General features: G+C 27.0%; 5 protein-coding genes across 9 annotated transcripts; 1 reads left to right on the top strand and 4 right to left on the bottom strand.

The window, feature by feature from the left end:
• Window positions 1–302: 302 nt before the first annotated feature.
• LOC114123198 (sphingosine kinase 2-like) lies at window positions 303–17,449 on the top strand. Of its 3 annotated transcripts, none has more exons than XM_027986094.2 (9): window positions 303–1,261; window positions 8,523–8,664; window positions 12,491–12,688; window positions 12,754–12,974; window positions 13,059–13,210; window positions 13,295–13,505; window positions 13,816–13,955; window positions 15,055–15,089; window positions 16,395–16,672. In XM_027986094.2, exons 1-9 carry the CDS (start codon window positions 727–729, stop codon window positions 16,447–16,449), a joined length of 1,689 nt encoding a protein of 562 aa, XP_027841895.1. In that variant the 5' UTR covers window positions 303–726; the 3' UTR covers window positions 16,450–16,672. The 3 variants fall into 3 exon arrangements, with proteins under 3 accessions (XP_027841895.1, XP_027841894.1, XP_027841893.1); XM_027986093.2 differs by having other exon boundaries at window positions 15,035–15,089; XM_027986092.2 differs by lacking the exon at window positions 15,055–15,089 and having other exon boundaries at window positions 309–1,261; window positions 16,395–17,449.
• Window positions 17,450–19,926: 2,477 nt separating this feature from the next.
• LOC114123230 (ankyrin repeat domain-containing protein 54) lies at window positions 19,927–22,603 on the bottom strand. Its single transcript, XM_027986131.2, has 5 exons — window positions 22,104–22,603; window positions 21,875–22,019; window positions 21,666–21,816; window positions 21,471–21,586; window positions 19,927–21,111 (listed from the first exon to the last, which is right to left on the bottom strand). Exons 1-5 carry the CDS (start codon window positions 22,425–22,427, stop codon window positions 20,819–20,821), a joined length of 1,029 nt encoding a protein of 342 aa, XP_027841932.2. The 5' UTR covers window positions 22,428–22,603; the 3' UTR covers window positions 19,927–20,818.
• Window positions 22,604–24,587: 1,984 nt separating this feature from the next.
• On the bottom strand, window positions 24,588–26,585 carry LOC114123205 (uncharacterized). Of its 2 annotated transcripts, none has more exons than XM_027986101.2 (4): window positions 26,425–26,585; window positions 25,024–25,334; window positions 24,845–24,950; window positions 24,588–24,774 (listed from the first exon to the last, which is right to left on the bottom strand). In XM_027986101.2, exons 1-4 carry the CDS (start codon window positions 26,459–26,461, stop codon window positions 24,653–24,655), a joined length of 576 nt encoding a protein of 191 aa, XP_027841902.2. In that variant the 5' UTR covers window positions 26,462–26,585; the 3' UTR covers window positions 24,588–24,652. The 2 variants fall into 2 exon arrangements, with proteins under 2 accessions (XP_027841902.2, XP_027841903.2); XM_027986102.2 differs by lacking the exon at window positions 26,425–26,585 and adding an exon at window positions 25,961–26,357.
• Window positions 26,586–28,249: 1,664 nt separating this feature from the next.
• Window positions 28,250–29,749, bottom strand: LOC114123206 (39S ribosomal protein L9, mitochondrial). 2 transcript variants are annotated; one of them, XM_027986103.2, is made up of 6 exons: window positions 29,591–29,749; window positions 29,431–29,507; window positions 29,114–29,276; window positions 28,850–29,019; window positions 28,569–28,772; window positions 28,250–28,489 (listed from the first exon to the last, which is right to left on the bottom strand). In XM_027986103.2, the coding sequence occupies exons 2-6, from the start codon at window positions 29,497–29,499 to the stop codon at window positions 28,322–28,324; spliced, it is 774 nt and encodes a 257-aa protein (XP_027841904.1). In that variant the 5' UTR covers window positions 29,500–29,507; window positions 29,591–29,749; the 3' UTR covers window positions 28,250–28,321. The 2 variants fall into 2 exon arrangements, with proteins under 2 accessions (XP_027841904.1, XP_027841905.1); XM_027986104.2 differs by having other exon boundaries at window positions 29,586–29,731.
• A 3,698-nt stretch (window positions 29,750–33,447) lies between these two features.
• Window positions 33,448–51,501, bottom strand: LOC114123200 (single-minded homolog 2-like). Its single transcript, XM_050197091.1, has 11 exons — window positions 51,202–51,501; window positions 50,911–51,087; window positions 50,729–50,814; window positions 50,307–50,396; window positions 50,063–50,180; window positions 49,895–49,989; window positions 40,195–40,382; window positions 39,809–39,915; window positions 39,597–39,744; window positions 39,299–39,524; window positions 33,448–35,552 (listed from the first exon to the last, which is right to left on the bottom strand). The coding sequence occupies exons 1-11, from the start codon at window positions 51,248–51,250 to the stop codon at window positions 35,133–35,135; spliced, it is 1,704 nt and encodes a 567-aa protein (XP_050053048.1). The 5' UTR covers window positions 51,251–51,501; the 3' UTR covers window positions 33,448–35,132.
• Between the last annotated feature and the right edge of the window lie 9,447 nt (window positions 51,502–60,948).

Here is a 60,948-nt window from a genome sequence, read left to right as displayed (position 1 = left end):
CTTGAACTAGTTGAATAAAGAATATTAAATTCTTGATGTCACATTTGTCAATAATTGTCATGATTAAAATTTTAAATAATAAAATTTATAAAATTTCTATTCTCTAATTAGTTATTATATATGAATATCGTGGTATAATTTTTTATAGTAAGTTCATGGTAAGTAATAACTTATGAATAGTCTTTATCATGAATTTATGAACATTAAAAATCTTCAAGGTGAATAAATATTAATATTATAAATGTGTTCATTCTACCTATAGTACAATAACCGCGGTGATGAGATAATACTGTTGACTGATGGGCGACACTGGGACAGCGATAAGTTCGATTTCAATTTTCAACGAACCGTACTTGATATTTTCGTAGACCGTAGTATTCACTGTTCGTTCAATACAATTATACTTCGACAGTTCGTCAGTCGTAGACCTTGATCGTGTCTGATGGTTGAACGTTTCCTACTCTGTGTTCGCATTTTGTACTCGTCACACGCGTTTAAGTAAAAATCATTAGTATTTAAAATAATAATAATGAAGGAAAAATTAAGTATGGTTTTTAGTTACGTTTTGGCGGGTTCCAATTGCGAATAGCATCAAGACGAATACTTTCATTGTAGTAATCGTCCTAGCCGTTTCATATTGAGATTTTTTTTATTTTAATAAATAATAAATATCGATAAAATATATCATTATAATCCATATATGTCCAGCGAACCATACGAGCCACCATGGATGGAAACGGACTCACTGCCTCGCCGATACTTGAGGAAACATTTTATGCACTGTCTAGAAAGCAGTACTCGTATAAGGTGTCCCTAACGAACGAAGGCTTACACCTGACCAAGAATAGTGATGATGGAACTGAGAAAACCAATCTAATACACATCCGTGATATAATTGGCTGTAAGTGTATGCGAAATAGTGGCAAGTCAGGTCACTGTGCCTGTCGACCAGTAAAAGGGGGCACAGGAAAAACCACTAGAGATACCACAACAGAAATGGATGAATGTCAGGTGCGAGTACCGTATGTAGAGGCGGGCGATTGCAGTGCGTACCTATGTGTGTATGCATTTGTACTGAAGAATGTTGGGGCTAAGAATGAGAAGCGTGACAAGATGACTGTCACATTGAGGTTCAGAAACTTTAACAGCTACGACGAGAATAGCCGGGTGGCAACCAAGTGGAAGTTGGCCATCAAATCACTATTGCGGACTAGATGTGAGGATGGTACTATTGTTGCACCATCAGATGATCATTACCTAGGTAAGCAAAATTAATTGAATTAAATTTAAAAAAAATCATTCATCCAAAGTGATTAATAGTACGTTTGTAGAAATATAGGAAACCCGAAATACAAATACTTGTTAATAAAGTTACATAAAAATATACTGTTAAACTGAGTTTTAAATTTATTCATCAAATTTATCAACGCAATATTCATATATTTTAATTTTGTAAATTCTTTATGGAGATATAATCAAACTATTATTTTTTTTCATTTAGGTTACAATCAATTTTTCTAATTTTCTAATTATTATTTTTTCATCATAATAGGTAATCAGTATTTTTAGAGCATACAATCACATATTTAGACTTTTTGATCATGATTATCTACTTATCAAGTTATGTTTATTTTAGTAACTATAAATCAAATATTTAAGTGTTTTCACACCAAGAGGTGTCATTAAATATTTCAGTAAGATGACTTAAGATTAAGTAGGGTTTTTGGTTAGCCTTTCAGTATCCATTTGTGTTAAACCGCTTACTTTATTAATTGCAACTCCACTTTTTTTTACAGATTCAATAGACTAGTTTTTAAATAAGTAATTGTTTTTCTTAATTGTAAAATTAACAAAGTTAAAAGAAGTTGAAATATATGAACAATATAGCTCAAAAGTTCCCAAACTTTTCATAGTACCTACGGCCCATTTTAAAAAATGGATAAATTTTAATAACTTTTAACATATTAATAACCTATTTTTTATTGTTTCATTATTCATCGCTATCTTTGCAACTTTTAGTCTAACAGCATCTAGGTTACACATTTCTAATCATTAAGGATAAAACCAATTCGTACATCGTTCTATAATATAGTTATATGGAAATACTGTTTTATTTATTTGAATTTATACTTGTATTTATTATATTCGTAGTTTATTTTTTATATTTTATAAAAAAGTATAAAAATAATTTAAAAACTAACATGACTTGCCAAAAATATAACCGTGTGCCCTAGTTTGGGAACCTTTAATTTAAAAAAAAATCTATAACACATAAAAAAATAATTTATTTAGATTTTATTAATTAATTAGCATTAGTGTTTATTTATGTCTTCTCTATAGATAAATAGTAATTTAAAAATATCAGGCATATCTCAAGTATAAAATAAAAGTTAAACTATTGCTAAAAAATATCAATTATTTGTAAATCTTAACTTGCTCTAAATTTGTAAATGTTTACAATTAGATAAAAGTTTTTAAAAACAAGTCTATCCAAATTTGTGGAAAAAAATTGTAATTTTTATTTTAAAAAAGGAAGTTTTTCTGGAAGTTTTATACATCACATGAGTATACGAAATAGATTACCACGATAAAAAGTTTTATTGTAATTTATGTATTTTGATACTCTATTTAACTCTACTAAAACTAAATTTCAATCTAAAGTCTACCTCTGAGTCTACCAGCTAAAATATTTAGTGATATTTCTTAAAATGAACACGTATTATATCAGATGTTACAGCATTAATAAATAATATTATATTTAATTACCTATTTGTATTTAATTGTTTTTAATATTATTTATCTATCTAATTATGTATCTGTTTAATCTACTAGTTGTTTAGTTTTTATATTGTTTTCAAATTCATAGATACTAAATATCTATATCAAAATTTAAAACTTGTTACATTTCTATTCTAAATACTTATAAAATAACTTTTGACCTTAAGTGATAACCTGTTTTTAATTCATATTACAGATTACTTGAATAAATGTTAATTAGCAATATATTCTTTATTAATTCTAAATTTCAAGAAATGAGTGTTTTGTTTTAAAAATTAATAAAATGTCAATTAATAAATTTATCAAATACACACATATCTTACTTTATTGGATAAAAAACAATTTAAACTAAGAACCTATGTATTCATGTATTTATTTAGTGGTCTAATTTTAGTGGTCCTACATTTGTTCTACATTATCAAGAAGTCATGCCACATTTTACTATTTTTGATTAATTTACAAAATTTATAATAACAATTCTTCAGTTCACTATCATAATATGTGTTCTAAGAAATTCTTGTTTCACCAATAGCCTATGAATTACTATCAGGTCATTCGTAAATTAAAATATATTAAGTGATTTTACATTTTACTTTAATATAAACTAAATTGTATTCAGGGTAATGAAGTGTCTTGTAAAATTCAACTTTAAAATCATCTTATTCTCCTGTGCTTAGTATTTTTCTATGAGTGTATCAATGATAAACAAATAACAATGTTTGATAGTTACTGCCACAAAGATAATTATTAATATAAGTGTTGATAATATTATTGTATATTACACTTACTATTTGATATTCTCAAAAAATGAACAAAAAAATAAATAATCAATAGAAAAAAAAACTAAAAATACAGTAAAAAATTAATTGATTATTAAATTATTTATTTAGATATTTCGTTTAAATTATTACATATGTTATGGGTACTGTATACACTATACATAATACATATGTATGTATATATATATATTTGTATATATAATATACAATATATAATAAATATATCTTTTATTAATATAATGTTTTTAAGAAAAAAAAATAAAACCACAGGTATTAAAATAAAAAAAATAACATTTAAATATAATTAATAGTACGTTTTATAATTATAAATAGTGTATTAAAAAACAGTACATATTATAATGATTCAAGGAAATCGTTGTTATTAGTTTACAACACTGTTGTGATCATTCTATATGTACTTATGTATTAAAATATTTTATTAAATTATTACCATTATTCTGAGCATTATAGGTCAATATACCAAGTATAACATTATAACATTGATTGTATAATATTTATAATATTTTTTTTTATAATTATTAAATTGTTATTTTGATTTTTTGTGTACTATTTGAAAGTGAAATGTAAGTTTGACAATCAAACTTCACATAATATACATTATACATGTTACATACCTATAAGAGTAACCCATTAAAAACTGAGGATTTATCAATTTCTATGTTGATGCATTTAATTTAGATTTAACTCTACTAAAATATTGAGTTAAAAATGTTACAATCAATAATGTTTAGAAGGATTTTAAAATATATTAATTAACAAAGTATTTATACAGAATAATGTGTGTGTCTAATGAAATATAATTTCCTAAGATTGATTTATTTTTAACTTCTCCATAATATACTAGAATAATTAATTGTATTTACTACTTTGTTAATAATATTATTCATATTCAATTTAAAAAAAAAATAGTATATAACTTATTGCCTTCAACATCATTATCAGTATTATTATTACCATATAAATAAATGTACTAATACCTACAGCTTCATAAAAGAATAATTTTTCTTAACTAACTATATATAACTCCCAACTTATCAACACCATTAATAAACATAATTATTTATTAATTAGCTTTTTTTTATTTTAAATTGTATTAGATATTGTTATCTACTTTAATATTTTACTTTATACATTAATATGAGTTGATAAATTATTATTAATGTTTGATTTCATGTAGACCCTATGCTGTCTAACCCTAAGGATGTATTCATCATCTTATCTATCATTACCTCGATCATTACCTACTTGATAATTATTTTTATGTAATAAAAAAATCAAAATATATAAATATTTATGTTCTTATTTTTAACATACTATGTATTAAAAAACAAGAAATATTAAAAAAAAAATTGTTATGTTACATTAGTTAAATTTTTTTGATTTGATTTAATTCATCTAATCATCTTCATTATTGTCTTTTTCAAAATAATTAGATACAGCATACATTTGGAGATTATGGCTCCATTACAAATTTTAATCTCTCACTAACATCAGTTATCTCTTATTTATTACAACTCTGTATGTCAATAGACGTAGATAGAAAAAAATTTCCAAATTCCAATATAATAATTTTAACACAAATAAAAACTTTTTTCCTAGGTATGAAAAAGTAAAATATTTAAAATTATGTATATATTTACATAAATATATTTTATAATGTTTGTAAATAACTAATCAAATATTAGTTAACAAAATATAAAAAATAAATAAATATAATATCTGATTCTGATTTATATCTATATTTCATTATATGAAATGATTTCAAGTCCATGCTTCATACTAATGATACAATTGTATCTTAAAATTATGTTGCTTATTATTGAGCATAACAAGTATATTGACAAATTTAGTCATCAGGAATTAAAAAAATATATATTTTTAAATCAGTAGTATAATATATTTATGTTGTTGTGTACCACAACAAGTGACACCAATTAATAAGTATAAATCATTTCAATATATTTTTGATCAATATTAATTGTGTATGACAATTAATTAATAAAGCTCAAAGGTTATTTCTAGTCAATTTGTAAATTAATATTGATTAAATTCTCTTGATTTTATTGTGAATTAGTGGAACTAATTAATTTTTTATTATAACAGTCCCACAGAATGAAAGAAGATTTCTTTTTTTCTCCTTTAAATCTATTGATTATACAATTATGTGTTTTTTTGTATTAATGAAGAGTTGTAAAATCAACAAACCTTCAATTTCCAACTTTGAGAGTAGTGTCTAATAAATTGAATCTTATTAATACTTAAGTACTTTATTCTCATCAAAATTGATCAAAATAATTGGAGAAAAAAAGGAAGAAAATAGGAATGTTTACGTTAAAACATTTCTTAATAAAATGTATTTTGTTTGTTTGGGGAAACACTGTTACACTGTAATTTATAAACAAATAAACGTTGATTCTTGTGATTAATATCTTATGTATATACTACCATTTTCTGAGAATGACAAAATTTTGAAAAAAATTTTTTTTGCTAAGTTAAAATTAATATATTTATTAAATTAAAAATTAATAATAATATAAATTTAATAAAATTAATGTATTAATATAAGATCTTTAGTATGTTGTCCATTTACAGAATTACTTTAATAGCAATATAAATATATCATAAAATATAATTGTAATGAAGGTTAACAGACCATCTGCTCAGGATCGTTTTTTGTACATAATGATTTATAATTGAATTCAAATTTAACCTATTCATTATAGTGACTTAATAAACTCAGCACTCACTATTCAGTAAAGCAGTTACTTACTTTCACTCCTTTTAGATTCACCTATTTATAGGTTGAATTTTTTTTTTTTTTTAAGTTTCAGCTACACAAATTATTGATATGTTTTTACTTAAGGCGCCTGGTGTCAGTGCGATTTTATATGCAAAAATATGCTCTATGAGAAAAGGGATCCTGTTCTGTTGAATCAACTTAATTTTAAATTTTTTTTTAACTTATAGAAGGTAATATTCTACAGGCCGCATCAATCTCCGTTTTTCAATATTTTAATCTCAAACTTTATTATCTGAATTGGAGTTCAATGCGGCCTGTAGGAAGTCTTCTTCTTTCAAATAAAAATATAGTTACCAGAATCCGACAATTATACAAGGCCTGAGAATTATTCCCGTGAAGTCATTTTTTCGATGTAATACCCTATTAACCCCTTAAATAAGTTTCGGGTAGTAAATTAGTGAAAAAGTATTATAATTAAGGTGGTAACTAAAATACAAAATTTAATTTTCAAATTTTATAAAGTTGCGGAAAATTTGAAAATCTGACACCGGGCCCTTTAATATCTTGATAAAGATGGGATTAATTCCCATGATAATTAATTTTTCTTTACAACAAAATAAATGTAAAAAGGTAGGCCTTAACATAAATCAGTGTAATACAGTATAGTATATATTAAATATAGGGCTTTATTTGGAAATTTTCCATTTAATAAAATAATTATTCCTTTTATGTATGAATATCTATTTTTAGTAGGTTTGCTATTTCTCTTCCATATAAATTTAAAAACAATTTCGAACATTTATATCATTCGATTTGATATTATTAAAATATTTTATACTACAACTAAATATGTTTAGTATAAAAACAACTGCATAACCATCAAACCTAACCTAGCATAATAGTTTAGTTTGTCATGATATCCATAATTTGTTATGAATTATTATAACATACTATGTACAAGGTCAACATACTCTTTCGCAAATTATTATGGTATTTTTCATTATGTTAATATCAATAATTACGGTAATAATAATATTCAGTTCATCATTACTGTTCTGGTTGTAAATAAACAAATATTTATTAATCAATGTTGAAATATTGTCTCACATATTATTGATGGTGGTCACAAAGTTCTTTTTATCCATGATGATTGTATTTTCATGTAGGTAGGTACCTAATTATGTAGTTTCAATTTGCAAGTTACATATTTGTACATTATATATAATATTAAATAACACATAAATAGTAAAAACAGTCATTATTAAAAATTGTAGTGCTCCATACTAAACACAATCCTAAACACTTAATGTCATAATATTTGTAAATACTTTGAATTTGAACCATGTAAAAAGAAAAATATTAAGAATATTTATAATTATAAAAGTGGAAGAAAACATGAAACTCTGCAAATTCTTTTTAGCTAATACATTTGTCAATTATATACTTAAACAAACATTTAATTAATATTGTCTTTGTAATATTACGTATGTATATTTTATATTTTAAGATTTCAATTAGAAAGTAACTTCTTTACTGTATCAATTTTTAAAGGTTATATTTTCTTAAAAATGAAAAAAAAATTAGTTAATTTGTATTCAAGTTAAAAAAATATGGTAATAATTTGTTTGTTTGCATATTATTTTAATAAATATTTTTAAAATATTCATTATTCACACCTCATTCATACTGAACATTGAACAATTAGTAAGATTAACTGATTATCTAATAACACATAATATAATATATAGGTAGGCAATAATATAAAATATTTAATAAATAATAATTCACTTTAATATTATGAAAAGTTAAATAATTTTAATTTTTATGCCAAATTAAATTAAAAATTAATTGTCTTTTAAATTTAACTTCATTGGATAATGATAATATATTTTTATCAATTATTACTATTTCAAAACAAAATGAGTAGATAATAGTAGGTATTTATAATTTTTCAATTAATTTTATTAAAACATATACCTATAAATTAAATTTATTGTTTGATATAAGTATATTTAAATAATTTAATGTTGAAGTACTTAATAAATAGGTATTTGGTTAATATTAAGTTAACTGTTAATTTTTTTCATCGCAACATAGAATAGCTAATATGGCTCTACAATTGAAATTATATATAATAATTTATAAGCAATGAATAGTTATAAATAATATTAACTTTAAGAATTTTATATATTTTTATGTTTCAGGTAATCATTTATTAGTGATTGTGAACCCAAAAAGTGGTGTTGGAAAATCACGTGAAATATTTCAACGTAAAATAGTACCTATTTTAAATATGGCTGATGTTGACTACGATTTGCATATTACATGCATGCAAAATGATGCTAGGTAAATATTTTTGAAGTATTTATAAACAACTTTACTTATCCGGAACTTGACATAAATCTATATGTACATTTGTCCTCCATTCAATTAAAATTAATCCAGGATTTCCTCCTTTGACATCATCTATTGTTTTGCATTTTTTATCCTAACATTAGCCCCATATCACTTATGGCATTAAGTTAGGTAAATTTATCCGATGTTTCTATTTAAATTATAATAGTTGGATAAACTTACCTCTTAATTTACAATCATTCTTGTCATGAACATTATATATAAGACCTTAAAACAATTTATAAATCAATTATGATGTTGAATTTTTAAATTTCTAGAATTTTACCATACAATTATTATAGTATAATGCTATATGCAACGCTACATTTTTGTTGTATAGACCTATTTTAAAATGACATGTGAAGGTCACTATTGTAATGATACGTATTTGCATTTGTTCAAATATTATTCAGTAGATAATTAGTGCTAATACAGTCCTTTCAAATTTGTTAAAATCCTATTCAAAAAACCTATTAATACAACAACAAAAAAGAACTAATTAAAGCATTTTGTACTTTAACAGAATACCCAATGACGTAATGATTTTTCACTTGTTTTATTCTTAGCTTTTTAATCTTTGTTTAAAACACATGTACTTTATTTAATATATTTAATATTTATAAACATTTATGTTACATATTATTATGATTTATCATATACATTTTTGGTCTGCAATAGAATTAATATACTTAATTGAATAAATAATTATATTTTTAATAACAATTCAGTTTCACTAAAAAAAAATTTTTGTTCTGAGTTAAATAGTATTTAATAAATAAAACGAATTAATTCGTATTCTATCCATGATTATTTTATATTCTATTGCTTGGTATGTCTGGTTTTTAACAGTAATTTTCACTTTCGTATTATGTAGGTATGTGTTAACCTTGATTATTATTGGCTATTCATTTGCATTTCTCTTTAGATAATCACAACTGATTATAATAGAAAAGTTGTAATTGTGCTCGATTCTTAATTAATTGGATTCTTTGATGATATTTCACACTTAATACTTAAATATTGTTACAAACGAAAATTGTCATTTTTTTTAAATATATAGGTAAATCATTCATGATTATTAATTATTAAAATCCATACATTAGTAGTTCTTATAATCTAATATGTTAGGTACCTATATGATTTATTATAAATCATAACTAAAATTATCAAGTTAAAATTAATTTATATATTGTTATGTAATTAGGAAATTTCCATATTATTTGTCTATGAATAATTTGTTTCTATTTAAATCTTTGGCTTTACCTATATATTTATAATTACAAAAATATATTTTAACACCACGACTTATATTGTCTTGTAGAGTTAATAATAATATTATATTTAAGTGAATTTAACGAAAAGGTAATGTGTTACCAATATTTTATTACCGGCGACCTGCGTATATTAAATATAGGTAGGTAGTTACGGAACAAAACACGGCATATTGGGTTAAGAATGCATCTTTATTCATTATGTTCAATGTTGATTTATAAAAAAATTATAATTATTTAAAATTAACAAAAATTAAATTTGATCTATTTTTAGTTTAAATTAAAACAGACGTATGACAATTATTGTAAATGGGGTGTATAATATTTTGTTCATACATTATAGTTATATTGATAATAATGTTTATTAGATATGATAGATATTATTTTATTCTGTTTAAATAATAATATATATTTTAAATCTTGAAGTTTATTTTAGTTAAACCGCTTTTCTAATTATTATATATTTTTATATGAACACTTTTGGTTGATAAAAAAAACTCCGAATGTCTTATCTTCGAATCTATCGAATCTAGTTGGTACTTATTGAAGGAGGTGATTTAATGAATACTATAGTCTATCAATAATCGACATATTTGAAATGTGTTTTTGATTATTTGGATGTATATGGGGTATAGAAATTGATGCACAATTAAAACGGTAAAAAAATAACATCGATAAACAACCTCATATAGTGATATATTATAATATGCAAATAACTAGAAAACACCAATTAAAAAGTACATTTTTTTATTTATTCGATTCCAAAAAAAATAAAAATTACAAATCGGTCCGTACGTATTAATTCATAAAATAAATGGTCTATCAATTAAACGCTAACTACATACCTATATAGTATATACCATACTAAAAATAATACATTTTTATTTACCAAGTTGCAGACCATAAATTAATGATGACATTGACTTGATAAACTTTTTTGTGGTTTTTCTACAGGTAACTAATATAGGTTAATGGGTCACAATAAATGGAAGTCTAATAATAAATCATAAATTCAAAAAGAATAAATGCGTATTACATTTGATTTTTTTTAAGTAGTATTTTTATTTTGGTTTTTTTGTTTACAACCAATACATATATATGCTACAAGAAATATAAAAATAATTATTAATTATTATATAAAAAATATATTTACGTAGATATTAAAACAACTTTATTTACCTTTGGTATTTGAGTTCAAATTTTTATTTTGTATTGTTGGTAATTATTATTATTACTACGATGCGTTTAAATTTTAAATGTATAAGTTAATTAATATTACTTATAATACTGGTAAGAATGTAAGATAAGTTATCCCTGTTGATAATTTCAATTAATTACCTGCATTTATATATGATATACATATATAATATTTATTATATATGTGTCCTCCTCCGACCACTGTTGTCTTAGAATATTATGTAGGTTACGAACCACGCATTTAATAATATACATGTATATGTTGTTAAGTGTATCGTAATTTAACGTTTTTACGTAATAAATCTCAGTGTTATCGGTTTGTAAAAATGTATTGTGTACACGAATTATACTGGAATATTACCATATATAAACACGTCCATTCACGATGTGCAAAAAAAACACGTTTTGTTTTCTATCTGTTCTTGCGTGCAATATTTTCTCTTAGCAATTTCGGAATTCGATGCCAATTTACACGTTGACGGATAGCGACGATGTCTTATATTACTGTGTGTATTACTCGCAAAAAATCCATTGATGCAGCCCTTTGGTACCTGCTGCCAGTGTTACCTATATAGTATTATACTATATGAAATAGGTTACCTAACCCAACTTATATACTCATACTGCAATTTACAAGATAGTTAAGTTATTGAAAACATAAAATTAATTCATGTAATACTAACAGCATAAAATAAAGATATTGTTGTTTACAATTTTTACAAAAAAAAAAAAACAGTAAATAATATACAGTATATACATACTATATATAGTATAATATAATATTTTCTATATAATGAGCTAATACAATATTAAATGTTCGATTATAGATCGTCAAAAAAATAAACGTTTAAAGATTGTTTTATTTTCTAGTGATTAGAAAATGTATAGAACGTAGGACACAAATTAAGCCTGACAAAAATGATACTATTGTTTGTAATTTCTCCGCCATCGCCAACGCGTAATTTAACATTTATCTTCGCTCATCCGGGTGAAATCGCCCGTTGGACAATATTTTTTGTACAGCGTAACACAACTTTTAAATAATGGTAAATAATAATAATAATAAATTGTTAACCATAAGTAGTATCATAGTCAACAACTAATAATGTTAGTTATGTGTTAGATAGTTTTCTAAAAATCCTTAAATATCACACATTTTATTTGTTCTAAACTTCTAACTATAATTTTTGTTTTAAAAATTATATACCAGTATAAAATATTAAATAACTCATTAAAATTACTTTTTACAATATTTTAGTAATCGGTATTTATGTATATCTTACGTGTATGATTATTTCGTTTGTTGTCAGGAATTTGATGAGAACGAGTAACATCTATAAATGGGGCCGTGGTGTGGTGGTGCTCGGTGGTGACGGACTCATGTTCGAAGTGATTAACGGCCTTATGGAACGGTCAGACTGGCAGAGGGCTTTCGAATACCTAACCCTGGCCGTCATACCCGGTGGTTCCGGCAACGGAATGGCCAAGTCAATAAGTTTCGAGACCAAGTGAGCTCGAGTTTTATTTTATACAAACTACTGCACATTGAATGCAACCAGTTAAACGTTTATAGGGAACCCTACAATCCGGATCCTATTCTCGCATCAGCGCTAAACATTGTCGGCGGTAACAGGTGTCCAATGGATCTGGTTAGAGTCGAGACTCTTACACAAGTCGTATACTCTTTTCTGTCCATCGGTTGGGGTTTTATTGCAGACATTGATATAGAAAGCGAGAGGCTTAGGATGATAGGTAGCCCTAGGTTTACTATATGGAGTATTGCTAGACTTATTGGTAAGGCTCGCCAATTGTACACGCTATGTAGCACATTCACCGATGAATGCCGTACATAAACGTTGTGTTTGTATTTATAAATAGGTCTAAGGAGTTATCCTGCCCGGTTGTCGTATTCCAAAATTGACAATCTGGAAACTGAGACCAGAATGAACAATTACACAAGAGGCACGTCAGGTGATTTCCAAGAGGTCACTGATGACGAACCAGTATCGATCGAATTTGGAATGGATCCGGTAATTATACTAAAGTAGTGATTACATATTCATCTGTATCACTTCTGGTTTAAGATTAATTATTTTTTTATTATTTTCGCTTAGTTGCAGGAAGACTTTGAAATACAACGTGAACGGATCGAGAGTTTTTCGTCAATAATATCCAAGCGCACGGCGTTCATGTCTGTTAACGAAGCGCCGAGTTTTTCGTCTATACCAGACGTGATCGAGGGATCCGAAGTCTGGGTGCGTGGACCTATGTCTAAACTTCCTCCGCTTTCTGATCCGGTTCCGTCGGACTGGGTAGTCGTTGAAGGTAAGAATTTCAACCAAATTATTATTATAATTCGACGATCAATATGTATATTGTATTATTTTATCGTTCGTTTCATTTTTTCAAATGTGATTATTATATTTTTTTTCTATCAATTATTATTTCTGTATTTCTATATAACAGTGTTATATCAGCTGTTTAGGCTTTTATTATTCATTTAAATAAATATAAAACAATAATAAAAACAAAACATAGTCAGAAAGAAAGTAATTTATATTACAACAGTTGGCTTATTATCTTGATAATAGTCGGATACACGAATACTGTACATTTTATTATGTTTATTTTGTAGATGAGTTCGTGATGATACATGCTTCATATCTATCACACATAAGCGAAGACGTAATCCTAGCACCCAAATCAAAATTGAATGACGGCGTGATCTGGCTGTTAGTTATTAAAAATGGAATATCCAGAACAACTTTTCTACAAGTAAGTGAATCATTATTAAATGATATTTGCGAAAATCTATATAAATAATCTATAAATGCTAATAACAACCCTTGTTTAGTGCTATGTAACGTATTTACACTACGCAATGATGCCTTATTAAAAAAAAAAAATGATGCTATAATAATATCGTAAATAACAAAGAAATAAATATAATATATACACATGACTATCATTTAACGGTAAACACTCATCAGTTTAGTACATTTACATCTTTTTCAAAAATACTATGGTTTTATTTAGTTTGTAATGCCTATGAAATATAACACTCAAAAAATATCTAAAGCTTTTAATTTTTTCAGTATATTTTCATAAGAATGTTAATCTATAAAATAAATTGCATATTCAAAGAATAATATTTTTATTTTCGTGCATTTAAAGTTAAGATAAGAGTTGAGTAAAAAATAAAAATTGACTGAGATAACAGAATTATATGTTTAAATATTCACCATTCATAAAATCGTCTATAATAAAAATTATTCGTATGTTTGTATAATTATTGCTGTGTCATTCAAAAATCGTAGGCCAAATACCAATATTATAATATATTACATATGTATATTCACTTATTACAGTATCATACAATCGCATTGTAGGTATTAGCGAGATTATAGGTACTAGTTTAATTTGTGTGACGTGGATATTAAAATGCTAAACCCTATTGAGAAACCGGGATTTTTTCAATGATCTTCCTCTTACCTCAATTTATATAGATTTTCGAAGTAGAGCCCTTATTTATCGTTTGATATATTATTGGTGATTGAATATGCAATAGTCATATTAAGTCTATTAAGGTCTACGCATATTGTAGCAATAGTGTTAAAATATATAGCTTAACATAATAATTTGTCGCTATGGTAAAAGACAATATAATTTTACTGTTACCGCTGAAGTATGATAACCGATGAGCCTTCACGGTGTATAAATTAGTAACTACAGTATGCGACCAATGACGATAATATTACAATACAAATTTGAAAAGAGATTATTAAATTCAGTATTATTAGGAGTTATAATTAGTAAGAGCACTAGAAACTAATAAGAAAACAATTTCTAAAAAGGTATTTTTGCCCTTGTACAGTCTCCAACAACGAGGTACGGGCACAAATACGAAAGGTAAAGTGTGTTATATTTTCATTTGTACTATTTTTAGAATTATCTTATTATTGCATTTATTTTATTAATATTATAAATCTAGATGAGTCTTATATTAATAGACAATAATTGAACAATTTTCAATCATATAATATTTATGCTCGGTTTTTAGTATGCATAATATAGGCATATAGCACGATAACTTTCCTGCGAGTTACCACTTCTTTTACTGTATTGTAGTATTAACAAAAGTAGTAAAATAAACACAAGGAAGAAAGTAGCTGTTTAGAATTCATACTCGTTACTCGTTAGTTATTACACAAACGTTTACTTTGCCTGATTATATTTAATGTATTTTCTTCATCGATTATTTTATTGAATTGTAGAACCGTGATTATAATTACATTTTTATTTTTTATCTTAGTTGTTAAAAAGTATATAAAATGGACAATTTCAAAAATATAATAATAATAATGATAAAGAAAAAATGCTAATGTAGCTTTCACTTTACTTATAAGTTTATGCTTACATTATGTATCTTCTCTTGGGTTGAACGTGAACGTACTTTCTTTAACTTAAAATATGTCTAAAATTATTTAAGAAGTATTTTAGATTAACATTTATCATAGAGTTTATGTTAAGTGAATGTCTAAAAATTTAGACAAAAATGCTTTTTTTCCAATTAAGAATTCATTCTAAAATTTCCCAGTAAGTCAAAATTTGTTGATTCACCTGACACCGTTAACTGTAACTTAACTAAATTTAATATTAATATAATATCATTGGTTATAATAAGTTGTACCTTATGTTTATAAATAATATAGTATATATAATCAATGATAATATGTATCAGGTAGTACATTCTAAAAATGTATTGTTGGTTTATTTAAAGGCTTCAAGCTTAAACCATTATTTTAGTATCTCACTCACTTATTGGAGAGACAAACTTAAAAATAATTTTTCTTTAAACATTTTTTCCTTTACAACAATTCATAAATGGATGGCTCAAATATAATATTAATAATGTCAATCTATCTTGTTTTTAATTGAACATATTATATATATTTTTTTTATTATTTGAATGATTTGGTTAAGGAAATACATTTGTATGTCCCATTCAAAAATACTGCCTATTTTTGAAATCGAAAATTTCAAGCCTTTGCACGTTATCAACGTAGAAACCGTGTTAGAATATGTAATGACTAATGAATGTATTATAATGTAGGTACTCACCTAACTATTGTAAATGAAATGTGCCTATTAATATTTGATTATATTTATTTTAAATTTAATCAGCCGTGTGTTTTTTTTTTTCATGGATCGCAGTTTTTGTTGGGCCTATCGTCTGGAAATCACTTGGCCGTACCCAACGTTGAAATGATCCCCGTGCGAGCTTTCCGGCTCGAACCTCTGTCGCAAGGCAGTCACCTGGTAGTCGACGGCGAACTTCTGAAGCACAGCCCGGTACAAGCAGAAATCATGCCTGGCATCACCAACGTGTACGCCCGGCAAAAGTTCTCCTGATGTCTCGTCTCAGGCGGGCTCGATCGAACACGACACAAGAGTGATGAATACATTATTTATAATAATGTACTTTACGTAATTTGTTATTTTTTTATTATTTTTTAAATCCATGGAAAATTTATCAATATTATTACCTCGCTCGTATAATAATATTATTATGCATATTGCGTTGTTGTTTCTCGCCTCTTTTGTTGCTCGATAGGCGTGTTTTATATTTAATTTATTATTAATTATCAATATTTATTTTTAATTATTCGTTCTATTCGCCACCAGCGACGTTACCACAATGTAATATCATATTTTTTCTCTTTAATATATCCTCGTGTTATGGGACCATTTGTTTATTAGGTGAATAGGTTGTTAAACGTTACGTTATAATTATTAAGGTCAAAAAAAAAAATGATTATTTACATATAGTCAATGATTACCGTCTTGGTAAATGAATAAATCATTTGTGTTTTCCTTCGCTCAATCTGCATTATACTCAGTGCTAAGCCAAGTTTTAGGAGGCTCCGGACTGAATATTTTACAGTACCTATATTAGCACATGTCAACATATCAAATAATATTATTTTTATACTCTATTAGTTAATATTTATATATATATATATGTGAAATTAATGTTTAGCGTGGATATTTGGTGTTGTAAACGCATTATAGAATACAAAAAGATTTTTTATCACATAAAAATGTTAGAGTGATGGCCTGCTTGTCCGTCCTTGATTGTGCCTAATCGAGAATTATGGAATTACTCTACAATTACAAGTCAATTATGTATATCTATCATTGTGATTTGTAGTTATACTTTTTGTATTACTTAAGTTAAAAAATATAATAAAGTTACCTTGAATTTTAAATTTGCTGTTGTTCTTTACAAAAACAAGTTATTAAATGTAATTTCCATGTCTCAGAAATTATCAGTGTAGACATTATTGCTGACAAATAAATTAAGATCAAAATATGTATAACATTGATAAATGATCCGTACATTTGTAAAAGTGCTGTGTATTCAAAATTTAGTTTTACTGTTAAATACATAGTATGTAAAATTAGTTTATTAATTTTACTTATATCAAGCACATCTATCATCAATAATTGAATCACTGTCTAATCTATGTCAATTTCAAACATAATTCTTGGGCTTACCAATTTTATGAGAAATAATAAAAGTATTTAACATCTTTTAACAACATAAATTTATTTACAAAATTATCGCAAAACATACCCCTATTATTTTCAATATGTTATACAGACTTGGCATGAAGATATGGGACATATAAAAAAAACATTATATAGATCAATTATTTTTATTTTTTTTTAAATTTATTTTTAAATATTTCTACACATTTTAAATATATACAATTTAAATTTAATTAATAATAAAATAACATAAAAATTTAAACATATAGAAAAAAAAATCACCACCATAAATTAACAATACAATATAAATGATAATCAAAATCCACAATGTCATAAATATTAAAGAATATAATATTTTACATTTTTCTATAGTTAAAAATATTTATCAATAATTATTAGGAAAAAAAAAACTAAATTCCTTATATTTCCTAAGATATTGCCTGGTGTTACGATAAAAGAATCACTCTGTATATATTTATTTGATAAAAGCTTAAAAAATATCTAGTAAAAATATTTGACCTGCTGTGTATAATTAAAATACTATATAAGTATAATCAGTTTATTCATCACAAGACGTATAACTACATAATTTAAAATTCTACCACACCAAATATATTCGCATAACCATATACATGGCTTGCAAATATTTGATTTAGTGAGTTTTAATCTATAAAATATTTAAGGCCTCTGGATGCCAGGTACAAAATAATTGTATGATAAAGGTTACATCTACTTTAATATTAATTGTATTTAAATAACTTATTTTGTATAAAACAAATATAAACTACAGTGCACGTAAACTTTTATTTTATTTTTAAATCCATTAAGTGCATTATAATGAATAATTCTAAAAAAGATATTATAGGATTGTTTTGAATAAAATATTCTCATAAAAAATGAAATCAGAATAATTGATTTTTTTAAATTTATATTATCTAGTTTAACAAATATATTGTTGAAAAACTAGAATTTTTTCATTTAGACATGATGAATAGAAAAATGTGAACAAAGGTTAAAGTGTTAGTATGAAATGTAAAAAAATAGGTATATACTATGTGAACTGATTTTTTTCCTAAATATACTCAATTTCTCAGCCAAATAAGATTAATTGAACTAAAAACTTTTTGAAAAAATAAATATTTTTGTATATGAAGAATTAAGAACACTACAAATAGTACAAATGTTTAACCCTCTAAGTACATGCATGCTAAGTAAAACTTGATTTGTTTATTGATACTATGCTAGGATAGCTTTTAAATTTTAATTTAAAAAACAATAGCCAATTTAAATGTCATCATAAATATTCATAAGTAAATTTCTGTTAAAAAAAAGTTCAAAATAGTAACTTTACTTTTTATTTAGTCAAAACATCTCTATTCAATTCAACGTAATATGATCAAGAAGTTGAGTAGTATGTTGTTAATGTATAAAAAGTGTGATTCATCCAGCTTGGTTCTGATTTTTAAAAGTTTTGAGTATGCTTACAACTTAAGGTCTATATTTTCAAATACTTAGGAATTTTTAAACCATTTAATTACGTTTCCCGTAGTGAGTTTTTTTTTATTATTATTATAGTAAATTATTGTTAAAATTATGATTTTTTTTTTTTATGAAAATTAATTTAAATTTGAACAAACAGTACCCAAATTATTAAACTTCATGTTCTAATGATAAAAGGTTAAAAAGTTAGGCATATCATGTATATATTACAATAGCAAAATTATAATTATTATTTAAAAATGTATAATGCATCAACATTTTCAGAATAGTATAATAAGTATTAAATTAAAAATTATATTTATTTTACTATTTTATATATTATGTAAAATTATTATTAAAGACTGTTTTCCTTAGTCACTTAAAATTAAATAATTCTATAAGTACTTGTTTGAATTTATACAATTTTTTAATAATTATTATCATGCTCTTAAAAATGTATAAAAATTATAAATATTTGAAAATATAATCCTCAAGCATACTTAAAAATTCCAAGCCATTATACTTATAAGTTATAATAATAATAAATGCATTATTAAAGGTTATTATATTGAGCATGCTTAGTAAATTACCCTATATAGTATTTAAATCCTTATAATGAACTTAGGTTAAAAAGGAACCAGCATGCCGTTGGAAGTGAATAAAACTGTCACAGACAAAAACTCGTCGCAAATTTAAATACAACACAATCTGAGAATTAACTCATAAAAATTACTTTTAATGCATACTTAAGACTATATAAAAAAAATCTATTATCTAAACATATTTTCAAAAACACAAATATGTTTATGAAGTAATTCAAACATATAATATCAAGTCTGTAGATTTCTTAACAGGGAGCCACACCTGTGTGTTGTCTAAGTCTTACAATTGTACAACATAATAAAATTGTCATCAATGAGCCCAACTGTATAATTTAATATGCATTGTGTTAGTAAGTTGGTTTTGAATTTAAATTACATTTAGTTATTAATTATGTGAATTTTTATACTTTAATATTTTACTACTTATTCACTCTATTATTAAGATAACTAACAAAATTGGTTTCAAACTTAGCTGAAGACTATTTTTTATGTTGTACGTTTAAAGAGACTATATAGCAGAGTTAAGTCCCTTTTATGACTAAAACTAATGTATCATATAACTATATAAACTAATATACTTTATCGTATTCGTTGTTTTAAAAAAACAATTATAATGATCATTTTAAAGTGTAATTACTTATTTAGTCTTGAAATAGAACAAAAAAAAATATAAATTAAATATTCTACTTTACTATTAATTATAAATAACATATAAAATTAATTTATCAAACAACTATGTTTTACAAGCTTTCAGTGAATTTTTATTTCATCGTTTCAAAAATTATTCTCCCAAAAATGAATATCCATTGGTTACAATTATTAATATCTATAATCAATGTATAACTCAATTATAAAATAAAAGTTCAAATTATAATATTAACTAATTGGTCAAATTAATTTAAAAAAAAAAAATATTATAATAATTTCATAACATAGTATTGACCAATAATATAAATATATAGTTTTATAAAACTAAAAAAAAAAATGTTTTCAATGATTTCAGGCTTATTTGTTTAATTTTAATGTAGATAAATTGTTTAAAAGATCTTGAATTTCAGTGCTAACCCTTTCACCTGTATCTGATATTTGTAATCTAGTTTGGAAGGCGTTCAATAGTTCTGCTTCATCTGAGCTGTTTTTTTTATCAAAATATGCCAGTAGCATTTCAATTACCTGTAATACTGTCTGTTTAACCGATGTGCAGACATCACTTTTGCAATGAGTCAACAGGCGTAATTTTGACTGGGCCAAATGTAAAGGACTTCGGCCTTGGGCATCACAGCTACTTACATCTGTTCCTAACCACACATAAAATAAAATTGAAATATTAAAATTCTTGGATTTTGAAATTTACATTTGCTTATACATTATTCAATTACCACTTGATTGATCACGAACCATCAAATTTAAGGGATAGTGGACAATTTCAACCCATAATATGAGCATATTATTTTAATTTTTTTTTATTTCAGTGAGATTAACTAATGGGGAATTTCGTAGTAAACTTTTAAGTTATAGGTATTAAAATTAAAGCTCTGGTTTCCTACAACTACGCATCCGTGATCACGTAATTCAAAAAAATATCCTACCACCTAATGGTTAGGTTAGGTTAAATATTCTATTCAAGTGGTAATTGACCAAATACCTATTTACTAACCTCCTTTTAAGAGTAATGTTACTACATCCATGTGATGTGTACAAGCAGCTAAATGTAATGGAGTGTTTCCCAAAGCATCTTTTATATTTGGATTGGCACCATATTTCAATAATAAACTAAATAACAAATATTCAGTATGAATTTTAAACAAACACTTTTTTCATAATCTAATATTAATGCAAGTCATAAGTTTACCCCACAGCTTCTGCATAACCTTTGCTTGCTGCCAAATGTAAGGGCGTTCGTTTTCTACTATCCCAACAATTTGGATCAACACCGTTCTTGAGAAATTGCTCCAGTACTTCAGTGTTATTCATGTTTGCCGCTCGACATAGTTTGTGACTATCTGTAATTATTGAATTACATAAATAAGCTGTACTAATAATAACCATTGAATAAAATACCTCTAGACTGAAAAGAATTTGACCTCAAGTAAGTACGACACAAATGGGAACGGCTGGGGCCGATATTGCTTTTGGTCTGAGCTGAATTGCCTTTTTTCTCCATTTTCAACAACATTTCAGTGTACTCTTGTATGGGAGTTAGACACTAGATGAAAAATCCAACAATTACTTATCACCAATATCAACACATATACTATGAGAGACACGGGAAGGGGTAGGCGATACTCACGGATTGAAATCTATCCAACGTGCTCGGAAACGCGGGATTTGCCAACTCAAATAGGCACTTGAACTTACGACCAGGAATCTCGTTGATTATAGGTCGCGCGAACACGATCGGGGGTTCGGATATGGAGTTCAAGCACAGCGACAACGGAAAATCATGGTTCTTCATCCTTCGCACTGGCACTAAGGACATCTCAGCAGACGATACAAGCCTCTTGTTGAATCTCGGCTGCGCACAATCGTCGTTGTCCGTGCTGCTTTCCACGCCTGAATCGTTAGACGTCATGTCTTCGAATTCACGGTCCCAATTACTCGTCCCAGCTTGCATAGCGGACAGCTGGAGACATATTCTTAGACATGGATTTAATAAATTCACACTGTAATAAAATAATTCAGTGTCTCACACAAAAGCAAAATGCGACAAGTGAACATTAAAATAAAATGTGTACAGCACTGAGTCCGACTGACATTACTATTCAGTATTTACTATTATAGTTATTATTGTTTTTATCTCGTTATCAGTCTTAGTCCGTTGACGTTCCGTTTTTGTAAATACGTGACCTCACAATCCAAACAGCTGATTGTATAATCTCTTAATAGTCAGAAATCAGAATAGTCTTCATCTTTCAAATCTTAATTACCCAATACCTATTCACTATAAGCATTATTATTTTTATATTATTCTATTCTGTGCTATAAGTCTATAAACTCCGGTTGATCTTCAATATTGAATATTAATTATAAGCAACTCTTACGAAGTCATCCGTATGTGTTGTCTACAAACGTACAACATATGTAGTGAAAACCGTTTTAAGCGGGTAAGAACCTCTAAGGTTGTAAACTTGCAATCACTAATCCAAGTTAAACAACCCAATGTACAAAGGAAAACAAAAAACATTGTCTGCAATTTTTTTATATCACTACCTAATACGAAAAAAGTTCTTATCGTTTCAAAATCCATTATTATTGCGTTTTCAAACTTGTATAACTTTTTTATAGCTCTGATATCGAAAAAATAAAAATGCTGTTATAAATCTCTTCTTTTAAGAGTGAAAATTCAAAATACTGTTTTGTACATTTGTAAGACGGAGAAAACACATGCGGCCTGTGGATGAAGCGTCCTCTTATACTTTATAGTACATTCAATATTGTGCTCTTAATTTTTTTAATTTCTTTAAATTAATAAATTAAGACTAGACTTACAATTGACATTGCTATTTGCGTTTACGGGTTTGTAAATAGCTATATGTTAATAATTAATTATGCCATTTCCTCTGTAACCAAATTGCTGATCCTTAAGTCTTAACTATTGCAGTCACTATCACGTCTGAAAATAGAATATCAAACAATTCAAACACTGTAAATCAACAGATGTAAGATCTACCGATTAATTTTCATAAAATCAGTTTAATTCTAACCAAAATGTGCAAATGAATATGTATTTTACATAGTTCCTGTAGATGTTGAAATAATTGATCCGTTAAAATCGAGTTAAGAGACTGAAGGCTGAAATTTAACTTATACTTTGTATCGTTCTAAATTTTTATTATAATAATCAATATTCTTTACTCTATACAATATCCTAATAGGGGGATTTCAACCTATGCACATAAAATGGAAACTACATTTACTAAATACTAAATAGGTATTATGGTGTTATTTTTTTTACAAAGTTTATTGTTTTGTTTAAGTTTTAAGTGCAATAATTAGTAATTAATAAAGAAAATTAAATGATCTTTATGTGTATATTATTATAAATACAATGTCTATTTTTTTTTTTTAATTTATACTATTTGTAAAAAGTATTTTTTGTTACAATAAACACAATAAATGGAGGGATACATAAGGGGGCTTGATTGAAGAATATAATACAATACAAAATACCTAATAATATTTTTGAAAAATTAATCAATTAATTTGCAGAATAAGTTGATGTATTCAGTAACTTATGTACGTCAAAGTGTTTGCTAATTTTAAGATGTGGATTTTCTTTTAATTTAGTAAATACAGTGTTTTCTATATTAATTATTAACGGTGTATCTTTATAAATACTAAATAATACAATAACACTATATAGTACAATAAACCTAATGTACATCTAGTATGGGCAGTATGGCACATCTTGTAAAATTAAAACAACCTATATCAATAAGTTAATAATAACTTTTTTAAATTGCATACACAGTAATATAGGTACTAAGTAGTACTTAACCATTAAACTATTAGCACCAACATTTTGAAATTATAAATTAATGAATATTATATATGTAATGTTAATGTATAATGTATATCAGTATATGGTATATTATAGCAGTATTTTTTTTACCTAGACATATGTGATATTGAGCTTATGATAGTTTTTATTTGTTTGTGAGCTTTTATTATTATAAATCATAATAAATTGTAAACAAAAGGTAGAATTATAGGATCGTAAATTATGATAAATTATACATAGTGCATAACATGAACTAAATTATTTTATACTCAATTTTAAAATGATCTTAATTTATTTAACACATAGAAATTAAAAATATACATTTATTGAGTATAAATTTATGTGTGCTGATTAATTAGTTGTCGAATAGCTGGTATCCAAGTATTGCATTGACGTGTGTGGTCAACCATTAATGCCATTTGTAATCTATTTGCTTCAACATAATCATTGATGTTTATTGCTGTAAAAATTAAATTAAATTTTAGACTGTTATTAATGAATTATATATGATTACAAGAATATATTTTAACCTTTTACTAATGCAATAGTTTTTTGTTGTATTATGTCTGTAAATTGAGTATCTTTCCAACTGATTTCCAATCTTGACAATCGTTTACTTATATCCACTTTCTTCGACTAAATTATACAAATTAGATTATATCAGAGATTGAGAGATAAATAATATAATATTATTATTTTATCCACTTACATTTGGTAATGTTGATTTTTCAATTGAATCATTTAGAGATGACATCACAAATGATAAGCGATCTTCCACAGGAATGTCACATATTGATGATGAAACTACAGGGGTTGTCGTAGTATCATTGCAATGTTCATTAGAAACTATCTCATTGTCTAAGGGTATTTGTTTATTTTCTAAATTAAACTGCTCGCTTGGAGCTTTTGGCAAAACTCGTGCAGGTATTCTATCAAAAATTTTAGGTCGATTTTCATGTTGAGCACTCACTGTATCTTCAAATGAATATGAAGGTGGGTCATTCCATCCAGGTGTGTAAGCTAAACAAATTTAAAGTAATAACAATAAAGTGTAATTATAAGTTTTTTTAAAGCTAATAAAAATTAATTTAACTAATAAATAAAACTGTGTAGGTAGGTACTATAAAATAATAAATATTATATTTTAGATGCATAAGACACAGTTGAGTACGATTAAGAAAATTAATTTTGTCACATATTTCCATATTTAAATTTTATAACTTTTAAAATAGGTATTTTATTTATACTATATATTTATCAAAGTAAAGAAGAATATTAGTTATAATTGAATAAATATTTTTATTTATCTTCGCTTGTGTATTCTTGAATACAGAATGCAAAATGCTCATTTATCAATATATATATACAATATTTTAATTTTATTATTTGTTTAATTTCCCATTACTCACTAGTTTATATGAAAATGCTTTATTTTATACCTGGCTGAAAAATGTAATGAATATTCAATTTAAAACATACCTACCTAACACTTAATTCAATTTTATCTCAAAATATCATAATCTAAAATATTTTTTGGAAATATGATTTACAATTTACTAGAAATATATTTCATTATAAATGATACGTGGTACCTAGTAAATACTATACTATCATTGATTATTTTACAAGTAAAACAGAAAACTTACGCTTGTGTCCTTCGCTCATTGTGCAATAAATAATATAATTTGTATAAAATATAGGTACTAATTACATCAAACAATTAAGTTTAAATGAAAAATAACGATACTAAAAATTGTAATAAGTAATTGCCAATTAAATATTAAGTAATTAATAAATATATTAATACAATATTCAAAAATCGTGCTTATATTTACGAATTTTTTGATTCAAGAGTCAGAGTGTGCAACAAAATATGAACCACAACCGGCATAGACAACGGAAAACCAAATACTATAGATAAGTGCTAATCTATAGTCACTAAACACAGTTTAGTGATCTATAGTATTTGGGAAATCTAGAGAAGAACTATAGAGTATAAGAGCAGAAACAAGAGATCTGAGATAAGGAATTGGAAGATCAAACTCGGCCGGCCGGCCGCTTAACAGACTACAATAATAATTGCTGGCCAAAACAAGTTTAGAAAAAGTACCTGAATAAAGTAGCCACTGGCTGCGCTGCAATCGCATTCGTAGTGACTAGTGACATTAATCTGTTTAAAATAAGGTTTTATGATGTTTTTTAAATTTATTTATTAAAATTTACTGTATTATTAATATTATGCAATACTTTTAAATGCTATCTGATATAAATTATGTAGGTTTTCATAATTACGCATTTATGCATATGTACATGTGTACTTTTTAACAAATAATTATTTATAGGTTAGTTAAATAATATAAATAGGTAATTAATTAACAATTACAAACAGAATTATACTCTAATTGTAAATACATGCACATCTATATAACTATGTACACATAGTTATAAAACCTTTGTTGCATGTTTTTGGTTGCAAATTGAATCTAATTGGTACATTTACATTATGGGAGGTAAAAATTTAAAATTATCAATAATTTTTAGAATTATTGTAAAAAACAAATAAAAATATTTATTAAAATTTTAATACAACTATTAACAAAATTGTTTACCAAACAAAGTTGGTAACCTTTGTTGACAAAAAGTTAGACATACTTCAATTTTTTCTAAAAATTTCAAAAGAAAAAACATTTTTTATTCGACTTTTATAAATAATTATAGCTTAACAATTACATTCAAAAAAATGTTAATTAGGCTAAAAACCTAAAAAATTAATATTAGGTTCCTTTGTTCATTATGGAAATAAAAAAAAAATTTGTATAATCCATCAAAAATGTTTAATAAATATTTGAAGATATTATTTTAAATTGTGCATTTATTATTATATTTGTAGTTTTACATATTCATACACATTAATATCTTGAATAAAAGTTATTTAAAACATCCATTTAATTGTAAAGTATATGATAAGTACTCAGTGGCATAGCCACAAATTTTTTTCGAGGGAGGCTATCAATTTTTTCACAGTGCTGGTTACCTAGGTTCTTCCATAAGTGTAAAATGCAGACGCCGAAGAATTATTAATATATAACAAATAAAAAAAGCTATGACAATTTAAAATCAGTAAAAGACAATTTAAGACTTTTGTAGCGTTTTTCATAGACCATTAAGATAATTTTTCTATTTTCTTAGAATTTCAGGGAGGGCTGCAGCCCTCTCAGCCCCTCCTCTGGCTACGCCACTGTAAGTACTCATTATTTAAGGATATTGTATCAAAAATATGGTCTGCGTGTTATTTAAAACTTTACAATACAAATAAGTATAAAGAATATGTGTTATAAATACAATTCATCTAAATTTAGTTTCAGTATTTTAAAGATTTTATTATAGTAAAATTTACAAAAGACTCTAAGACTACTCTTATGGTCTTATGTAGATGAATTGGGTATGAATTTAACAGATTACTGACCACAATATAATGAATATTACATAGTAGAAAACTTAAAAGGAAAATAAAATAGTTTTGTTTTAATAGCCAGTAAAAAAAAAGGATTGTCAATAGCTCAAATTTTTTGTTAATAGCAATAGTTATAAATTGTATGGAGTGGTTTTTACTTAAATCTTCCATGATCATTATTTATTAGGCCTAGGTACTTATTAAATTATTATACAGTGTACAATTATAATTAATACAGTTATTGAATAGAGCAAAAGATTTATTCTAAAAGAAAATGTTAACTCAAAGCAATTAAGAGTTTGACATCTAGAAAATTGCTGAGCAAATTATATTATTATTTAAAGTAATTGTTTATTTATTTAAATAATATGAAAAAAAATATTGTATTATTTAAAATTTTTAAAGGCAAATAACGTTGTTATGGTAAAAAAAAATGATATGAAGTACGACTTTTTGAATTAATAAAAATCAAAACTAGTACTAAATAATTTTAAAAATTATTTATTTAAAATTAAACAAATTAGATACTACTAGAAAAAGAAACTAAACAGATTTAATTTCTATTTGAATTTTCTCTCATTGACATTAAAAGTTCAGCCTGCTCAGGAAGAATGGGTACTGGAGTTCTAGTAAAGAATTTTGTTCGAGGTAATCGATCAGCAAGTTTCGTACTCCAATGATGAAGATTACATTCCACAGGTACTCTTTCTTTCTTATTTATCTATTAAGAAAAAACGATGAAACATATATTTTTAATTATAGATAATAGTTTAAGTAATAGAAAACTAAGCATAACTCACTGTAATATACACAACAAAGGATTTTCCTTCTAAAGTAAGATCAGGTCCGCTAATTGGCTGTTCCGGCAGTTCTATTGAATCGTCACTTAAAACGTGTACATTCATTTTGCGTAATGATACTCTTATGTGCCAAGGTTCAATTGTCCAAGGCTCATCTTTATTCATGCTTACGCTAACAACCATTTTTTTTAAATACTTTATTGTCTAAAAAAAATATAAATTGCATTTTTTTTTTTAAAGTTTTTATTTAGATTAATAAAATAGGATAAAATGTTTAATACTTGAAGAGCATGAATAGAACTAGGTTTCTCTTCGTCTTTGGTTTGATATAAATTGTTTTTCATACGTTCCAAATTATCAGGAGAAGCATAAATAGCTAATTTTGGCAGAAGCAATTGATCATATGCATATGTTGGTCGAACAGATACCAGTTCACCTTGATGACCTAATCCTAAATCGATAAGAAACATTTAACAAACCATATAGTATCACAATATTAATATAACTTTTAATACATAGTTTCTAGAAAACATAATTGTGCATACCTTCAACATATTGAGTTAATATTACATTCATCTTTTCTTGTTTCATTCTTTCCGGACTTTCCTCAACATCATAGATAAAATGTCTTCCTTTCAAAACAGGTTTATGTTTAGAATTCTTTTTTTGTAATGGAACTGGATGGCGCCGTTTAAGTATAATTAAAGTCTAGTAAAAAAATTAATAATTAATAATTATTATGCATAAACGTCATATTATACTAATAGAATGGCAAACTTGATAAATGTTGTTATCATAATAATGCAGTAAATGTTAATTAAAATAATAAATGTATTGAATGAAAAAAATCTAAAAAACTTACCCTGTTGAACTGTTGAATTGGGCTCTGCACCAAAAGCAATTTGGAAAAATTTTTGAGTAATCCATCCATGATGTCTTCTATATTGTATAACAAAAATCCAAATAATTTTAAATTCTTAAATAAAGAAAATAAGACACAAATCAGGTGATTTATACATTACTTAATTCTAAACAATTCCGTGATCGACCCGATCGGGAACCGGGATATTCAATTGGATTATTGAAATTTGGAGTTCAATGAATTATAGAGCTCCTTAATTAATTTCCACAATTTGTCTGCAATGCTGCACGGCAAATTCTTATCATTTATCAACAAAATACAACTACCAGTGATAAGCGCATATGAAAATGATAAGAACTCGATAAATGATTGGCGCTCTTTTTTTATAATCGAATTATAGTTAAACTCTTGACTCTTTTATAGTATCCAAAATCGAAAAAGTACTAGTATTTAGTAGTACACTAGTACACTAGTGTATAGTAACCATAAAAAATAAAAATAAATGAAAACAAAACCAACAAATATTGTCAAAAGTGAAGAGATAAAAACTAAAAAGATTAAAAAGGGATAGTGGTCAGGGACACCTACTCCGTAAGCAAAAGTGTATAAAAGGCAAAAGCACGTACAAATTTATAGGTAATTTAAATTTTTTTTTAATTTTTTTTTTTTTTTTTGTTCATTCTTAATATTCCTATATAAATTTACTATGATAAAACAAAAGGGCTCAGGTCTATGTAGGTACCCATTCATTAGAACTTTCAACTTTAGATTTGGGAAAATGATTACTTACTTGAGTGATTAATTATTAAAATGAAAACAAAAAGTTTCCAATAAAAGTTCCAGCTAATCGTTTAAATATTTTCATAAGTAGATACAAGTTTTTCAAAACGTAGTTTATTTAGGATTCATAAGTATTTTTAAAAATTAAAAATCTTAGACCACAATCATTTATATCTAGTAAAAACCACGATGTAGAGAAGATAAGGGGTGACGCCGATCTCATATATTATAATAATAAATTCTATCTTACAACGCATTTTATAGATTATTAACTTCAAAAATATTTGCAAATTTTCATGATTTTAAGAATTTTGTCAACGCTTAAACTTCACATAGGTACTTATAGCAATATTGAAATTTATAAGAAATCTTGTATTACGTTTTCAAACTTTTTAACTTGGTAAAATTATTTTTATAGACAATATGAATTTGAAAATTTCACATGGTTATGGTTAATTCAAAAAGAATCAATACACTCGTATTTTATCAATTTTATCAAGTATATAAAATAAAACACTTTATGCAAATTTCAAGTCTATATAGGTGGTTGTTTATTTTTGAAAATATCATCAAAAACCGTGTGTTAAGAAATAATTATAAATAACTACCTGATAATTATCTTGCAATGTTGTAAAATTTTTAAATTTAAACTACCTAATAAAAATTAATGTACTTTTCAGTAGGTACCTACTTCCTTTTTTTTATTATAGCTAGAAAAATTTACGAGGAATCTTGTCTAATTTTTTATGAATTTTATTAAATTTAAATAAATTTTTAGACTGGATGTGCATACATGCAACTTCTACTTTTCTTTAATTTTTTTGTTTTTTATTTCTAATTGTTTTGAAAAATAATGATAGTTATTAATTTTGGCCTGTCTACAACACAAATTAAATGCAATTTTTTATCCAAAACCACTCTTAGAGTTGAAAATCGAACTTATTACTTATCGATTATACAGACAAAATACATCATTGTAAAATCATAACATTCATTACAACATTTTAACTGCGTACTATCGCTATAATTTAGGTACATAAATATTTTAAACGCAAAATGATCGATGACTACTGCAAAACATTAAAGTTTTATTAGTTTATCAGAAGCTAGATATACATATTACATCGTCGTAATATCGAAAATCTTAGTTGCAAATGATCCAGGTGACTAGGTTTCAACAATGTTTATAATAATTGAACATCAACTACAGGTCTGCATATTATTCGCGCACATTATGTAACAAACAAACGGATTAAAAATGTGTATCATTGGAATAATAAAACTATTCACGTGGCATTGGTCGATCGTGAAATCTAATATCCTATTCTATGTACCATTACCATTTGGCATTTACCAACATAATATACGAGGACACTCCAATTATCTGCAAAAATTCTCTACTTGGATAGACGACTATATATTATATTGTGTACGTGAATCCAAAAGGGTTGCCGCTATTACACGCCATTATGATTGTTATTTTAATACGTATAATATGACGTATTGTAGTAAATATGCTGTTCGCGTTGACACGCTGTGAAGTCAAAACGCGTGTGCAGACAGACCGACGTCTGACGGTCAATTATACACGATGTCCCGCTGACATTGTTCCCATTATAAACACTCTGTGGCACACGCGACTTACAAATTACTATTAAAACGAAACGGCTCTCTTATTCGATTTCTCCCACGAGTCCCACGGATCACGTGAAGGCGGTGTGTGGGTGTTTTTTTTTGTTTTTCTCTATAATAATAATAATAAGTTACGCGTACCAATTGAGAGAAAAGTACGACCGTATATTATATATGTACCTATATATGTATAATAAAAACATATTTTATTATTATATTTATTTTTCAGTGATTGTATTAAACAACTCGTTTGGATCCCATAAGCGTTTGGTCGAAGATTTGTCTGTGAATGTTCACCCCGAACATTTCACTCGTGATAAATTATAAAAATGCGTGTACTTACGTGGAAAATTATTTTTAAAATTAAGATGACATCTTTTATAATTATTATTATTTTTAAATAAAACGTTTACAGGTCAAGAAATTAAAAAAAAAAATAATCAGACTTGTCGGTAAGAACACCGCATAATTGATCGTAAACACGAGATTTATTTACTAAAATAATTTTGATGCAGATTCACTATTATATTTTTTATTATTTACAATAATATAGATATTATTGTGTACCGTGTAATTACTTTTCATTATTGTTAGCTTTTATTTTATATAACATAATGTATTCATTACATCTACTTGGTTATTAATTATTATCGTATGAGTTTTATTCAATGATATTCATTTTTTTTTTTTAGACATAAAATTACACATTCGTGTATAGTCTATATACGTCTTCTTCTTCATTTATAAATATTATGCTTCTGCAGGATTAATTTTCCATATTTTATTAATTGCATAATAATACATTAATACGTCATACTATCAAATCAGAATTAAAATTTCTATCAAGACACACATTAATGGAAAAAAATCGATTTTGATCTGTTTGAAATATTTTGAATGTTACCTATTAATTATTATATTGGCTTTCATTGCCATGCCGTGTATGTATAACTATTAACTATAGATAATATACAAATAATTTTATATCAAAATTACTCGCTCTTGTAATCATATGCGTAAAAGCATCATTATTAATTGATCATTTATAATATTTAACTATAAAATAAAATTAACTTTCATTTTAAACTAAAATACTAAAATAGTAAAATAGGTATATTCAACCTTTTAAAAAAAATAATTTAGGTACCTAGTTAAATAATCTGAAAACGTTTTTATTACTTCAATACTTATTTTATACATTGTATAATAAGTACTATTCAATCATATTATTATTTTCAATTAAATAATATACTTATTTAAAAGTTAAAATTTACATAAATATTAACAACAATAAATAGGTACATATTTTGTTTTTATCTCCACCTAGGATCTAGGCGCTTTTTTGTTTCAGATGTTACTACTAATACTTATATAGTATGGATAAGTATAATTTAATGCTTTTATTAAGGATACACATTTATGGTTTAATTCATTTTGGCCAAATGGCTAAAATTATATCAATGATAAAAATATTTGGTAGGTACCTACAATAAGAATTATTATTGTTGTTACCTGTTACCACCGTTGTCACTATCGTCACTTTCAGATAAAAAATGATTCAAATATTTTTAAAACAGACAATAGTTGAAAACATAGTTTAGTAGGTGTTCCTGGTATAAATATTTAATTTTTATACAAATATAGAAGTTATTAAAATGTTTTTTCTTTAGTTTATCTTAAAATGTTATATTTTTCATTATACAAAATATAAACATTTAATTAAATTGTAAACAATTAATCACTTAATAAACTATTAAGCTGACAACACTATACATATAGTCTATATTATCTAGACGCCCTTTATACATTACCCTGACCCCGGAAACGTGGCTCTCACTTTCTAGCTTGTCTTATCCCTTATTTTGGGCCAGCATATATTATATATATACAGCAGAGAAAATAATACAATAAACAAATATAGGTAATATTCATTAAACACAGTATATAAATATTTTTTTTTTTAAATGCATGTCTATATTAATAAATTATTTAGGTAAAATTATCATAAAATGTACAAATAAATAATAAATAAATATTCTACAGAGTTAACAGGAATAATAAGTATACATCTACTTATTTATATATAATATTATTATAATCATGACGTAAAATAGTCATTGTAAAAATATTATGTACAGTTAAAATTTACTATAAATCATATTATTATAATATACCTACAGCACACTCGTACACAGAGTGCTTGCCGTATTTAGTGTTTTGAAACGTTCCAACAAAAAAGTATAAGCCGTTTTCGGTTACACGGTATAGCTGGTAAGCCCTGTATACGAATGTGTAGATATTATCGGCTTTGACGAGCATAAATTAATTCGAATTCCGGACACATTATGCGTTGGACATAATTTTATAAGATACACATTGGCTGTGTTCGAGGGGAAATGACCGTCGTCGTATCGGATATAATACAGAATTGGTTTTAAAGTCAAATAAAGAGAACAAATTGATTACCGATATAAAACATTACTGTTTGAATCAGTTCCATGATGTACATAAATCGGTTATCTTGTAAAATTGTTTTAAGTTTTAAGATGATTATGAAATTGTTGTTGATCAATTATATATATACCTATGTATGACATAATAATACGAAAAATACAATTAATTTTTCATCGGAACCAATTCGTCCGCGGTACCGGTAGCCGACCAGCGAAACGAATTCGGTGATTCGACTCGTAGTCGTCCGTCGCTCGTCGAGTGCCGTATGCTCTATTATACAAAAGCCAACCCTGAACATAATATATGAATTCACACTACAGTCGCACGGCCCCTGCACAGACCTCATTCGGGACATCCAACCCCCTCGCACGCGATTATTATTATTGATGACAACTCGTAGCGGTCTGTGCCCGATCGAGCAATATTCCGCGAACACAACGGACAATAATTATAATACCATGATGTTTATGGGGTTAATAAGGGCGTTAGACACCGATTTTCGCTCGATTTTGTCGCTCTACTCGCATATACACACAGCAAAACGTTACGTTGTTAACGGACACCTCCGAAAAGCGGAAAACGTTTCAACAACCGACAGTGTCCGGTATTAAGAGGTCTCACTGTACACGTAACATATTTTGTAATACATCATATAATATAACTATTATACTATTCAACCTATACACTAATTTGTATATATTTACACATATTTTATATACGTTCGTATAAAATATTTATATAATCGCGGCCGTTCCGCGTTGGAACTCTGTCGCGAATAAAGTACAGCTACTCCGTGTCATGACGTTTTACGCGAGTATACTTCCGGCGGCGGGCGATCAGTGGACGTACTCGTTGACGGCGGTGTAGTGTTGGGTGTCGACGATGACGCCGTGGTGGCCGACGGTGGTCGCGGGCGCCGAGGAGCCGATGGGCGTGAGCGCCTGGTACGCGGCCGCGGCGTGATGGTCGTCGTGGTGGCCGGTGGCGGTCATGAGCATGGCCGCGGGCGGCGTGTAACCGCCGCCGCCGGCCTGATGCGCCAGCTGCATCCTGTCGCTCTCGTTCGAACTGGAGCAGCTTGACGCCGAGCTGAACGGCCGCGTGCACGCCTGGTCGTACGGGTAGAACAGTTCTGGGTAGATGTACTCTTCGACCGTGTACATGTTGGACGCCTGCATCATGTTCAGATGGGGCGGATGGTGGTGGCCGGTGCCGTCACCGCCGCCGACGGGGCCGTTGACCAGCGATTGCGGTTCCTGCATCAGAAATACGAAACGGTTAATTATTATATAACATTTAATTTACCGTTTACGATATAATATTATAATAATCAACGTGCCTCGCATTGCAATTTACGATGCTTAACATTAATTTATTGATTATCAAGAGTAAAAATATATCTTAATTCATGGTTGTCTCTATCTTAATTCTTTGTATATTCCGTATATCTTAATTTTTAACTCATGTTTATAACTAATATTATCAACAATGATTTAGCGAGTTTAACTGTTCGCCAATAAAATGAATTAAAACGTGAATACTGTTATATGGTTATGTAAATTGTTGTAACATATCATAAAAAAGCTACCGGCCGTCAGCAGGAACGACAAACAACGCGTAGGTGACAGAGACATGGTATATGATGGTAAATGGTAATAAGTTAACATCGCATGCACGAAGTTAAAATTTTACCTACAGTAAATATAGTTAAATAAGTCAATATAACATTTTTATTTTATAATTTCATAAAAAAACATAGGTACCTACTTCTACTAACACCGAATGGTTAGATTTTAATTTAAAGTTTTTAGTTTTATATTAATGCCAATAATGCTACGAAGGCCATCAAAAAACTAACAAACGATTGAGCTTAAGAAAAATGAAAATAATCCATTTACTAATAATCACTTAAAATACATATCCGTATAATTGATAATGATTTATTTGAAGAATTCTATAAATTGAAGTGGGGAGGGAAAATAATTTTTAACGTTCGAAAATTTGTGCATCAACTATTAATTTTATATATGCACGCAAAACAATGAGAAACACGGTAGCATAATATATATTATATTATGTTATTTATGAAATAATATATTATATACAATATACTTATGCATAAGTATATAATATTATGTTTTTATACAAGCGCAGGAAATGCGCCTCTAACGTGTATACTGTACGGATTTAAGTAATATGTACTTGTACAACGCCAAAACATTGTTTCACACTCGTGTGATACAAGATGTCACTTGTGAAGGGTAAAATCGTCCCTTGAACAATGTAGTTTCCTCCCAACCATAGCCCTCCAACTACGAATTTTAGCTCACCAGTAGTGGCGTGGTTATAGCGATGACGAAAACGACATTTTATAGAGTTAAAAATATGCGTAAGTGTCAAAATATTTTTTAAATCGGCAGGCATGATTTTGTAACCGGCAGTATTTTATTTTTAACGATAGTTTAGGTTAGGCTAGGTTAATACGTAATATTGTGTAGGTATATTTTTATTTAGAAAAAAACTCATGTTGGTTAATTTTGTTCGTAAAGCGTGTATAATAATATATGCTACTACTATCAATGGCTGACAAATATATCGTATTATCGTATACCTATGTTTATTATTATTATAATCAATAGGTAATAACTAATGTTATATAGTATGAAATTAGTCTTAGACCGTATGGCGTATATAGAGGTATTGGTACTCACTAACTCATTGTCACGACTGATAGTTTGTACATAATAAATATTAATTGTAATTTTAATTGGTTCGAGCAATTTAAAATATCCAACAACCTCACCTGTTTATAGGGTGTAGAAAAATATATTTTGAATAGATAGGTAATTTAAAAAATGTAAATACATTAAAATGAAGAAATTACAACTTTTATAGTTTAAATATCATTAGTCTTCACTTATTGTATCAGTCTTTAGTTATCATTAGCTTTTAAAAAATACTAACTTAAGTAGAAATCCTCAAGACAAGTAATGATTTATTATTAGTAATTAAAAATAAGAATTTAAAATGTCAGTTGGAGAGTGAAATTTAACTTAAAATTTAAATTTAAGTTGTTATAAACTTTTTCGTTTACAATTGCATTTCTAATCGAATAAAATATGATTTATATGTGAACATAAATCACTAGCATGCAAACTGTCACGTTACACAAACGACAAACCACGGTGATCGTATATTTTGTATACTATTTATACATAATAATAGTTTAAAATATAGGTATAATTTTCTAAAGTTTTATTTATGAACAAAGAAATACTACTAATATGTTATATTATGTTAAAATACAAAGATAACACTTTAAATATGCATAATTGAGGTATACTATAAATTACATGACCATTTTTGTAACGGCGTAACGCTAATGTATATACCTACTTAAAAATAACTTTACTGACTTTATTCTATAAAGTTTATATGGAGGAAATAAACAATAATAAAATTGTTTATTATCACAATTACACACAAATCAAATGATAAACAAACTTTAGTTGAATATTATGTTATGTTATATTAGGTATATAAACGTAATAAAACTTAAAAGTAATATATTATATAAATATATAACTAAATGTTTTTGCTGTATTCACTGAACAGTAACTTTGAGGGAAACAATCACTACATAAACATTACATAGAAGTTATTTTAAATAATAGCACTTAGTATTATGAATAAATTGTATATATTATAAGTAAACGACTATGATATTAAGTACATGATCTATTTTATTTTTGGATTCTGAGCGAAAAAATGAATGTATTGATTTTTAAATGATGTATAATTTTTTTTGTGTGTTATGTATAGATGATTTGTAGTAAAAAAATTACTTTGCTTTTCAATTTTAATATCTTTTCTAGTAAGAAAGTAAACCTGGTAGGTACTTTTGGGAGTTAAAAATTAAAAATTCTCAGTACTTTTCTTACTAACCAGGAAAATATTAATAACAATAATATTATATGATATTAATTTATACAATAATTGTATAATTAAATATTAAAAATATAGGTAGTAAATTCAATATTTTTGACAAAAAAATAATTCAACGTATAGCAGTTTACTAATAGTATGATAAATAATAATAATACTATAATAAGCCATATAAATTATTAATACCACTAAAAATGTATTATAAAATATACTTAGGATTAGGAATGAATACACTATCTAGAAAGATTTTTTTCGTTCAGAATCGTTTTTTGTATGCTATTATTATCTTAGAATTCAAATTTAACACATATTATACATTATTATAGTGACTTAGTCAATGAGGAGGTAAATTTCACATAATATAATTAACTGTATTGCGATTACCTAATTTCCTCTTTTTTTATCAATCAAATTTTTATTATTTTTACTTTATATTTTTATTATTTATTTTTATAAATGTTATTTTTACTTTTGTTAATCATAAAAACTATTTAGATATTATAATTTAGGTACCTACCTATATAAAATATAAATAATACATTTTGCTATCAGCATAAGAATTTAAATAAGAACGTATTAGTAGACTATCATCTGAGCACTTAGTATACAGCGAAGATCGTCATTAAAATACAACATTCTATTTTTTAGTTATTATTTTAACAGTTTAACATGATAATAATGTGTAAGATACAGCTATAAGGCTATTATATTACCAAGAGAAAAGAATGTTATCCGTCTCAACTCTCAACGTTTATTGCGCACAAGTCTATTTTAAATTGGTTTAAAATGTGTTGTCATCATACACCGCCGTTTAACGGAACTTATATAGACAATAGACATATAGGTATAAATAAAAACCATATACATGCGCTGGTGTAGCAGTATTGACAGGCAAAGATATAACACGTATTACGTCATTGTATAATTATATTACTGTATTATGTACAATACCTATTGGCGGGACATCCTTTTAACATGAACAGTGCTATTCACCGGTATAATTTATAACGGACGAGAACTAAGATGTTTTTTTTTATGTTTTGTTTTTTACACTTACGCTGTTACTGCTCACGTAGTCGTTGAAAAGTCCACCGCTGGAATCACTGTATTCTTCATCGGTCACCACCGGTGGTCTGTGGTACCTGTGATTTTGATTTGACTGTCTTTGGTTTTGTTGCGCTTTGCTGGATTTGTTTTGGATTACAGCATCTTCATTGCCATTCTGTGACGTCGTGCAACCGTTATTGCTTACGGACAGGCAGACGTCTTTCATTTCGGACTCACTACAGAATAACCAAATATCTCTATTATAGCTCCGTCGATACTGTTGTCGAATATATATTTAATTTACTCACCTCAGTACGTAATTTACACTAACTATACAATGGGGCCTCGAAGATCTACTATTATGGACTATGGTGGCGTAACTTTGAACCCACACCCAACCACCATCTTTGGCCAACAGCCTATAGTACTTTGTGGTGACTTGGCCTTTCAATAACACTGGAACAAACAAGCAAAATTATTATTATTTTCTGCAAATTTAACGATTTTTTTCAGTACTTACGTGTGTGATGCGAGAGTTTCATGTTATGAATATCATTACCGTGAATGTAATGATAGAGTGTCTTTTCAATTAAATCCTGAGGTTCGTATCCTGTCAGCTGAGATACTCTAAAATGTAAAAATAATAAAATAAAATATCATAATTTTTACACAAAGTTACAAGATGCAAAATAATATAGACAATCAAACAAAAGGCGTACGTTAAAATGTGTGTTAAATAATAATATATTTTTAACCATTATGCATTAGTTGTAAAAAATGAAATGGAAAAAAAACTACACGAGTAAAATGTGTTATGTACATTGTATACATATGAGTGAAACATATGACTATATGAGTGAAATATTATTACAAATTGGGATTTTGAAAATTGTTTACTTGACTTACCTGGCATCTAGAAATATGAGCTTTAAGTCCAAACTCGCACGAAACATAAACATATTTGAATGCAATTTAATCTCTGTGATGGCATGCGGTGGTAACGAATGACCAACTGCAACTAGGCCAACGGTTTCTATTCCGGGCATTCCGGCAGGATATTGTCTCACCTTAAGGTAACCAGAACAGTGTATTACCTATATAGTTAAAACAAAAAATATGTATGATGCAATTAATAATTGTTGTTTGTTTAATTACAATTATAGTTTAATCAACATTATAGATAATAATTATCGATTGAGTAAAAATATTTATTGTAAAATGTGGTATTTATTAGTAAATTATTACTTGTTTGAAATACCTAATTGGTATTTAAATATTTTAACATAAAATACTACAAAAAGTAAATATATGATTAAAATATTGACTATCATAATGCATGTTTTATAGTGGGTATAATAAAAATATGCAAATTAACTTATAATTGATAACTGATGATGGACTGCTTGTATATACATATTAGATTTTTATTTTGTTGAATAACAACAAAAACATCATGTTAACATTTTTTTCAGCCAAATTATTGAAATCTAAAAACACTCACACACACAAACCTATATGGTCTATATGTATACAAATACGATACTATACTGTTTTTTGCGTGTATATTATATGAAGGCAAACAAAATATATAGTTTACATTCACTTTAGAAATATGATCCCCTTGGGTGTTCGATGGAATATTCAATATGACAATATCGAAACGGATGTATACTTACACTTCTAAACAAATACGGCCATTGATAGAGTCGTATAATATAGCCATATATAGGTACTGCAGTATGCACTAGTCACAACTCACAAACACAATATAATAAGTATATTATGTGTACGAGTTTGTGTTATTATATTATGCCGTTGAAAAAATACCATTATAAAATATAAATAGGTATATGTATATCATAATATAATATGAAAAAAAAACAACAACATAAGACCTGTTCTAAAGGTCGTTGCTGCATCACATAGCCACATGGGTTATAATAGGCTAGGTAATATAATGTGCACGTTGAGAAGGTGTCAAGAAGTCCATTCATAATAGCCGAGACGTGACCACAACCAAAAATACAAGATTTAAGTATTAGAATAAATTAAATACGGGTCTCTTCACAGGTGTGAGATATTTTTTTCTTCGCCTCCACCTCACTGTCTTTCATTTCGAAAAATATACCCAAAAAATTCCAAAATGTACCTTCGGCAACCGGGACAATAGGTACTGAATAGTAATAAAAATCATAGGTGTTCTCCGTGGCTCAGACACGTTGGAGCCGATCGTGAGGTATCAATAAGCGGACGGGATTAGAGACTATTATAATATTATTTACTGTGTAGTGGTACCTACTACGAATGCGACCGGTTCGCGTAATCAATCTTCGGCTATCGACACCACATGTGGAGTGTACAGGTTGTTTTAAAACGTTTTCACTCTTGCATTCGACATGCATGGACTTGGACACGTTTCGGAAAATTCACCTATAGCGAGGACGCTCGTAATATTACGTTTATACAATGGAAAGGATTCGAAAATTCCTGTGCGTTATTATTATTTTGAAGTATAATTCTCCAAAACGTGCCTACCTATTGCGATTCGAATTTTCGTGTATAGTCAGTACATCGTGCACATAAATAAATGTTATCACACCTGCGCAAGTGTGTACCTATACATATAAACATACAATATACGGTTATTTGTATACATTATTATTAAGAATACGCTACACCCAAATGAATTGTCTCCATCTTACAAACGCATAACATGGAAAATTGTACGTTATGATGAATACCTAATCCATTTAAATCTTTAATGTTTAATATTTACTTATCAGAGTAAATTGACCCATTATAAAATTTAATAGTTAAAATATTATCTAAATTAGTCTGTTTGGTTTTTTTTATATTTAAATTTTAAAGAGAAATACTTATTTTAAAATTAAAACATAAAAAAACGTAAACGATTCGCTAGATAATATTCTTATTTTTAAATTGTATACCTAATGCATTAATTATTCACTCTAATATTAAATGTAACAAAGTTAAATTAAATATTCAGAATGTCCAATTTGCTATGTTATACACTTATAAAATGGAGATAATAACGCACGTGAATGTAGTGTCATCTCCACATCGTGTTTATAATATTTTAACTTGCAAGAGTTGCAAACAGTACAAAATGTTGTACTTCGTGAAATTTATGTTATAGAAAAGTAGCAACATAATTGATCATATAAGTCATAACATAACAATATGATATGTATTTACAATATAGTAATATATAGTATATACAATAATTATACATTGTAGAGCAGTATACTATAGATTGCAGTAGTCGGTAGTAGGTATTAGCTAGCCACTAGCCAGTAGCCATTATAGGTAGGTTATCTATATATTATTTGCACACAATTTTATTATACTACGTAGTACGTTTATCCTATTGCGATAATGCTAACAATACTATATTATACTATAACTTAGAAGGTAGTAAGCGTGTCCAGTTTTTTTGCCGATGTTGCTAGAATTTCCTATTCTTGCAAAGTTAAATAGAAAGTTTTATATGTATATTATCGGTTATCACACTTCATTATAGGTCAATACGTCTGTTAAATGGAAATTAAAATATTTTAAATATATTTAACAGAATAAAACGAAATACGTTTAAAAAAATCATATACCTGCCGATAATTTTATTCCGACCATAATATATATATTTACATATGAAGATCAAATATTCTTAATCTTATATTGTAATATTACTCCTAGTGCCTTCACAAAATGTTATTTAGAACATAACGAGAATCGAAAAATAAAATTTACATCAGTCTATATTATTATACATTTTAATATTATAATAGCATAATATTATAAAATTATACACTTTTACGATGATTGGTTTCTGTCAAATACTGAAATAGGTACAGTCCTATAAATTATAATATGTTATGAAAGTTCCAAGACAAAATATTTCTAAACAAAAATATCCCCTTAAAAAATTCCATGACAAAATATCCCGCGTAAATAATAACTCAAAATGTTAACCTTTGTTATAACTAGTTATATAACAGTTACGGTTAGAAGTAATAATCGCACTTCTTTTAAACTTTAGATTCTAAAGTAGATATACCTATATTATTCGTTATTTTGATAATGGTATAGTGGGTCATTTTATACCATTTACTGCAACGCGTGTCGTGAGCTAATAGTCTTAAATTAAATTATTCAATGAACACATTTTATAGTTTTAAATTAAAAAAATGCTAGTATTTATCCAAAGTTGGAGTACCTCAAAAAATCAAAAAAAAAAAAAAAGCAAAAATATAAAAATTTGGACAAGTGGTTAAATACTGTTGCATGTAAGAGAATATGATGAAACTAATAACAATAAATATTTAAAATCAATAGCAAACAACTATTAGTATCATAATAAGTATTTCTTAACGAAAAACATAGTATCTACCCCATATCTTTAAAATGTAATTAATATTAGGTACATAAAAGATAATTTAAAAGTGCTGTAACTTGTAAATAATGTTATTATATAATCTTGTAATCATAATTATTCATGAAATAATATTATTGTATTCCAGATAGTGCGATAATGATGTTGACTTATTCTCAACATAGTTATTATACAACAGAAGAAACGTGAAACAATTTATACGATATAGGTATTTTATACAATACTTTGAAGGAAAAATAATTTTATCATATAAGACATAAATGCATGTTTGATGTATTTATTATTAATTTTAGATTATTTAAAAACGTCTACTATTTGTATATCTGGTGTGGAGTGAGGGGTGGCAAAGTTATTAAAAATGTCCGTTATATACACGCCGATATACATCTACCGGCAGACTTCCGATTTTTCACGTTTTCCCGTGTGTGTTAAGACAATAATATGTAATATTATACGACGATCTATATAGGCCCACGACCCTACAGCAGTACACTTAGGTACCTACGCGCAACGTGCGCTGCCTCCCTACGACTTTATAAACACATATCGCGCGACGCTTTATCGTTTATATCCCGGTGCGCGAGCAGAGGTCGTCCAGCAGAGAAACAAGTAACGGGGAAAAAATATTGAAAAAGAGGAGGACTCTCGAAGAGTGTTGCGAGGACGCCCGCGGCGAGCGCGGCCAATGGCAAACGGACGGCCAAAAACACAGGTAAATGTACGGCGGCGATTAAACTCACTCGCGCGCGCACACCTGGGCCCCCGCAACATGGCGCCGCCGCCGCCGCCGCCGTCCGTTGTATTTTATTATTTCACTCCTTTTTATTTTCCCCGCTCCTTTCATCCCATATCCTGCCCCCTCGTATAAACGTATAATATTATGTTATATTATTACGTATATTATAACAATCGACACGGTACGCACATACCGTGATGTGTGTGTATATATATTTATATAATATATTGTATATATTTATTATAATGCTGCAGCAATACGCGCCCGTTTGTTATATGAGCCTATATATGCGTAAGCATTAGCTCCGTAATGTATGCACGAACACACGCCAGGGCACACGAGTGATTTTTATGGCCTACACTTAAGCCGTCCGCAACAACAAAAAAAAAAAAATGTACAATATATATATATATCATAAATCAAATGTATGAAACTTTGCTATGTCTAGGGAAAGAAAAACCTATAATGTTACATATATATATATGTATTATAACTTATAAGTATACGACCAATACTCAGCAACTATACTGTATAATATATAGTGCTATCCTAATTCGAAGTGTAAAATATTTTAACAGTTTATAACGTACATAATAATATTATAAATCCTACCATTAACCGCGAGAAGCGTTCAAAATTAAGTATATGTATATTATTATGTGATGTAATATACGCGTATGATATGAATAACACATATCATTATACAAGATATATTTTTGGTTGTATAACGAAAACTGGTAGGTACTAAATAAAATGATTTTAAGTTTTGAACACGTTCGTTTATAATAGGTTCGTAGTACGTACCATTTTATATACTACGATGTTGGAGTAAAAAAATCCAGTTTGAAACTGTGCAAGTAATGATAAGTCAAACATAATATAAAAATTAATACCGAGCAAACTTAAAATTAAAATAACAAAAAGTGGTCGAAAATAACCTGATAGAATGCACGAGTGCTCTCGTTGGTAAACATGCAGGGTTGTATAAATGATAAATGGCATTATCTATTTGCAATTCACACCTATTTGAAATGAGCCGCAAACAATTGGGGTGGTAATACGATAATATTTAAGATACCATATTATACTGTATTATATTATAGAAATATAGAATATAAAGTATACGTGCGTTATAATCAGGGTTCGGCTTTTGTAGAATTTGCTAAATATCGTTGACTCCTAAAACCGCACACTTTTAATAAAGTACAGAACAAAATCGCTCATCTTAAATTTCGACGCCAAAAAGGGTTAGATTAGATATACTTAATAATTTATAATTTATTCAAAAAAAAAAACACACATCATTGTAAAATCAATACATTCATCACTTCGTTCAGAATCTAAAAATGTATTACAAGTATTTAAATTTAAAAAATGTAAAAATATATTAAATAAAAAATATGCATATATACGAGTATTCTCAAAAGTAAAAATTATAAAAATGTATTGAGTGGAGACTAAAGTCTTAAAACGTGTTAGGATGATTATTGCAGTATATCTTATAATCTTATCTTATATAATCCGTTAGTTAGCACTAAAAATAGTGTGCGGTTTTAACCACATTCAGTTTGGGGTATTTTGTTATATAATAACCGAAAAAATGTGCGGTTTTCGTATGCAACCCTAAATATCATACGTTACGCATAAAAATAGCAGTGAACTACGAATTTGTTTTACTCCAAAATTCCAAATATCTAATTTTATACTGCTATTTTTTTGCATATTTGCAGGTATTTTAAGTTTTTACTTTTTAGTGCTATTTTTAAAGTTTTTTTTTGCTAATTTGCATAATATAAAGTTTTATTTTGTATATTTATAAAATCATAAATCTAGTTTATATTATGTTAACATACACCATGGTATATAAAATACAAGAGAAATAACCACATTGAAAAATTGTTTTGTGACGATATAATATTTTTTAAGTTTTCACCTATCACATCGGTAGATATTTAGTATTCCTTCTCGACCTACAAAATATTGTTGACTAACAACCGTCGGAGTTTCAAATTTGAATATTTGTCAAAATATTTAATTATACAGTGTGACTCAGGTAAAATAGTTTAGAACATTACTTAATTAATAAAAAGCGATTACTTGAAATTTTATTCTTATTTCCAAATAATTTTGAATAATTTTTTATAAATTATAATTTATGAATATATTAATTCATAAATAATATTATTAAATAAATTTAAGTATTTTATTTTTAAATTTTGAACATAATAAATTTGGTAAAATTGGTAAAAAGATATATTTGATAGCACTTTTTTTTAAAAAATTTTTTTAGATCATATAAAAGCGCATATTTCAGTTATTTTTAGTGCTATAAAATCCAAGCTTTGGTTGTAATGTTTAACAGTGTGTAGATATTTACTATATTGATATTTAACATCATTAAATTTATATTATTAATATTTTTTAGTGCTTGAATTGGGAAAAGTGATTTGAGGACACCCAACCCTTGTTTTTTTTTTTAATATTTCAGCGTATTCTATGGTTTATTAAATAGAACTTAAGAGGACGATTAGAAGTCTGTTTTACACAATTTAGCTAACAATAATTTATTTAAAAAAAATAATTTTATATCGATATAATATTGTTGTTATTCATGTAGTACACCTACAAAAACTGTAGGTATGGAAATAATAAAATAGTTAGTTGTTTACGTAATTTTTTTTTTATTAACTAGGTAGTTTATTTCATTGATTGGCAAGTGATAACACACGCTACAGTGATTTTTAGTAGGTATTCTATTTTTATTCATTTAAAAATTAATAATTAAGTTATGATTTTTTTACGTACCGATAGATTACTGTAAAATGGAATAAAAATATTTTCTTATAATAAGCCCCCTTTTAAAAAAAAAAATTTCGCCCCTCCCTTTATCTGTTTTTCCAATTCAAACTTTGGTAATTCAAATCTAAATCATTAAATTCCGCAGTTATGTTAAAAATAAATGACAATTCAAAGCATACAATGACGTTTTCGCGTAAATGGTTATTTGTATTTCGAATTTCGATAGCTTCTAATGTTTACAAAGGACACTGATTGTATCAAATATGATACTGAACTCATTACATAGTACCTAATAATTGTCTAAAAGAAAAAATTGTTAGGCAGATTAACACGTTCGTCTTGTATTTGTTTAGTATTATTATGTTCACCTACTCGCGTTTCCTAGAAATAGTTTTTCAATTAGTTATAATTCGACTAGTTGTATGTAATAAGTTTATTAAATCTATCATCATCAATCAGCATCATTAAATAAATGTTAGAAAATAAGTGTAATAAATGATTAATAAAGTCGTACCAACCATAGTTTTTTAGTTTATTAGTGTTTTTTAACGCGCCATGGAAATTACATCCTACAAAAATTATAATAACAAACATGTTGATAATAGCATTATATTAGCTGAGCAATTAGCATATTACACGACCGTTAAAACTATCAACACACGACTAATTTAAAGAAAACTTGTGTCCATTATAATTTTATTTTGTCTAATTAAGAAAATATTATGAACGTTTATTATTGTATAAAAATAAAAAATATATTTAAACGCAATAAAAAAACAATTTAAATATATTATATTTAACTTTAATATTTTTATATCACTATTTTTTTTTCTTGGATAAACAATAAAATTCTTATATTATGTATACAATTATTTTAAATGTATAATAATGGTGAAGGTTATTGCGTATTGTTTACATGCAATATGCATTATTATTGTTTACACATTAAACTATTTTTAACTTTACTTATTATTATTATACATAAAATATATTATTTTATAAACATTCGTTTTTAATTATTAATTAGATAATGTTTTGTTAAAAACAAAAACTACAGTATAATTTTACATTACAAACCATACAGATATCTATTACGGTTAGTTGAAATTGTTCCTTTGTAATATAATGACTTATTCGGAATGTAATTGTTAGAATTTTATTAAAGCTAAGTAAATTATTTTACATAACACTTTAACCGTGTAAAGTATATTTCAAAGTTACATTTAAACAAGTTATAATTTTAATTTTTTAACTTTATTGATTCATGCCTAATGAAAAAATAAATAATTTCAATACTGCAACGCGATTATTTACAATTTAAGTATTGATTTTAATTTAATTTAAATATTGATATTTTCACCTTGTTAGCTTATATACGCTCATGTATGGTGTATGTACAAGATGACTGAATAGTAAATTATAAGTGTAAACACGTTCAGGTTTTTGTATTGGCAGTAAGTGTTTAAACTGCCACCAGACCATTTTATAGTTATATTGTTTAGGCTGTAGTTAGTGATATAGTACAACAATAATATTAAATGTCATTAACCCATAGGTATAGCATTGTTAGTTGTTACTTCGTATTTGTCGTAATAACTGCGAGAACTAGCTCTTTATCCTTATAATTAAAAAAAAAAAAAAATAATGTGTTAAATTGTTTTTATTATTTTCTTATCATTATCACACGTACTTATGCCAAAGATAGATAATTTTACATCAACTACGTGTTGATATGTAAGTTAAGTTTTTAATAAAATATGATAGCATGTATGAAATACCTCCAAAAATTGATATGAATTATTTTTTTAAAGTTATTCAATATTATGTTTGTAATTTGTACCAATGCAACGTTATAAACTTTGTGTTAATATTTTTATAAATTTCTTTACAGTATTAAATTTACTTTTTGTGTTAACAATCAATAGTCAAAATAATAAACTTACTATTATTATTTGTTTTATTAATTACCAGCTATTATACCATATCTTATTACGATTACCGATAGGAATCAGGAAATATTTTAACCGTATCAATATTTCGTTAACTGAGTCACTGAGATATATACACCGATATAATGGTGTAACATAGAATAATAGCCAAACTTATTTGCTTAAATTTGAATAAGTAATGCATATAATTATTAAACTATGAATATTAATATTTAATAATATATAATTAAAATTATATCTTATCAAGTCTGCAACATAATTATGGAAAAATAACTTGAAAAAAAATGTAGGTATTCTATATTAGTTAATCTATCATCAACGAGTGGTAATTACTAAATATTCAAGCATATTACAGAATACAGATTAAATAAAAATTAAATCATAAAATAACTTTTAAGCTTACAGGTTTCAAAAAATAATATTTAGTTAATTTATAAACATAAATGTTTTATTATATGTTTTTTGAAACATGCTTATGCTCTACACTTAGTAATATATGATATTATGTAACTATTTAACCAGTTAAAATATATTTATTTAGATTAATATTTTAAAAATAGTTCATTTTACTGACATTATAGGTATAGATAATACTAACAATTAGATTTTAATTAAAAAACGATTCAACATTTTTATTTGTTTTATCTATAACATAATTTATTTATAAATTATAGAACTACATAATATACTTAATATAAATGTATAATTTACCTTGTATCCTCCTGTGGTAAGCCCTGCGTTCCGTTTTGCCAGTACACATTTCATCCGTAAAAAAAATACACGTTGAAGTTCAAACACAGTTGAATCTAAAATGTATTTTTTTTTATTAGGACCAGCCTTTCCCAAAATTGTGAAAAACAGTAATTTTTAATAACATACTCATCATCATATTCTCCGCTGGAAGATTTTGAGGAAGAGGTGGACTAAGTACTGATATCATTTCATCATGATCAGCTTGATGGATATATTCAAATATACTGTTACCAGTTAATTCCACCTTAACGCAGCAATATCAATCGAAATTAAAAATTAATTAAAATAGTGATTAAATAAGTATTACAAAAACATCTGTTTTAAAATATTAATTATATCATTATAATGCAACAATATATTTATATAATACCTGTGACAACCCCAAGTGAACAGATGCTGTTTCAGATATATACATGATCTTTCCATCTCCGCCTACAACGAATATAAAACCATCGAGACTCTAAAAATAAAAACATGGGTAAATATTTTATGAATTATACAATTATAATTATAATTATTATAGTTGAAAATATAATTCTAAAAAAGCATATGTCAACAGTTTTTACTGAAGTTAATGGTAAAAAGTGGATCAATAATATTATTATTGATAAAAAAAAAAAGGTAGAAAAATATTTGTATAGTTGTGATTTGTCATTAGCTTGATCATTAAACACTTTTTCAATGGCATGAAAAAAAAATTGAGAAGTTAAAAACAAAATATTGTTGTTTTATTTACGAATTTTTACGAATTAGAGTTTTACCGTTTTATCGAATTACCTTTAATATATTTACCTGTAGTAGATATGAACCGAGCTCTTTAATGCAAGCTTCTTTTGCATGGTTTGCTGGAGTCGCTGCACCCCAAGCGTCACCTAAGCCTAAATTATGATGGGTGTAATAAATATTAGTTCTAAGTACTTAAGTATGAAACGAAATCTAAGTACAGATAAGAATAAAACGCGTGTTGTTCTCACCGTTAGGGAAGACGTGTCTCATTTTTAAGTAGCTAGTGGTCAACCGGATGACTGAAGCTTTATCTAATTGGCTAGTAATGGCCGCCGGTAATGGCAAGAGTTTGGCCAATTCTAGGAATTCGGCGTTCTCGTTTTCCCTACGTGTCCTTGCCGCATTCCTGCTCCTCTCTCTCATCTCTGTAGACCCGAAAACAAGTAAAAAGTCACGAGTATTAATAATCAATTTACCCATATTTACATAAAATGAATCAGTTCTCCGACTGCAGTACATCGAGTGCAATATATTATTACCACCGGCGTGCATTTTGAATTCCGCGTTTTTCCTTAATAACTCACGCATGAATTAAACGCTATTTTTTTATTAAAAATAAATTTAGACGCATGGCTGAAAGTAATAAATTCTGTAGCGACAAAAATCAGCTCTATCTGACACTGACTCACCGAGACAACTACACAAACTATCGGAACTAAAACAATTTGACTACATAGTACATAGCGCAGTTTGTTTACTAAAGCAACCTTGACACCAGGTTTGGACATTGTTTATAAAATGGTCACTTTGTTTTATTTCCTAGTCTTTTACGTATTATATGTTTATATTTATAAATTAAAGAAAAAACGTTGACCTCGTGTCTAAGGCAGGTCATTTTCCTTTGACTTAGAAATAATTAATAGTGAAACGCTACTTAATAATAATATGTACCTAAAAAGAATAAAAAATGATTTTATGCACGGAGTCCAATAAAAATCATTGATTAAATGGTTACAACGATGTTCATAGTTTCATACAATTTAAAATTATCTCTAATATCATATAGTATTAATACTATTATAGTACTGTTTTATATTTGACTTACTTATAAGGTGTCAAATCTTAATAACAATACAATAATTGTATCCATTTTAAATTTTAGTGTATGATAATTATTAATATTATAATAATATGGTAAACAATAACTACATATAAAATATGAATCATACACATAATTCATAATAGTAGCTTAATTTGTTACCAATTTAAACGTTGTACTCAAATTTATATTGTGTTACAAAATAAATTAATATTTTAGTAACCACATATTGAATTTAATGTAAGATATTTAATCGTAGTACCTACAAATTTTAAGTACATCTACTACCTAGATTCAATGTATAAATATAGTTGCTTGCCTAACTGTAGGTATGGTGTAATACCAGTGCAAAACATTTAAAGCATTTTTTTTTTTTACAGTAATATTGTATGACTTACTCAAAACATTATGCGATAACGTCATTTTCACGAGCGCAATAAGGAGAACGTACAAAATGCGTATAATGCGATAAAATTTGTTTCGAAGTATTACTCTAATGGGCTACAATAGAAGTATAAATTTAACAACCATGTAACATAAGTGCAAAATATTGTATAGTAAAAAAAAACCATAATCAACAACAGGTTAATTAGAATTTTTATTACATCACAAAACAAAAATAATTTGATACGATTATACTAAGAAGTGAAATACTAACGCTTTACCTATGTTGTTCCTAAAGATAAGTTGCAGTTTTTGTATTGGACAGCTCGCGAAGGATAACACCGATTATGTGTTTATAATACTAATAATAAATAATTGTATTTTCTATAGTTCAATGCTTAAAAATTATAAGTTATAATTATTTCTTATGTCAAGTTAAAAAATAATGAAGATAATTATTCGTATATTTTAAAGGTACCTAACAAAACATTTATAAGTATATGCAAGAGTATTTTAGAATTTTAAAAATGATCTTAGAGTAGTAAGAATAATGTCCACTTTTCTCAATTTCTTATACGTGTGTATATATATATATATATATATAATATATAAAAATCGTCATAACTCATGTGTAAACTTTATTATTTCACCTATTAGTTTGCTTTTGTTGTTCATAACGAATGCGCTCGTAATAAAAAATAACGTAAAACAACTTTATTTATTCAAGTTCCGAAAAAAATTTAAATAAATCGTTTCGACTTGTAATATTATGTGCGTAAGTAAATTTGAATACAATTATTTATAGACCCGATGTGTGTGAACAAGAAAACTTAGGTATTTACTATTTCATCCCATTGGCGTGCGCACTTTTTTTAACGCGACCGACCGACAAAAGTGGGCAAACCGTCGGCGCGTCGGCGCACGTGCGACGGCGGTAAACGGGTGACGCACTCAGATCGCGAAAACGTGATTTATCTACTAACAATCAAAATCCATTTAAGCAAAAATGTTTCCAGACTCACGTACTCGAATATATCACTATAGGGTATCCACCAGCTTGCTGATAAAAAAAAAATAATGAATACAATTATAATAAAGTAGAAGGGAAAATGCAAAAAAAAAAAAATTGAAATCAAACGTATTTTACTAATGCGCAACATACATTATATATTATTATATATGTACTGTACCTTTGGGCATCGGCAATGGGGATTTCCTGTAACATTTCCTTTTAGTTTTCATTTTCAATTCTTGGCACATATTCCCGAATACCGGTAATAAACGTTTTCCCGGCACATGTATTAAAACTGCGTTTGACGGTCGAAGTACACTCACTCACTGACCACCACCACAGTTCTACAGACCGACGAATACTATACAAACACTAGACGTGCACTGCAGTGCGGGCACCGCCAAAAACGAATGTACACCTATATGCCGACAGAACGGAGAAATTTCAAAAACATAATAGACGCACACCAGGTATGGACGTCTGATGGCGCGGTGGAGGGGGCGAAAAAGGTAGACATTGGGTCGCCGGGACCTTTGGGCTCCTCACAGTCTGGCTGACCTGAAGGTATTGTTCGGCCAAAACCTTTCGGAAGAAGTCATTCTACGAACAGATGTGTATTTTATTGATGGACCCGTCTTTTTTTTAAAAGACATTTTTTTTTTATATGATTTTATATTGTAGGGAGGTCGATTTTAGTAGGAAATCCATTGAGTTAACAGGTAAAATTTAGGTCGAAGATGAACAAAACAAAACGTATTATTTGCTCATCGTGTTGCCGCCGTTGAATACTGTATATAAATTATAAGCCAACAGTTATATGACAATACCTAGAATACTATGTATATATGCTATATAATATGTTCATGCATATAATATACTTGCAGTATATAGTAGGTGTATTATAAATATATAAATGTGTATATCAGTATATCTGTTTATGGTTCAATAGTTGTATTTATATATAGGTATTAGGTACATTTTACTTTAACAAGCAAATATTATTATTTTAATATATATATTATACATGAATAGTAATACGTTTCGTACTGTTACAGCCTACAGGTTAGATAATAAAAAATAATATTAAAAAACAAAAAATTTAGAACAAAATAATTGTTATTTAAATACTAATCAGAGTGTTATAGAGATACTTAAATTTTAGCACAAAAAGAGAAGGTTTATAAAATATTTTAATCATTGGTGATTTTACCAAAGTGCACAGACCTTCACAATTAATATAATAGATATATGTTATATCTAATATATATAAGTGTAAGTATAACAACAACAAAAATAACTCAAATTTTAATTCTTATTTATTTGAGCCACAATTTTTTGAAACATACACAAAAAAACGAGGAAAATGTTAAGAAAACGTATGTTATTGTATTCAAATCTACTCAACGAATTGTATTCAGTGTAATTTCGAAGATTACAAACAGACATACGTACACCGATTCCGGGGACCGAAATAATTCCGGCACACGTCCAAAAGATCAACCATTATAATAATACGGCTCGAGTGTGATGATGGGATGTAGGGATGTGTAGGGCTCGTTGCGTGCGTATACAGAGAGGGACTGGTGTACAAGAAAAACACTCGTACTTCCCTCTCTTATACAACACGAGTGCTTATGTGGGATTTGTAAAATGTAATTGAATTCAATTGCCAATGGGTGGTGAAAATCTGCTACCCTTTATATACCATTTCGGGTTGTCATACCGTGCGAGACACCCACCCAACGATAAATAAAAGGCTAAAGCTCTCTTTGATCGTATTAAAAATAATCCATGCACTTGAGTCGCGGATAAATAGTGCTGAAAAAATATTTGAACATTTAATTGCGTTTTAAAAATATCATGTAAATATGAACTAAAAAATAAATATATACGTTTAAACACGAGATAGTATTTCGAAATTGTACATAATATTATTTGACAAAATATACATAATATTAAAAAAAAAATCGATGATTTTAAATCAATTGGACAAATCGTTTTAATCCTTTCAAATAAATAACTTTAACTTGGTTATAATAATTAATAACCATAAATAGGTACTCCGGATGTCGTTAAATAATAGTTTTAAATGAAGCAAGTATAAATAAATTATGCAAGTGTAATGTATGCAAATTAAATGCAGTGTACATTGACGTTTGAACAAGGCATATCAAATTAAGACGGATGCGTCGGCTGAAAGATTCTAACATCCAACACTAAAGAAAATAATATATTTAATTTTGAGACACCTTGTTTTGATGGTTCAAATTTATAACTCAAAACCAATAAAATTGCATAAGTTTAAAATACTCAAGAAATTTGCTTTGCTGTAGAATAAGTATTGTGTGAACTTCGTTTATATTAAGTAGGTATAACAATAAAATTATTTTTTTTTAATTTGAATTTAATTATAATCATTGTAAATAAAAAACATTTCGGCGGAAATGGTAGGTATATACTACCTAACTATATTCCCGAGCATATTTTATAGCCTATAGGTACTATAATTATATAATATTAAACCTAATTAATATATATTTCTATTAGAAATACGATAAGTCGAATTTAAACTAATTTTTGACAAAACTAACGCATAAGACATATAAATTATTATAATATTTTTATTAACTTACAAATTATAATAATTATAATAAGTCAATATTGAAATACCGTAGAATGCAAATGTATATAAATTCGTGTTACCTATAAATATATTAAACATTGTAACGTATACTAGTTTAAATATTTCTACTATAAATGTTTTTTGAATTACAGCGAAGTAACCAAAATTGTTATTTTTTGTGTACAATTTCGTAAAAATGTTAACTTTAAATGGATACATATTTTAAGTATTATATCAAATAAATTGTATAATATGTATTTTAGATTTTTAAATATTTTTAAAAAGTTAAATAAATAATATAAAAAACCGATTTTTCATCGATTAGTATTCAACAATATCACTGAAATCAATTTTTACGAATTGAAATTCTATTAAAATTAGCTGAACACTTATACATACTATTTTGAATTTTCTATTCACATTTTTCTTTTTTTCGTTATTTTTTGGAGAAATATAAAGAAATGACATTCTGCAAAAGTACATGCATGTAAGATTTCTGGAATTACAACGTATAATGATTATAATATACTAGATAGTATTCAAGTAGAAGGTGAATAAGCGATATTTTTAAATAATCTCAAGACTAATAGGAATATATTAAAAAATAAAGTTAGGTTAGGTTAGGTTTTTTATCAAATAGTTCTGTGCATATGCTCTCCGAAAACCCGTACGGCTATATTTTTATTATCTTATAATCGGTATTTTTATAATTTAATGTATAGGTATCTACGTTAAACACGTTATCATAATAGGTTATAAAATTTAAAAGAATTTTTCAATTTGATAAATATTTTTTAACGCTTTAGTGGTAGAAATATTATTGTGTCACGGATATTGTTTACATCAGTATTTACATCTTATGTATTATAGTATAACATAGGAATTACGCTTGTATTTATAATTATACAATTAAGTATAATCGTATACATTGTATACAATTTAAATATATTGATTACAAACATCACAATTTAAATTATGCATTTAATTATAAAAAAAAAAAAATAAAAGTACATAAAAAGTACAATAATTCAAACAAATTTTATAATATATTTAACATATATTATATTATTATGTACGAGATATTTTTAGTAACTCGATGCTAGTCAAGTGTTAAGGATGTATCATTCATTTTTTTTTACCTTAAATAAATTATATTTTGTGAAACTTAATGTTCCTTTACACTTAAAACTTTACAATATATTTCATTTGCCAAATTCTGAACCCATGTAAAAATTGATGGTGGTGAGTTTTTATAAATAACAAATAAAATGAAAAACACGACTAATATAAATGGCTCTCGAAAAAATATCTAAAATAAAACATTAATTACATTATATCTATGATATGGACTTAAAAGTCTTAAGTACCACGTGCCTACGTAGATTCGTAAATTGACGTGGGATGTATGCGTATAAAGATTCTCATTATCCAAAATTTTTTCAGTTATTATCTTATAATATACCTACTTAGAGTTCTCTAATATTGACTTCCAAAATACTTATTACATTTAATTATCTACCAAAAACCACCATATAAATTGAAAATATATGAATATTTTTCTCTCTTAAACGTAATAACATAAACCCAAAAAAACACTTCATTGTACTCGTAAAATCAATAGGTAATACATTTATCATTCCAATCGATCAGAATCGACGTAAATAAAATGAACGAATCAATATTATACTACTATTCTGTAAACGGCAATAAAATTTTAACTGCTGTCTCCACGTGTGAATGGAATAGTTTTCATGAATGATATATGTAATGTGTTGGCAATAAATTGTCAATAGGTTTTATCGTATTATTGCTAAATAATATATTGTTTAATAATATTTATAAATGTTAAATCAAACTTGACAGTTGAATCGAATATAATTAAATGTGAGTACAATATTACCGTGTTTATGGTATTTTACTACTTATATTACATATACGTACGTACTTCATTATCCGGTTGTCACCAATAGGTGTGGTGCTATAATTTTTATGTCAGTGGCCAGTGCACCCGATCAGCTGCAGGGAAGGTTAGGATAGGTCAATGATTATACTGTTCTTTTCCTTCAAATTTGTTTTCGATCAAACGTTTCTTTATTCTAAGTTATCTACACTTGCTATAGTTATTGACTTCCAAATATATTAAATAAACTCGGCTGTATCCTATATTTATGTTCTCAAAAAAGCTTAGATTAATTAAATAAATTCAAAATGGCCATAGCATAAAATACAAATTACCAACAATACCAACATAGATTTAAATCAAAAATTTATAATCGTTTGTTATGAACTAAATTATTTCTTATTAATGTTAACCCATAGTATAACATATTTTTATAACTGTTTAATTGAAATCATTATGATTATTTTTTATTGAAACTATTATTATAGTTAAGTCTAACTCGGTAAAAAATACATGTATTTAAATATTTTTTTAATATCTATGAATATTATGTATGAACAAAGAAATAGTATTTACATTTCAATAGTATGTAACGATATAAGTATATAACCACATGTCTACATCTATACAATAACTGGCATTTAACTGTAAAACTACAATTTTTGTAATAAAATAAAAATTGTACATTTGTACATATCGTAATATAGTAAATGGAATCAGAATAAGTAGTATAGCTTATAAAATATAAGTTATAAATTTCAACTTATAACTATTATCACCAAATATAAAACTATTGATAGCTGATTACGTTTAAAAATTAATATTTCCATAATGTCACTTTTGTCACTATACTATAATTGTTACTTAACTGTGACTATTATTCAATAGCCGAATTATAAATAATTATAATTTTGACTATCTACGTATGACGCCTAACGAACAATTCAAGTAGTATAGCTGTCAAAAAATACCGATTTGTATTATAGTATTAGTATGTTTAAAAAAAAGTATTTTTACAACGATCTAATTTAATTAACTGATTATATCTAGATTGATTTATGCATACATAAATGTAAATTTATGTAATACATACTATTACTGTATACACGAACGCGTGTAACATTTTATCATTTGACAATAAATGCATTCCAAGGGGCAAGGACGGTAATATTAATCGCGTATTGCAGAAATGTAGTCTGCTGTAGAGGCGCAAATCATGTTATTTGTATCGGTCACTCATGTAGGTATATGACATATTGGTCTACAGTGTGCACTGTATATATTATAATATAATAATATATGTATATAAATATAATAATATGTAGATAGGTACGCATCGTATAAATGCTGCCGTGTCATTACATCACGGGTGTACCCCTGTGGTAATACTATTAAAATCCTTGTACATTCATAATCATCATCACCGTCATCGATGTCATAAACCATCGTTTTGCGATTTTCTGTACGCGCCACAACGGTCTCTCATAAATCGCGAAACCAACAATTACACAAACGCAATCCGTACAATACGCATGTACTTTATATATATATATAAAGAATTGGTACTGTAAATGTATAACATATGTATACTTATATAATATAAAGGCGTGACTTCGCGTATGTAATAATAATATTTAAAATCAGTTGATTGCGATTTGTTTCGCTAAAAAAAAAAACGAACCTGTGTCTGCAGAAATCCAAACGACGATGTGGCTAGCTCTAAAATGACCCTGACCTCCGTTATATTATCCCTAAATTATTACGTTACACTGCCGCGTTGTTCCCAGAACGCGATAAAATGTTGGCGATACCTATACGATATATTTTCACGTTTATAAATCATATGGTGCGTTTCACGCTGCAGTAATACGCTGGTACAAATTGTGTGGTAATAACTCGTCCAGAGGCGATGATGACGACAGAACTACGCCAGTCACTATTATAACAGAAAACTCTGAAGTTACCCTCTCGCGACATATTTCTCGATCGCCTAACTCGCGCGCTTGTGTGTGTGATAAGCGCGTTAAACTGATTTAATTTCACGTTGCGTTAACGTCGTACAGTCGTTATCAATTATGTCCAGTGTGTATACATATATAATGTATATAAATATATATCATAAGCGCAGTATAGTGCTGGCTACAAACTATTATTATTATACATTATATTATATATTATAATATAATAGTATGCATATGATACACGTGTGCGAGCTGTTCGCCTTCGTCGTTCGTCGGCCGACGAGGCACAGGTGTCCGAAAATCGATTATGCATACGTTTTGGAACCGATTTGTCATAGTCGGGAAACAAAAATGAAAAACAAAACAACAATAATAAAACAAAATAAAAACCCGTAAAAATAAAAACGAAACAAATACCGTCTGGACCCCATAAAAAACAATGGCACTATATATGTATATATACTCTGCGCGTCCCCCGCGCCCATAACCTTATATAACGTATACTAATAAATATAATATTATATGTGTGCAGTGTGTAATGTGTATATTGTTTTCTGTGCGGATACGTTTTAAAACTCATGACACCGGCCGATTTTATATTCCGTTTTCAACTCGGCACAGATGTTATACCTTATAAACCTACCTGCAATACAAATATAATAGTGCAGTTCAGGATACATATAATATATTATATCGTTGGTTTGACAAGTAATCCGGAATTTTAAAAATCCGAGAGACAACATAGCACCCACGCACACGAACGTTACAAATAGATTAGGTATATGAAAATTGTTAAGATAATTTGATCACTCGTTTGAGTTCAACCATATAATTACGTATAAATTCTATGACGATAATACTATATAGGTATTATAGCATAATATAATATACTAATACCTTTATAGTTCACAACACTTAGCAAGTAAACCATTTTCGATTATAAATTATAATAATCTAAATCCTGTATTAACTGAGAGGGGAAACGTATATATACCCCTTATAAAAAGTAGATAATAGTATAAAATATAATTAATGTATTTAGCTAAAATATTGAGTGTAAAGTAAGTATAGGACATAGGTCGTACTAGGTAGTTATGCAGCCAGGCCAACATTTCTATATAAGAATACCGTTTGATGAAGAGCTATTACTTTTAATCGTTTTTTATTTAATATTCTAGTATAGTATAATATTTAAATATTGTATACACTATACCTGAAAATTCAGGTGTGAATAACTATAATAACAATAGCCAAAAATACATTGACTTACTAAATATAACGTTACTATATTCACTAGATTTCATTAA

Source organism: Aphis gossypii, chromosome 1 (assembly GCF_020184175.1).
Source record: "Aphis gossypii isolate Hap1 chromosome 1, ASM2018417v2, whole genome shotgun sequence".
Taxonomy (NCBI): domain Eukaryota; kingdom Metazoa; phylum Arthropoda; class Insecta; order Hemiptera; family Aphididae; genus Aphis; species Aphis gossypii.
The sequence above is the reverse complement of the archived record's forward strand: the minus strand, read 5'-3'. Positions and strand labels throughout refer to the sequence as shown.

Bases quoted from the DNA above. Each gene is read 5' to 3' on its own strand.
- LOC114123198 (XM_027986092.2), top strand. From the start codon at position 727: ATGGATGGAAACGGACTCACTGCCTCGCCGATACTTGAGGAAACATTT. The intron at 13,211-13,294 runs GTAATTATACTA...ATTTTCGCTTAG, and splicing joins TCGAATTTGGAATGGATCCG to TTGCAGGAAGACTTTGAAAT. The intron at 13,506-13,815 runs GTAAGAATTTCA...TTTATTTTGTAG, and splicing joins GGACTGGGTAGTCGTTGAAG to ATGAGTTCGTGATGATACAT.
- LOC114123230 (XM_027986131.2), bottom strand. From the start codon at position 22,427: ATGCAAGCTGGGACGAGTAATTGGGACCGTGAATTCGAAGACATGACG. The intron at 22,020-22,103 runs GTGAGTATCGCC...TTTTTCATCTAG, and splicing joins CGTTGGATAGATTTCAATCC to TGTCTAACTCCCATACAAGA. The intron at 21,587-21,665 runs GTAAACTTATGA...TTTGTTATTTAG, and splicing joins GGTTATGCAGAAGCTGTGGG to TTTATTATTGAAATATGGTG.
- LOC114123205 (XM_027986101.2), bottom strand. From the start codon at position 26,461: ATGCGATTGCAGCGCAGCCAGTGGCTACTTTATTCAG. The intron at 25,335-26,424 runs GTACTTTTTCTA...AAATTTGTTTAG, and splicing joins CCAGTGGCTACTTTATTCAG to CTTACACACCTGGATGGAAT. The intron at 24,775-24,844 runs GTTAAAATATAT...TAATTTTTACAG, and splicing joins AACTATTGCATTAGTAAAAG to CAATAAACATCAATGATTAT.
- LOC114123206 (XM_027986103.2), bottom strand. From the start codon at position 29,499: ATGGATGGATTACTCAAAAATTTTTCCAAATTGCTTTTGGTGCAGAGC. The intron at 29,277-29,430 runs GTAAGTTTTTTA...TTTTTTTACTAG, and splicing joins CAATTCAACAGTTCAACAGG to ACTTTAATTATACTTAAACG. The intron at 28,490-28,568 runs GTGAGTTATGCT...TTTTCTTAATAG, and splicing joins CCTTTGTTGTGTATATTACA to ATAAATAAGAAAGAAAGAGT.
- LOC114123200 (XM_050197091.1), bottom strand. From the start codon at position 51,250: ATGCGTGAGTTATTAAGGAAAAACGCGGAATTCAAAATGCACGCCGGT. The intron at 50,815-50,910 runs GTGAGAACAACA...ATCATAATTTAG, and splicing joins GAGACACGTCTTCCCTAACG to GCTTAGGTGACGCTTGGGGT. The intron at 39,525-39,596 runs GTGAGTAAATTA...GTTATTCTGTAG, and splicing joins AGTGTAAATTACGTACTGAG to TGAGTCCGAAATGAAAGACG.